We start from the raw sequence: 72,089 nt of genomic DNA, 5'->3' as shown, positions 1-72,089 counted from the left end.
TTTATTAAAAGCTTTGAAACATAACAGTTACAGAGATCACCATCATCAGAATAACAGCAATAAAGGGCTGGAGAATGACAGCAGGATAGTTTGCTGTGAATAATTTATAGTAGTTTAATTTATTCTAAAATAATTTACAGTAACATTTTAATCGTAATTTAAATCACCAAGTGAGCAAATTTGAATTAAGTAAGTGATGTTAATCCTATCTGGTAAGCATACGTTTTAAGGGTTTTCTTTCCTAAAGTAAGGATTCATTCTCATTGTTTGGTGACCATTGAGAAATATAAGATTAAGAGTAACCTTTACACCAAATACTTTTTTTTTGTTGTTGTTAACGAGACTACACTACATATTGCAAATGATTGTATAAGTTAACATGCATTTATTAATTTAATACACATGAGTTTTCAGTGTCATTATTCTGTAAAATGTTGAATCAAACTTTCTATTTATTCATTAATACATTTGTTTATTCCAGACTTGATGTCTGTGGAATTGGAATTTCTGTGCAGATTACTCTGCCTTTTTAAAAATAATTTGTAGTGTCAAGTGTACCAGGCTATGGTGATTTGCCATGGTTCTCGGTATGTGATTCATCACAGGGATTTGGCCATCAGCTGTGGCTGTCTAGGTCTCACAGTCGGAAGGATACTGGTCTTCAAACCAGTTTCCCTTTTTTCATTTGCATTAGTGCTGTTGATGGCAGGTTTCCTTCTGCCCACTGCTGTGCACTTGTATGTATCGGAAGGCAAATTTTGGATCTGTTGCTACAAAATGCACACTAGCTGAGAAACCTCTATCCACCTTGTGATATTAGCCTGTTAAATCTGTTAAACAAACTCATGTGTTGAACACAGAATTTGTACCTCACACAGAGGAATAGGAACACTTGATCCTTACCATAAGGTGGAATGAAAAATGTATAATTTTATGATCAGTATCATCCCATGCTGTTTGAAATATAAAGTGTCCCACACAGTGATAATGCCGCTACCTACAATCTTGATCGAGTCTGTCTTATGCCTGGGTTCAGCTTTCACATCCATAGTTTAGCTGACACTGTTATGGACAGATGTGGCTAGTAATACTATCTAAATGATGTTGTAGGTGTCTTAAGTAGCTGAGGATGACAGAGTTAATTTTTGATTTCGCAGACAATGAACCCTTTGAACTGGATACATTAGGGTTGTTTTTTGTTGTTTTGTTTTGTTTTCTTTTTCAGTCCTTGTTCTTGTTCCATTCCAGTCTGCTCCTGGAATATGGACCAGTGGAATATTTATTGTGTGGAAGGTAAAATACTTCACAATCTTAGATGAGTTATATTCACACCTTCCCTGGGAGGTAAGGAAATGTGTCTTTTTTATATGCCTGGCTGGGAAACAGTCTAAGGTCTAGCTGCATCGGTCAACAAGCGTCAGACATTTATATACCAGTGGCTCTGGCACTATCCAGCATATGCCAGGTATCACAGGGAAATGAACCTCACACCCCAGAGCCTGGAGGAAGGAACCACAAACACTTTGTAGATGTTAATATTCTTTTTAGTGTACCAATCTGTGCCTTTTCTATGTGTGAGATTTGTAGCATATATCAATAGAGCTGTAGTTCTGGAAAGCCAGTCCCAGAGAAGCAACACTGACATTTACCCATTAATGGGTAGTACTAAGTGCCTCAGCTGATTCCTTATCTAAACCGTGAGTGCTAATGTAGCTAATGGGTGCTAATGGGTGCTAATGGGTGGTGTTGCTTATACATCTGCGATCAGGTCTGTGGGTTAAAATGTATTTGAATGTGACTACTGTGTGTTGTCACTTGGATTTCAGAGTCATAGAATCATTAAGGTTGGAAAAGACCTTCAAGGTCATTTGGTCCAACCATCACCCTACTACCAATGTCACCCACTAAAGAATGTCCCTAAGCACCACATCCAACCTTTCCTTGAACACCCCCAGGGACGGTGACTTCACCACTTCCGTGGGCAACCCGTTCCAATGCCTGACTGCTCTTTCTGAGAAGAAATGTCTCCTAACTTCTAACCTAAACCTCCCCTGGCACAATGTGAGGCCATTCCCTCTAGTCCTTTTGCTAGTTACGTGTGAGAAGAGAATGACCCCCAGCTCCCCACACCTTCCTTTGAGGTCGTTGGAGAGCAATAGGGTCTCCCCTGAGCCTCCTCTTCTCCAGAGTAAACAACCCCAGTTCTCTCAGCCGCTCCTCAAAGGACTTGTGTTCCAGGCCCTTCACCAGCTTCATAGTCCTTCTCTGGACACACTCCAGGGCCTCGATGTCCTTCTTGTACTGAGGTGGAGGAGGAGGAAGTGGTGGTGGAAGAGGTGGAGGACGTGGTGGAGGAGGTCTTGGAGGAGGTGCTGGATGAGGTGGTGGAGTAGGTGGTTGTTCTGGAGGAGGCAATTGTGTAGGAGGAGTTGGTGATGGAGGATGTGGTGGAGGTGTTCCTGGTGAGGAGGAGGTGGTAGTGAAGGAGGTGGTGTTGGAGGAGGTGCTTTCCTACCCTGATTTAAGCACTGGCTTCTGAAATGTATAAACAGGTTCTTGCAATCTCCCAGACTATTTTTTTTTTTGTGACAAAGAGGACTTCTGAGTGCAATGTTATGTCTTTAGGTCTTTATAAAGCTCCCTGTACACACTGAAAGGAGGGTATCTGCTGGTCAACTGCAGATGTGAGAACACAACAGACACAGGTGTGCCATGCTGGTGACAGAAGGAGAATTGTGGCTTTAGACTTGAGTGCTGAAATTCCTCAGCTTCCCATGTTTGTCACCATTCTTTTTAAAACATGAGTTTTACATGCTCATCTTAAGTGAAAAGGAATTGGCAATTCATGCCCCAACAGCCTCGTTGGGGTCTCAGGTCCCTCACACAGGATGCTCCTACCTGCCCCTGCCTCAGGTACAAATGCTGGACTCCAAGACTGAAGCTGCACTGAGCCAATGCCCTGAGGGGCAGCAGAGAGATTTGAGGATTTGTGTGGCTTCACTTGTGGCAGAAGCTTTCTGGTCACCTTGCTCGGCCTGCCTCTGGCTAGGACATGGTGGTAGCAATGATCTTGAGCCCAGAGATGTAAGGAGCAGTTGCCAGGGACCAGGTGTGCAAAGGTGGCTTCTCTGGGAGGGTCTGGTCATGAGCTCTGCCCACCCCTCATAGTTCTATTGCCATTTGTCTCCCAGCAGGACCATGGCACCGTGGGCCTGTAAGGCAGCAGTTGGCTGGTCCTAGGGTCTTCATGGCCCTCTGTGATGCGTTGCCTGTCCACTGACTGGCTGGCTAGCGATTGTTAGCTCTTTTGCAACTGGCTTGTCATCAATAGTGGGTGTGTCTTCTCCTCCCTATATAAGGGCTGAAGGGGAACAGTGGGAGGCAGAGTGTTGGAGAGGGGAGATGGCAGATGGCACTTCAGCTGGTGGCGGTGGTGGTGGCAGCAGCAGAGGAGGCGGCGGCGGCGGTGGTGGAAGAGGAGGCAGTGGTAGAGGAGGAGGAGGAGGAGGCAGTGGTGGAGGAGGAGAAGGAGGAGGTGGTGGTGGTGGTTGTGGAGAAGGAAGAGGAGGTGGAGGAGGTGGTGGTGGTGGTGGAGGAATCATAGAATCATTAAGGTTGGAAAAGACCTTCCAGATCATTTGGTCCAACCATCACCCTACTATAAATGTCACCCACTAAACCATGTCCCTAAGCACCACATCCAACTTTTCCTTGAACACCCCCAGGGACGGTGACTTCACCACTTCCGTGGGCAACCCGTTCCAATGCCTGACTGCTCTTTCTGAGAAGAAATGTCTCCTAATTTCTAACCTAAACCTCCCCTGGCACAATGTGAGGCCATTCCCTCTAGTCCTTTTGCTAGTTATGTGTGAGAAGAGAATGATCCCCAGCTCCCCACACCTTCCTTTGAGGTCGTTGGAGAGCAATAGGGTCTCCCCTGAGCCTCCTCTTCTCCAGAGTAAACAACCCCAGTTCTCTCAGCCGCTCCTCAAAGGACTTGTGTTCCAGGCCCTTCACCAGCTTCATAGTCCTTCTCTGGACATGTTCCAGGGTCTTGATGTCTTTTTTGTACTGAGGGGCCCAAAACTGAATACAGTACTCAAGGTGGGGCCTCATCAGAGCAGAATACAAGGGGACGATCACCTCCCTGGTCCTTCTGGCTACGCCATTCCTGATAGAAGCCAGGATGCCATTGGCCTTCTTGGCCACCTGGGCACACTGCTGGCTCATGTTCAGGCAAGCACCAATCAGCATCCCCAGGTCCTTTTCCTCTGAACAGCTTTTGAGCCACTCTGCCCCAAGCCTGTAGCGCTGCATGGGGTTGTTGTGGCCAAAGTGCAGGACCCGGCACTTAGCCATGGTGAACCTTATCCCATTGGTCTCTGCCCATCGACCCATCCTGTCCAGGTCTAAAACAAAAGGATACAAACACAAACCAAAAAGGTTAAAGATAACAAAAAATGTTTGTGTCTTCTGGCTTCATTGGAGAACCTGTGAGATTCATTAGGAGCTGAATCCTACTCCCCCTTTTTATTGAATAAATAAAAAGAAGGAATAGGCGGTGAAAATTTGGGGAATTTTTGAGATCTTGACAAGTTAGAGAGCTAGGCAGTCACCAACAATATGAAGTTGAACAAGAGCAAGTGGCTGATTCTGCACCTTGGTAGGGGCAACCCCAGCTACACATACAGACTGGGGGATAAGAGGCTGGAGAGCAGCCCCACAGAAAGGGATCCGGGGTTCTGGTCAACAACAAATTGAATATGAATCAACGGTGTGCCCTGGCAGTCAAAAGGGCCAGCAGTATCCTGGAGTGCATCAAGCACAGCATTTCTAGCTGGTTGAGGGAAGTGATTGTCCTACTCTGCTCAGGGCTGATGGAGCCTCACCTTGAGTACTGAGGCACCACAGTATGAGAAGGACATAGAACTATTAGAATTTTATTAGAGAGTTTTTTTAGAGAGTTTTACCTTCACCAAAGTTGGTGAAGTGTCTAGAGGGCAGGAAGTATGAGGAGTGGCTGAGGTCCCTTGGTTTGTTCAGCCCATAGCACAGGAGGATGAGGGGAGGCCTCACGGAGGCCTGCAGCTCCTTCACAAGGGGAGCTGAGGGGTAGGTGCCGAGCTCTGCTCTCTGGGGAGAGCGACAGGACCCGAGGGAATGGCATGGAGCTGGTATAGGGGAAGGTCAGGCTGGGTGTTAGAGAAAGGTTCTGCACCCAGAGGGTGGTTGGGCACTGGGACAGGCTCCACACGGAAGTGGTCATGGCACTGAACCTGTTAGAGCTCAGGAAGCATTTGGGCAACACTTTCGGACACATGGTCTGATTTTGGGGTGGTCCTGTGCAGACCCAGGAGTTGGACTCAATGATCCTTGTGGGTCCCTTCCAACTCAGGATAATATATTATTTCAATTAATTAATATATTAATTCTTTGATTAAATTGTTAAATTAGTTAATTATTTAGTTTTAATTATTTAATGTGTTTTTCATTTAATTTTGTACTTTAATTCCTGAAAACCTATGAGCTAGTGTCATACAGAGGAGTAGGAAAAAAAAAAAAAGAAAAAAAAAAAGGAGAAATTTCTATGTATGTTAGAATGAAGAAACTAATAAAGTAATATTGTTTCCACTTTTGCTATACAAAAAAGAAAGTGACACTTTTTCTGTAGGGTCTTCTACTTCAAAATTACAGAATGCATTTAGCTAAGTGCCTTTTTGTATTTTTAGGACCAAAAGGCAAAACAAATCTTGGGTAGGTCTGAAGGTAAACTGACAATGAAACCTTGGGAATGGAAGGCTTCGTTGAAAAATATCATAAGACAATAGAGAACACTAGAGAATACTTATACTGACATAGTCAGAGCATAATAACAGGGCTTGTGACACTGTTTTGAAAAAAGATGAGGACACAGCCATTTGTGTTTATATGCCATATGCAGTACATCAGTAACCATAGGTCCTGTAATAAACAGCATTAGACCAGGACCAAAATGCCTTGTGAATAGAAAATGTCAATCATGTTATAAATGTAACCGTGAATGGAGTTAAATCTGGTTGGCAGCAGGTCACAAGTGGTTTTCACAAGGGCTTAGTACTGGGGCCATTTTTTTGAAAATATTTTTATCAACTATTTTGGTAAGGGGATCAAGTGCACACTGAGAAAGTTTGCAGATGACACCAAGTTGGGAACGTATGTTGATCTTCTTGAAGGTAGGAAGGCTCTGCAGAGGAATCTGGATAGTCTGTATCAATGGACCGCATCCAGTTGCATAGCCTTCAGCAAGGCTAAATGCTGAGTTCTACACTTGAGTCACAACAACCCGACACAGCGACACAGGTTCGGGAAAGAGTGGCTGGAAAGTAGCCTGGCAGAAAAGGACCTGAGGGTGCTGTTTGAAAGCAAGATGAATATGAGCCAGGAAGGCCAATGGCATCCTGGCTTGTATGAGATATAGTGTGACTAGCAGGACTAGGGAAGTGATTGTCCCTCTGTACTCGGCACTGGTAAGATCACACTGCAAGTACTGTGTTCAGTTTTAGGCCCCTCATTACAAGAAGGATACTGAGTTGTTCAAATGTGTTCAGAGAAGAGCAATGAATCTGGTAAAGGGACTAGAAAACAAGACACATGAGGAGTGGCTGAGGAAACTGGGGTTGTTTAGCCTAGAGGAAAGGAGGCTGAGGGGACACCTCATCAACTACCTGAAAGGAGATTGTAGCAAGGTCAGTGTCAGTCTCTTTTCTCAGGTGAGAAGAGCCAGGACACAAGGAAATGGCTTCATGTTGTGCCAGGAGAGGTTTAGATTGGATATCAGGAAGAATTTCTTCAAGGAAAGGGTTGTCAGGCATTGAACAGGCTGCCTAGGGATGTGGTGCAGTAGCTATCTCTGGAGGTATTTAAGAGATGTGTGAATGTGGTGCTTAGGGGCATGGCTTAGTGGTAGACTAGGTAATGTTAGGTTGATGGTTGGACTTGTTGATCTTAAGAGTCTTTTTCAACCTAAATGATTCAATAAGAAACCTGCTGGAAGTGGAGGAACACCATCTCTGAGAAGAGTAGTAGAGGCCCACATCTGTTGTAGGACTCCTGCAGAAGAGTAATGAATTTCGACCTTTTGCATGTAGTTAATTCTAAGTACATGATCAGATGACTGTGAGGTTATGTGTGACTCTTTTAGTGAATTGAGCGTGTGTTGTTGGTTTTTTTTGCTTGTTTGTTTCAATTCAGACCTAAATCTGATGGATACAATCATAATATAACACTATGCTTTTTATTTGCAGTAATGAATGAAGATTCCCTTGACCACATTATTGCTCACTTAGTTGTGGAAAACTAAAAATAATTCTACATAGAAAGCTACAGTTAAAAGGAATCCATAAAATACCAAGAGAGGTTTACAGAAGAATACGGAGCAAGTTATCCTTGAAGCCATTAATAGGCACACAGTGGAGTGGTGATTTTGAACAGCCAAAATACATTTATCAAGGGCAAATCAAGGCCTGGCCAAGCCAGTTTCCTTCTGCAATGGGATGTCTGGTCTGGTGGACAAGGGCTGAATAGCACTTGTTGTTTACTGTGACTTTAGCAAAACCTTTGACAGCCTCCCTTAGTATACTGGTAACCACACTGGTGAGACGTGGGCTGGAAAAGCAAAATATAAGTTGTATAGAAAACTGGAAGACCTGAAGTTGTGATCAGCAGTTCAAAACCCAGCTAGTGGCCAGCTGGTAGTGATGTTCCTTAGAGGTCAATACTGAAGGTGATACTGGTTAACGTATTCACTAAAGGTTTGGACAGTGGGCCTGGAAGTGTTCTCAGAAAGTTCATGTATGATACCAAACTGAGGAAAGGAGCAGTTCATATGCTGGAAAGCAGAATTGCTGAGGGGCTTTGAAAAGGATGGAGGAACAGGCTGATGCAAACTCATGAAGTATAACAAAGGCAAATGCAAAGTCCTGCATCTGGGATACAATAAATCTATGCAAGAGAATATACCAGGTGAGTCAGCTAGACAGAAAACAGCTTTGCAGAAAAGGACCTTTGGGTCCTGGTGGACAAACAGTGAGTTAAACATGAGGCACCATTGCACCTTTGAGCCTACAAGACTAACCACATATTGGCTATGGTTATAAAAGATCAGAAGGTCTAGAAAAGTGATTCTTTCCCTGTGTGCAACACTTGTTATGCTACATTTGGAGTATTGTGCTTGATTTGGAGCTCTCCAGAACAAGAAAGACATTGATAAACGGAATCAAGGTGAGTGGATGATGCACCTGATTGCTTTCACTAGCTACGTAATGGGTACTTAGAGAGAAGACAACACCAGACTCTTCCCTCACAAAAGAATGAGAGGCAAGACGCAAGTTGTAGCAAAGGAGATTCCAATTATTATACATATACATACAAATGCATATATACATGTTATTCACTGTGGGAGCGGTCAGACAGACACTGGACCAAGTGCCAAGGGATGCTGTGGAACCTCCAACCAAAACTTGACTTGACAAGACCTGAGCAACTTTACCAAACTTTGAAGTTATTCCTGCTTTTTGCACAGAGGCTTGGACCAGGTGAGCTCCAGAGGTTCTTTCCAACCTAAATTATGTTCCGATTCTAAGACTTTTCTCTAAGATTACTTTTTTTTTGGAAGGCATCCCAAACTTTCATGAGGCCAGCAGTTAAGACCCATCTATTTTAGGTTTCTCAGCTAGGCACAAGTCTGTCTCTTCAGTTTTCATTACAATTATTAGATTTCTAAGTATATTATGCGTGACGTTCCAGTTTTACTTTTTAAAATGACAATAAAGGCACAAAGTTAGATGGCAAAGTTATACAGAGAATTTGGATATCATAAAGGGAAAAAAAGAAGGATGAACCTGAGAATGGCAAAATAGGAGTGGAATACAGTGTCAGATAGAAAGTGTCACAGTTAGTGGCCAGTGACAGGAGTTTCTGCTCCAAGGTAGAAACTCCCTAGCTGGAAATTTTTTAGAATACCCTGAGTGCATCCATTAATCATAGATGACTAGGAGTGACCCTGAAAAATGTGCTTTTCTGAAAATGTTATATGTAATCTTAGAATATATCAGACAAGGCTAGAGATAAGGAATAGTTAATATTTCAAAATGTGGCACTGGTGAGATTACACCTGGAATATTGTTTACATTTTTAGCCATGGTCATTGATGAAATACGGATCCGGTTGGAAAGCACTGTAGCCAAGGACTCCAAGAATGTGCTTGCAGAAACAAGAAAGTCTATTTTTCAGGAAGTGATTGAACTTGATTAGCTTGTTTACCTAGTAAAACAGGTTGAAAAATTGATTTGTCTTCATTTATGATAAATGTTGAGTGCTAAGTATTGGATTGAGCAGAAGAGCTTTTAATCCTAATGGACCCAGCCAGTGCAAAACCAATATATAATTTGATCGTGAATACTCATAGAATGGGTATGGTAGTTTTACCCTGCAGGGCAGAAAAACTTCACCACAACTGCTTTCTCACATCCCCTCCTCAAAAGAAGAGGTGGGGGAGAAGGAAGTATGACGGAAAAAAAAAAAGAAAAAAAAAAAGGCTCACGGGTTGAGATAAGGATAATTTAATTAAAGGAAACAGAAAGGGGTGTGTGTGGTAGGGGGGACAACAAGCAAAGGCCATGTGGAAGCACAGAGGGAAGGAAAAAAAAAGTTTTCTACTTGATCGGCCATGTTCTCTACATGTTTGGCCATGTCTTGGGAAGCAAGGCCTCAATACATGTAGTGGTTGTCTGGGAGGACAGATATCTTCATAAGGAAAGCCTCCCTTCTCTTTCCTATTCCCCACCTTTTATTGCTGAGTGTGACACCATATGTCATGGGATATCCCTTTGATCGGTTTAAGTCAGCTGCCCTGGTGATGTCCCCTCCCTACCCCCAGCCTACTGGCTTTGGGGGGGGTTTGGAGAGAGTCTTGGTGTTGTGCCAGCACTGCTCAGTGATAGACAAAACTGGTGTGATACCAATGCTTTTCTAGCTACAAGTGCAGAGCACAGCACTGTATGGGCTGCTGCAGGGAAAGTTAACTCCATCCCAGCCAGACCCAGTACACTGAAAACCAAAAGAAGTTTCCTGTGCATCAGGGAAGCAACGTTTTGCAGTAGCCTTAGAAGGGGATGGATTGGGAGGAATACAATTCTTGTTGTTTTCAAGGCAGAGTGTGGCCTTTTCACCAAACATGGTTTGAGATTGCAGGCTGGATTTGTGACCTAGGATTCCAACTGCATTCTTATTTTATGATTTTATTAATGCCTGCATGTGAATTGCCATGCCATATAACCTTGGTGTGACTACCATTTTCTTGATAATTATGTAGCTTGTTCTAGGGAACTGCCTGGTTAAATGTCAGAAATAAAAGCCATGAGCAGTGCAAGATATCTCTGATAACAGTACTGAAGACCAAACTTAATTAAGATTATCCAAAGGTCAGGGTTATTAAGTAGTCTGTAATCGTTCATAGCAGGTTAAAGAATGGCCTGGGTGACTGTGGTGGCAGGGAAGGTGCACAAACTGCAAGGAATGGCACATTTTGGTGTAACATCTAGGCAGACAGCAGTCATTGTTCACATACTTTAAAACTGACATTTATTTTTTTTTTTAACTACGGGTAGTCTTAGGAATCAAGCATAATCCACAATAACAGCGCAATCAAATAAAATACTTCTCGGGAACCCAGCTCAGGTTTCCTTGAATTAGAGCTGTAAGCAGGTAAAGGGATGATCCAAAGTACACACAGCCCCAACACACTTTCAGGTTGGGTTTGCCTGTGTTGTTAATAACACTGAGGTATAAACCTAAACATTCTTCAAAGCATGAGTGATTTTTGAACACCCAGTTTGTTCAATACACCAAATGTGTGGTATTTTCTCTTCCTGCAAGTCCTTGGCTGGCTCTAGCATAGCTTAGATGAAACAGACATTAGCCATAGACTAGGAAAATAAAACTTCTTATCCAAATACATTTTAGCTATCAGTAGGATAGCTAAAGCAGGAACACTTCTGAAGTTGGGACATCCAATTTTTAAATGCCAGGAAGGTGTGAACTATTTGAATTTATAAACTAAATAAGCTGAGGAAATCAGATGTTTCACAAAATTAATTTTTGACCACTGTAGATAAACACGTATTTTGGGACCTTTAACAGAGGGCAGAACTGGGAGGAGACAAGATTAAAACTGCCTAAACCATAGTTTGTGTTAGAAGTTAATGATTCTTCTACCAAGTACCAACACAGCCTTGCTTAAGAAGAGAATCTTCTGGCTTTTGAGCATTTGTGTGGTAATATAACTGCTGTTGTTGTGGATACAGAACCTAGGTAGGAACCTCTTTAATATTCTTTTTGTTTGTCTTAACCGCGAAATGTTGCCATTTAGCGTTTGCGGCTAACAAACATTACCTGTGTAGTACTGGCTGCGTTTCCTGTGACCAATTACACCGCTAACATTCCTGTTGTAAACATCAACATTTTAATGATGGCATCATGGATTTTTATGTGTCTGTCTGAACTGTAAGCATCATATGTCATGAACAATGAAAGTGGCATTTAGGCCTGCGTGGTACTGTGATATTCATTTGTCATATTACATTAACTTGACAGGTCTTATTATGAATCGTTAATGTATTTAAAAAACCATAAGACAACTAGATTAGCATTTCAGTTACTGTAAATCGATACAGCTCCATGAACTACTGGAAGAAATCTGTCTCTTGATTTGTGATACTGTAATCTATTGGGTAGTGATACAGCTGCTGAGAATGCCACCGCAGTGAAAAACAGCTCAAGGACCTAGTGTCTTTGTTGGATTTTAAAAATTCCTCTGAATCATTGTATTTTTCTTTTATAACTTCTATAAAATCCATAGCAAACTATTGTCTTGACATTTGTAATCTAATTATCTGTTATTCGTGCTAAGTTGTTTAACTTGGTGTTCTTATTCACATTAATTTGCATACAATTAGGGAGTGGGAAACCAAGCTTTATTTTTATTTTTAATGTTCAATAAGGGGTAGATCTACCTTGCAGGAACAGAGCTAGGCCATGGACCCTATAAGATCATATACCATGAAACACTGAAGAAGCCTGAGGCTGTCATTTGCAAGGGTGGCTGCTATCCTCTGGAATGGGCTTGCGAGGTGCCACACACTTCCCACAATGCTGTGAAATCTCTCAGCTCTCTCCAGCACAAATGATCCACACTGATTACTGGTTAAGATGCTTTATCTTCCCTCTTCTGTTTCTCAGAAGAGTCTGTACTGAGCACAAGACCAAACAAGTGTGACCAGCTGTTTATCAAATGTTCCCTGAGTGTGATGGAAAATCGAACTAGAAGAGCATTAACTTTCATTCTCACAGTATGACTTGGGGCTTCTTTGTTTGTTTGCTTTCCTTATTCTTGCTTTTGGGAATCGTATTGTTTTCTTCCTTGAGGAAGGAAGTCAGTGTGGATTTTGTTTAGGCTGAGAGACTACCTAACTAACCTAAAATATTATTTGACTGATCTTGCCCTTCTGCAAATACAGATACCTCAAGGAATTACTACAGCAGAATGGCTTGTGCAGGTGAAGTGTAATAGTTATAGAGAAGTCATATGACTGATTGAACACATTTGATACTTTTCATTTCATACATTCATTTCATACATTCCTTACACATTTCATACTTTTCCTCAGCTTGTAACCAGCTCCTTAATTTATTAAAGATGGAAAAAAGTGAAATAAAGCCAAAATAGCAACTTCATCAATACTTGAAGTTGTCATACTCAACAGCTAGTTTATGTTGATATCAATAACAAATAAATGTTTTATCTTTTTTTTTTTCTTTTTTTCTCTTTTTTTTTTCTCTTATCTTCTTGTGGCATGGCATTTTCCCAGCCCTGATCTCTTCTGTCTTCAACAGATTTCCATGTAGGTCAAGGTCAACTGAGGACAGCAGGCAAAGTTGCCAGCAGCTCCAACAGTTGATCCTTGCACATAGCTCACTCTGACATTTCTCCAGCACAGGCTGCATCATCTTTTCACTTCCCCCTCTCCCACTCTTCTCCAGCAAAAGCAGCACCTTCTCCAGCAGTATCTTTGCAAAGCAGTGATAAGACATTATTCACCACTGACAAGAGCTGGTCACACTTGTTCTTGCCTGAGCGTCCCTAGATCTCTGGAGAAGCTAATTACCATCTTCTAGCTGGCTTCACATTTTTCTGTGCACATCAGGTAGTTTTTGCCCCCAGAAGATGAATTTTACTTTATTTTTCTTCTCTTTATCATCCTGGATCTTGCTTGATACCCTAACCTCTACCTCTGGCTGCCTTTTTCACTGTTTACCTTTAACTTCTTAACCTTTCCTTTGATACTTATTGCTCCTACTTTCAATATGACTGTCCTCCTTTTTTGTGCCTTCACAATCTATCTTAGAAATATTTACCAGGATGCCCTGCTGAACTTCTTCAGTTACAGTTCTGGATACCTAATTGCCTTTGTCTTTTCTCTACTTTACCTCTTATTTCTATCCACGTGTCTCTCCCTTCACACCTTCTCTCCTTATATTCAGATCCTACCTTCAAACACTCTAAAAACTGCAACTTCTGTAGGTCTGTTACCTGCAATGACATGTTTTCTCAGCATCTTACTGTAGTCCTTTGTGTATCCTTACAACAGGGAGAAGCTAATACCTTCACATTACATCGGGACAGTCAAATTTCAGAGGACGATGTGCTTATAAGTACTGACTCCCTGAGTGCTAAAAATCTCATTTCACAAGCATTTCTTTTGGTAGTTGTGCAGACATGAGGAAATATCCTTTCCTCTGCTTCTTGTTCGTATCTGTCTGAGGAAGGATTTTTATTTTTATTTTATTTTTTATTTTTTGTGGATCTGTGTTCTGACCCAGATTTACAGCACAGCCACAGAAGCAGTGATACTTTCATGAGTGAAGAGTGTGGGAAGCAATGGGAAAGGAAAGGTATTGTTTCTGCCAGCATTAGTATCTAAAGAATGTGCTCATTAACTTAATCACAAGAAAATTATTTAAATCTCTTTTTTTGTGTACTTTTTTTTAAACATCCTTATGTGTTAACCCTGTTCCATCTGAGTGAAGAAAAACATTTTTCACCATCATGCACTAGAGCAATGCCTACCCTTTAAATGCTCTGACAAGTGTTACTCTGCCATATGGCCTGTAGCAAAGCAATTTGCAAATGCAGATGGACTTATTCCAGCACTAGAAAAGTTCATCCAACTTTTTTCAACTCCGTTCAAGCATGGAAAGCCTCTCTTTGTATGAGTTTCCTCCCCCCTCTTTCTATCATTCTCACTCTTTTCTGAAATGAGGAGAGTGCTGTGGAAGGTGAAATAAATCAGTTCCTGTGAGCTATGATTTGGGGTCATTAGTGCCAATACTCCTATCTCCCCTGTGTGTCAAGATCTACAGGATCTGAAGAAGTCTTTGTTTCAACTGATCCATTTTTTTTCCGAGGGGCTCTGCAGTGTCATCTGGATCTTCCTTCAGAAATCTGTTCTGTTTGTAGTTGGAGTTGCACAAATGGGCAAGTGTTTTACTTCTTTGAATAAACTTTGCAAGTATATATGTAGACTTTCCTTACAGCATTTCACTGAAATATTTTTCTGTATAATTGCTTACCCATCTCTCAAATTTAAAGATTAAGAAACTGAAAAAAAAAAAAAAAAGGAAAGAAAAAGCTGAAGTATGTAACATTCATTGAACTAAAACCAAATCCAACTTAACCATGCAACTAGTCTTTCAACAAAAAATATATTATTTCAAAGGAGGAAGTGATCTGTCCTCTTTGGATACTAGGTGTTCTCTTCCTGGGGGAACTGGAGCAGTTCTGCTTAAATCCTGACTTGCAGAGGACTCCACGTGTCAGGGAATATAGATAGCACTCTGTGGACAGAAGGGGACTAAGGACACCCTGTATACTGCAGGAAGAAAAAACATATAAACTCCTTAAAAGAGGTCAGGTAGATAAAATAATTTATTATTTTGTCATCAAGAGTTGTTTCCAACAAGTCAGTGCAAAAGGACAAGTTGAATGGCACAGTGTTATTACACGTCTTTCCAAAATGCTGATTGAGTCCTAAACCACTTGACCCACAAAGTCGGAGCTTCCCTAGTACTCCCTGTGCTTCACTGCTGATACTAAAATGACGCCTCTAATTCACTTTTGGACAGAGACTTTTTCTTTTACTCTTTTGTGGAAATAGTCTTTTTAGCATTAAAATCACTATAGACAGAAAAAAAGTGGGGTGAGGGGTGGGGGCAGTGGAGAGAGTGAAGAAGCATTTCACTTTAAAAGAAAGATGTCAAAACAAGATACTTCCAAATTTAAACAGGTGTATGCTTTTAAAGATCTAAGTCATTGAGCCAAACCTTTCCAGTGGAAAGATTCAGTTTCATCATCTCAGTGTTTTCTCGTAACTACTGTTTCATTAGAAAAATTATCAAACAACTCTATTTTGACATATGTATTTTTATATCTATTATTGTTTTCTCTTGGGTTCACATCACCGAGCAGACAAATCAACCATGACAGTGGAAACTGAATCCAGCAATGTTGATGACTCAAATCAGGAAGCAGAGCCTGTCCAGCTTTTGGATGATGAAGCAAACAAATATCTACCAGTCAGAAAGAAGACTACGTGTTGCACAGGATTGAAGGTTTGGTTCTTATCATGTTAAAAAATCTCATTCAAGGTTTGACATTATAGTTTACTTACTTCTTGTTTCCTCTGTCTTTTCTGGAAACAAATACACACTGCAGATGCAGGGAAGGGCTGGATCTTATCTAACTTTCCCTAAAAATAAAAAATAATTTAAAAAATCCTAATCTAACATTTACTCTTAAATTACTTATAGTTAGGTTCCCATTTTGGTCGCTGAAGACAGGTAGTCTCCAATGGAAGACTTGAAACATCCTAAAACAGGTTGCTACAATACATTGACGTCTGGAGGTTGTTATCAACACCCATTTTTAGAGCTAAAATGAGGTGACATGAATCATATTCCAGGACTTCATCTAATCCATTGATTCATGCAAGCACTCACACTTTCAGGAGAACACAGGAACAACAGACTGAACAAAGCTAGTAAACTAGTGAGAATTTTGCTTTCATGTTAAAGACTTTAGTATTTATTGCTTGTGGCTCAGGTACAAATAAAAGATTATTTGAAAAATATAGGCATTTGTAAACTTCTCAAACACCCAGAGTGGTTTGGCTCGAGTATCAGGCAAAGTTTGTTATATTTCTTCTTTTATCTGACTCACATCTGCAAAAAAATACACCTGCAAAAATAGAATCTGAGCTCTCTGGGAGACTCACAGGACTAACTTTACCATCATATACATGGGCAATGCTTCAAGCGTGTGGATCTATATCTGCATGTTCCTGTGACTGACTTTATGGCAATTAGAGTTTAATAGAGATAATACCTTGGAGGTAACAAAAGACAAACTGTTCTTCTACCTCACCTTCCTGTCAAATATTTTAGGGTTTACATGGGGACCGCATTTTCAAACACAAAATATCTAAGTCATTTTTGTTTGTGTTTTCATGCTTATCGGCAGTTTGCAGTTTCAGCCAAAACCTCTGAGACCACTGCTGGTATAAGGCAGGAAAGGTGGTTCTCACACACTTTTTTGCCAGTTGAGCTCAGGAAATCCAAAACAGATCAGGACAAAAGCCTGCACTCATGTGATTTTGTCTTCATTCCTTAACCAAAAGAAAAGTACCTATTTTCAAGCATGTGCTTGACTTCATTTCTTACAGTAGATAGCATTGCGAAGTCTGAACCTATATTTACTTTTGTTTACTTACCCAAAGTTGTGGTGTATTGGAACTTTTACCCACTGAGCAATAAGTCTATTTGTTTTTAGATTATGTTGAAATAGTTAGATAATATTTAAACAAACTTAGTTTAACTTGTTTTCAAATACACCTTTATTTGCAAAAGCCACAATGTGTGTTAGTGGAAGTAACTATGAAATTACTAAGAATGTCAAGCTTCCCTTTATGAAATATATGATACAGAAGCAACACAGACATGATTCACATATTTCAAAATATATTTTAGAAAGAGAGGAACTCAAATAAGCCTGTACTGCCTTCCACATACTAGGATACCACGAAAACCTGCATAAAGCCTGTATTTTGGTGTCATGGCTAGCTATATGTTTGAGTTAGAACCAGTTATGAACTGAGATAAAGTAAGTGACATGTGGCCCAAGCAGAAGATAATTTAAGATTAATTTTAGGTTGGACTAGTTCCATTAAATCTATCTTGATGAGGTATTTCACCTGTGTCAAATTTTTACATTTCTGTGACATCTAGAAGTCTCGCCATTTTGATTGCCCAACATGGGCCTCAGCTTTTTGATAAATTTAACCACAGGATGCCAGTAAGGTAAACAGTCCCCAGTGAGTTGTCTGCCAAATTTAAGTTCTAGAGTCCACAGGATTCCTGCTTGGGAATACCTATGACCAGCAAGGCAGGGAAAATCAGGCTGTCTGATCATTAAGACAGCCATTGCAACCCTGAACGTGAATAAAGCAAATGGCTGCTTTCAGTGCAGCACCCACCACCAGTCCTTTCCTGTGGGGAGAACCTAAGCAGGGAGCAAACATCATTGAGTCCACCCTGGCGCCACTCTCTCATGACTAGGGTACAAGAAAATTCACACACAATGTTTTCACTGCAATTTGAGTAACAAATGAACACCATGATGCTTGTTCTGCACAGTTTTAAAAATATTTTGATCTCTATTTGACCAGTTTTCCTGTCCCTACTTCCCATTTTTTTTTTTGTCTTAATCTTCCCTCAGATGTTTCTCGCTGCTTTATCATTCAGCTACTTCAGTAAAGCATTGTCTGGTACAATTATGAAAAGTTCCGTCACACAGATTGAACGAAGGTTTGACCTTCCATCCTCTACTGTTGGTTTCATCGATGGGAGCTTTGAGATGGGTAATAATATTCTGTAACATAAAGCAAACTCTTTAGAGAACTATGAGATATAACATCTGGCATTAATTTTGGTTCATTACTTTCTAGGTAATTTGCTGGTGATTGCGTTTGTAAGCTACTTTGGAGCTAAACTTCACAGGCCCAAAGTCATTGCTGTTGGATGCTTTACTATGGCTTTGGGGAGTCTTTTAACAGCAATGCCTCATTTCTTCATGGGATAGTAAGTACTTATCAAGACTAATTTGAATAACATAGCACTGAAGTTAGATATTGCTTTCTGATTTTTGAATGAAAGCAGGTGCATTTTGAGACTTAGATTTCCAAAGCACCCACTTTAATGTGCAATGAATCGCACACACCTCTGTTCATTATATCTGGTTGAAAAAATATGGCTCTTCTGAAGTAAAAGTTCAACTTCTGGAAAAAACATGAAAATCAATATGCTTTCATTTTCAGTCAGACTCCTTCAGAGAAGAGACAGAGAAGAAAGTGATTCTACAAAATCAATAGACTTTTTTTTTTTTTTTACAAAATCATTTACAAAATCATGTTCTTTGAAAGTCTTCAACCATGCTACTACCCTGATACTATTTCTTTAACAAATTATATACTCTTTCTGAATGGATAACTGTAAGAACACCTTATTGAGAAAATCAGTGGTAATATAATAATATGGTATTGCTGGTTGCTAACAGAGATGTCAGGATAACGTAGTTGGGAAAGTCAAATTGTTATGAACCACAATTTCCTATACCTATCAGAATTCACCCAATATAGAAACCACCTATATGATTTCCAGAAAAAAAGAAAAAAAAAAAATTGAAACTTGTGCTGTTTTGAGCAGGACCTCCAGGCTGATAGACTTGTACTGGGTGACATCTCTACCTGAAATCTGACTTTATTTATAGTAACAAGTAACTCTCACGTAAAATCAGGGCTCCAGAGATTACTCATTGAAGAAATCAGCCTACAGAAGTTCTCACTGGAAGAAATCCATCTCCTTGAAAGAGGAAACCAGAACCTTGTTGTGTAAGATGATGTATTTGTGAAACAGATTCTGCCCTGTTCTGTAGCAACTGCTCACACAAAGCAGCTTTTCAGCTTCAGAGCCAGCAGATGCATCAGTGCTCATAGAACTGGTCCAAGGGCATTTTCTGTTCCAAATGCTAATGTCTGGTTAAATTGATTTACCATGGCTGGTTAAAATAATTTCTATGCATCTTCTCCTGATTCAGACAATTACTGTATTTTGCTTATATGCAATAATGTTTCTAGCCATAGCTTTGATACAGTGATAACATAATGAAACACATTTCTGTTGCTCTCTTAAGTGTATTAGAATAATTTAAGCTATACTAATGCAAAAAGAAACCTACAGAATACATATATATATATATATTTTGTGTCATGATAGTGGATCTTGCACTAGCATTAAGACTTGTATTTTCCACTGTTTAAGCCAAGCTGTGTATCTGTCTCATCTACACTAGGAAACTCATAAAGTCTCTCATGAATTTGGGCCTCAGTTTTCATGAGGAAATTATGCACTATCTCTTGTGATGAACACTTTTTGTTTCAACCTCAAAAATAAGCCTGCCTGATCTAATAGAGCCAGCCCAGTTCCTAGAAGCAGAGTGTGTTTTACCGCATTGTTCTTTCTAAGCTCAGTGTACTTTGCACCTCAACAGGGCTCATATCTGGGAAAAGCATGATGCTAAAGCAGTCAAAAAAATTCCAGCACCTGAGCTGCTCAGCTGTCTGCCCACAGCATTGCCCTGCTTCCCATATACACAGCTAAAGAGTGTCATTTAAAGACTATCTTTATCTACCTGCTACTGTAGAACAGCTCTTTCTAAATCCAATGCCAAATAATTGGAAATAGGTACCTCCCGAGGATGACTTCTCCCTTCCTTACATCTTCCCCATCCTCTCACAAATATGTATCTAAGATAAAAAGGGAGATTCACAATCCAGAGATTCTCCTTTTTCTCCTTCACAGTTTGGTCAACATAGGGATCTCACTTGGAACAGACCCTACCTGTTGACAGCAGAAATTCAGTCCTACCTGAATTACTTTCAAAAGCCCTTTTGATCTTTCCAGCTTAAAAAGTTATGTCTTCCAAATGCATGATTCTAACTTTTATTTGCTCTTTATTTTTGCTATTCCATATTTTTAAAATATGCTTCAGTAATTTTCCTTCTTGCTCCTTCAGTAGCAGTCTGGATTGATATTTAAACAAAAATAACTTTCTCTTTAGGGAAACAGCAATTGAGTTATTCCTGCCCTACTGCACTGGTATTTACCTACTGATCATTGCTGCTAAATGTACAATTATGTGTTTTCAGTTATAAGTATGAGACAACATCACATACAGCATCTTCAGCCAACTTAACTTCAAGAATAAATCCATGTTCCCTTCATCAAGATGTGAACAAAACCTTGTTGGAGGCTTCCAAATCAGGTAAGGAACCGTAAGCACAAATACAGGAGTTAGTTTTACCTTTGGTTGCAAGTTATTGCCCAATACAAGATGCCCAGTTAGGTTTCTAACTTCAGTCTCTACCTAGCTGAGAATATTACCAACACTTCAATGCATTTTGTTCATTTCTTCTGCTGAAGAAACATTCAGCAAACACAAATTACTAGGATCCAGATCCCAGCTTTCCTATGTTCACACTTCCAAATTACAATAAAATGACCCTAACACTGAAGGAGATGCTGAGACTGTATGCAAAGAGGTTTCTGAAGGGATTCAGTTACCCAGAACCAGGGGTTTGGGGGCTGGAAGAGTTATGGAGGGGGGTGAAGTTGCACAGAGTTAACTGGAAATAAATGGAGATCTCTATGATCTTACTTAAAATATGGAATACAGCTGTTGTACAGGTTGCTTTGCGTGGATCATGGATAGAGAAAGAGTCAAGCTGTGTCCCATCAATCTTCTCAAACTTCTAGTTTTATATGCCAGATAATATATTTATGATAATATCAATCTATATTTTTTTTCATATGGACATTTTTTCTGATGGGTGATATTTATCTGTATCTTTAGAAACCAAAAAAAAGGAGGTGGAGGAAAGTGATACTAAAAGATTATTAAAAGTTATAATGAGGTTGACAGCCTGCCATTAAACTTCCATAAGGCGAATGCTGTTAATACCTTAAATGCTAAGTTATAATCACGTGCTGAATTTCCTCTGATTTGTCACTATTCCCCATTCAGCTATTCTATTATGAAAATGTAACCTCTCATTATCTACAGATTGTGAAAAGGAACCATCATCATACATGTGGATATATATCTTACTGGGAAACATGTTACGTGGGATTGGTGAGACTCCAATAACACCACTGGGCATCTCTTATCTTGATGATTTTGCTAAGGAAGAGGATGTTCCTGTATACGTAGGTAATCTCAACATAAAGTAAACTGAGAGATTCTTAGTGTAAGAGGTTGATCATCCTCTGCAGAAGAAAACATTAAGCCATTAAAATTTACTAGTATTTGCTTCATTATATTTCCAGCATGTTTGCACACAATAGGCATGTTCGGCCCAATGTTTGGTTTCCTGCTGGGATCTTTATGTGCAAAACTATACGTGGATGTTGGATTTGTGGATTTAGGTAAGTGAAGCAGAGGTAAAGTGAAAGTAAGCTAATAGCTGTTGCCAACAGGTTCCTTTACACCAGATTTTTTATATTAATTATATTAATTAAACTATATTTAGATTACCTTAATTATATTAATTTATTATATACTTTGTTATAAATTTACTACATTTCTGAAAGCTTTTAGGATAAAGGCAGAATTAGAAAAGGAAAATATTTTAGAATCCTCCTTTAGGTTTAAAGGAATAAAATATACATTTAATTTTAAAAATTAGTACCAAGAACTCTTACAGACTAAAGTTTTTCTAAATTGGGATCTTAATAAGAGGGTTCTGTTAGCACATCAATTTTCTTGTTTTGTTGGATTACCAGCTCTTTCAGCTGGGCATTTTATGTTACTTACAATTCATTTAATGTTTGCAGTACCCTATATTCTTTTTGCCAGTTCTTGCTCATTTGAATGAAAACACACGTATGTAATCACATCCACAGAATGCTAGAGGGAGCAGGGTAATCCCCATAAGTGGTGGCCGTGGCCCTGCATCCTATTCCCTTCAGAGGCAGGGACCGCATCTGAGATGTTGTTTCCTGGCCACTCAGTTTCCTATGGGTTGGATAAGGACCTCTGGGTTACCCTGTGTGACACAAAATGGCACTCAGAATAAGATGCAGGCAGACAGATGAAACATAACACCATTAAGGGTATGATTCCTGATGCCTTCAATGGGTGAAAGGTCTCATTAGATGGTTATCATTACCACTGAAACTCAGCCATTGTAAAAATGTAGCTATTTTAGCAGACAAAAAGTGGCAAGTTTCTTCTTCTTCCTTTAGGTAACTTGGTTCTGTTTCTCTTATTTCTAGGAAGCATCACTATCACTCCACAAGATTCCCGCTGGGTGGGTGCATGGTGGCTTGGTTTTTTAATAGGTGGAGTGATGAGTTTCCTAGCTGCTATTCCATTTTGCTTCCTGCCAAAGAGTCTGAAAAGGCCAGCGGAAGCTAATCATGACAAAACTTCATCTAGTCTCCTGGAAAACATGGGAGCCATAAGGAAGACACTTACTCCCGCAGAACCTAAGCCAATGAAGTGGTCAACAATGATGAAAGGCAAGTGTTTTGTATGTTGTATAAATATGGGAAGTAATTGGTACAAAGTACTGCAGAAATGTGATAGTTCTTCAGAATATTTTGTGTCCCATACACTTCATTCTAAATGAGTTAGCTATTCCCAGGAAAGGAAGTGTCCAATAAGTATTATGAGAAGTCAAGGAGCTTCTTCAAGAACAGCATATGGCAGAGCAGAGATTGCCAATGAAAATGACAGATGATTAACATTCATTAAAACTTTCAATTAAAATCTTGAAAAATTCCATAAGATAATACTGCGTATAAATAATGTGTGATGTCTCTAAGCACTCTTTAACCTATTTTTAAGGAAAGGGAAGAGAGAGAGAAGAGGCAAAATGCATTGTAAAAGTACTTATTACAATGTTTTTTTTTGTTTTTTTTTGTTGTTGTTGTTTTGTTTTTTTTGGCGGTCAATGGTCTAGTGCTAAATAAAATGAATTTATTTGAGCTGTCAGTATGAGAAAACAAATGGCCTGGATGACAGTTAGTTCTTTGTGTTCCCAAAGATGAGGAAAAATTCCACCTTTTCTCCCAAGCTACAACCACAGGACAAGAGGAAATGGCCTCCAGTTGTGCCAGGGGAGGTTTAGGTTTGGATTTTGGGAAACAAGCCTTCACTGAAAAGGTTGTGAAACATTGGAACAGGCTGCCCAGGGAAGTGGCTGAGTCCCCATCCCTGGGGGTATTTAAAAGACGTGTGGATGTAGCACTTAGGGACATGGTTTAGTGGCAGACTTGGCAGTGCTAGCTTAATGTTGGACTTGATCTTAGAGATCTTATCCAACCTAAATGATTATGTGTTTCTGTGACGTTCTGTGTGTATCATGGCCTGAGTGGAACCTACCTCTGAAAGTTTGCACTACAAATTTGAATAGGGGAAACAAAATTTCTGTATCAGGAGCTAAAAAAAACACTAGAGGGCTCCTTTGCAATATAGAAAGCCAAATTATTTTTCTGATCATTGTAGAGCTCATGGAGACTCTGAAATGCATTGCTGCCAGAGGAATATATGGCAGGCTAGAATGCCAGTTCTGATTGTGCAGTTGTTAGAACAAGAAAGAGAGGGAAAAGGTGAAGGGAAGAGATGGCTTTCCATCATTAAAAATATTCTAGTCTTAGTTCAGATCACAGTGGAAGATATGCCACTGGGCATCTCCACAAGGGCACTTGACACTTAGCCTTGAAACTGTAATGATATTCATGTAAGCTAAAACAAGTCTCTGCTTCAGAAAGGAGCCCTTTTGTCTTCTCATTATAGGACCCAGGCCTTAATCTGCAGTTCTGTATTCTTTTAAGTTTCTCTCTCCTTATCTCAACCTCTGGAGTTTTCAAGAACATGGTTTGTTTTCAGATACTCACAAGCAAATGAAGATCAGTAGGACTTGCCCTTGGACATCTAAGAGAAGCATTTTGCCCTAAATGTCATAGATTACTCACCAGTAATTATTTCATGTATATTTCAAAGCCAACTCATATATCCCTTTCTTTCAGATTTCTATACCTCCCTGAAAAAAATATTGAGTAATCGAATGTACTTTACATTTTTGTGTTGCTCACTGTTACAGTTCAGTAGCTTTATTGGTTTCTTGACTTACAAGCCAAAGTACATGGAACAGCAGTATGGACAATCTACATCTAAATCTAACTTTCTAATAGGTGAGTTACACTGTGCAATGACTTTTTATCTTGTAAATGGTGCATGGGGAGAAGTTGTGTCGTTCTGTTTCTGGGACTGAATTCCTTGTAGAACAGACTGATGTAAATGGCAGTCTTTCCGAACTTGTATTAGATAAAGGCAACATATAAACTACAGTTTTTGTGTCTATGGAGCCATAATAAATAATTGTATTATATTCTTTATATTTGTATATATATACATATATATAATATTCCATTCAATTATTTATACCATATTCTATTATTATAGCAAAAGCACCAAAAATATTCAATGAATGGTGTGTGGGAGTTTAAAATGCTTCAACATCTGACTGCTGGGTACCTTGCAAAGTGGGAGCAAAACACTGTGTCAACTAGCTGGGCATACAGGGGGTTTTGAGAGTTAGACGCTTCAAAATAACATACACAACCCAAGGACTAGGCTCAGCAGAAAGCCTCTTAGACTCATTATAATACAACCTTCAGCTGCCAGGGACGTCAGCCTGAGGACAGAGGTTGGCTCATAAGCTCAGTGTTAACTCTTTTTTGGTAGCACACTGGAACAGGCTCCCCAATGAAGTAGTCACTGCACCAAGCCTGTCTGAATTTAAGAAGCGATTGGACTGTGCATTTGGTCACATGGTCTAAACTTTTGGGTAGACCTGTGCAGTGCCAGGAGTTGGACTTGATGATCCTTATGGGTCCCTTCCAACTCGGGATATTCTATGATTCTGTGATTCTATGATTCTTTTCTTTTGACATTTCCTTTCACTAATCTCTTTCAGGACTGACATCCTTACCCCCTGTTGGTATTGGGATTTTCCTAGGAGGGCTCATAATGAAAAAGTATAAAATGGGCATCATTGGAGCAACCAAGTTTGCATTTAGTATGTCATTTTTGGCTTATGTCCTCACTCTCTTGCACTTTTTTGTTGGCTGTGAGAACCATGTGGTAGCAGGAATAACAGTGTCCTATGATGGGTGAGTATAAAATGAAGACTATGTTTTTCTTCATGGCAGCAATAGTTCAAATAATATACTAAGATATCAAGGCTAAAATGGGAACATGCTTTTGCAATGCTTAGAGGAAGAAAACACTAACAAGTGTCATTGTCATAATTGTGTTGGTCAGCTGAGTGACAGCCTGCCAAAGCGCAACACTTGTTGAAATTTACTTAGAAACACATTAGCAAAATTGCATCACTACCAATGAAGGTTTTGGCCTCTGTGGGAGTGGTATTGCTGTTTCACTTAGTGCCATCTCTACACCGGAAGTAATCTTCTTGCAGAGTGCATTCAGACCCAGTAAAAAGGTGAAGTATATGTACCGGAGCGTTGGTAGCACATCCTGCACAGAGATAGAAAGACTGCAGCATCCTAGACTCTCAGACTGCTGTAAACTAAAACGAAGCTTTTATGCCTACTGAAGTTGTTCTCTCCTCTCGAGATAGAACCAGGGTTTAAAAGTTACAAGCTATTATTTTTTCATGGAGTGAATAAAGATACCAGAACAGTGGGTTTGTGCAAGAACATCATTCCAAAGGGCCCAGCAAATCACTAGCATATGGGTTGGCACTATCTCATGTCCGTCTTACTAAGAGTACTTCATGGCTGGTGTGGCCCTTTCTGCATCTCCCTGGAGACTTACCCACAGTTCATCAATTTGAGAATACAGTTCAGTAATTGAGGCATTCTGGTTCAAAGCTGAAAATGTGGAACATGACAGGCAAGATGCCAAGGATTTTAACATTTTATGGAAGCTGAGAACTAATTGTCTGTCTCTTGCCCTGTGCCCTGCAACATGTAACATGTTCATTAAAAACCCAAATAGTGGCCTAGGAAATGTGTTTAGTAAGCTCTGAGATGAAAGAAATGCCAAGCACATAAGCTTAGTTAAACAGGAAAGAAGATGTGGGAAGACATCCCCCTGTTACAGAACTCAGTTCAGGATGTCTGAAAGTAAAGGGGAATACAGCATTCTTCATACCTTCTGGGCTCTAAGCAAAGACTATTTTTAATGATGGAGACCAAGAAGTCTAGTTTCTATCACTGTTGCACTTTTACCAACAGCTAAAGAAGTGCTTGATAAGGCTGTGTTAACTGTTCATAGCTCTGGGTACAGCTGACCTCTCAAAGACTTTCAGTATTTTCTTTTTCTTTTCTGTTTATAATTGGGAACTAGAATCAGTAGCAGCTACTTTATTTGCTATAGCATTCTATGTAAATTAGTGATCACTTTAATATGAGTGTGAGTGGGATGGAATCTGAAGCAAAGAGATCAATATTGCAGAGACTCAAAATACATATCCTGGGCTTGTGAGATGGGTTTCAGAACAGTGACACTGTTGTGTGTAAAGGGCTATGCTGGCATCATTGCTGAATTAAAAGTTATTCTTACTCTGTCAAGTTGTTCTTACTCTGTCTCAACTTAACTTCTAAGCAAACCAATTCCATACCATGAAAATGCTATGTTCTCTGACTGCAATTCTGACTGCAAATGTGCCACCAATGTGTGGGATCCTGTATGTGGGGACAACGGACTGACATACATTTCGGCATGTCTAGCTGGGTGTACAACTTCAGTGGGACATGGAAAGAGCATGGTAAGAGCCTACTCCAGCTTCTGTTTTTTCACTAGCTTATTTTCCATTTAACATCAGGAATTCAGCAGTATAATGCTTTTAAGGGAAACCAGATTTAGTGGGGAACAGTCAGTAAAGTATTTATGATTTCTGGCTACAAACAGCATAGAAGACATAGAAATTTCTCTGAATTATTCCAGATTAAGAAAAAAGCCCTAGCTGTTTGTTGTAGTTACTAACTTTCATCTTTTGTGGACTGAATGTGGGAAACTAGTGATGTAGAGTGTTTACATGTTGTCTGAAGGTTGCCTGTGGTTTGCTTCTCATAAATCTCATTTTGGCTGCCCTGAAGTTTTTTAACCAGTAGTTAAATTACATTAACATACCATAATATCTTCCATGATATACATCATTAATGTAACAGCAGTTTGAAAGGCAAGTCTAAATGTCTGTGAGAGTGAGACTTCTGCCTACAAGTCCGCCCTCTGTAGAGGTTAAGGTTCATGGACCACAGTTCCCCTTACACAAGCAGATCCCCATGCCCCACAAGCCCTAATTAAAAGTTATTGCTCTTAAGCTATCTGTACACCTACTGCTGATCTTGGGCAGGGATCTACATGAGTTGTGTCTTGACAGGTAGCTGCTACTTACAGCTGTGAGGTACCTCTGGTGGATCAGCCTCAGCAGAGAGGGACCAGTGACCCAGGCACATTACACAAAGTCAATTAACAGGTGGAGACAACTAGCACATTCCCTTGAACCTTGCTGTTCCCCTTCAACTGGTCTTCAGGTACACAAAGGCTGAGGACAGGTTCAGAGGTCTTGAAGGTACTCCAAACATCTTCCAAAAAATGATACTGTGTCCACTGATAAAAAGATGCTGGAACATCCCTTCCTAATCTGAGCATTTGTAGGAAAGAAAAGAAGCTGCTTCCCATTGCCTCAAGAAAGGCAAGCAAGAAAAAAACAGGATGCTTAGAAGGGCTTCAGACTCTGCCTGTGTCTGAAGGCAGGATTCCCCATTGTGTGAGCAATGTCCTACCAAATCCATTTTGTGTCTTCCAGGTCTTCCATAACTGCAGCTGTCTTGAAGCCAGCAGTTCATGGTCAGGAAACAACTCTGTCACCTTGGGGCAATGTCCCAAAAGTGATGATTGTTCAATGAAGTTTATTTATTATACAGTAATACAAGTCATAAGTGGCTTTTGTTATGCGTTGGGAGGCACGCCAGCATACATGATTATCTTTAGGTAAGTAAAACTGTGCTGATAGTTGAGCTTTTCCAATGAGGGGATCAAAATGATTCAGAACCACATATGCAAATTTACATATATGTTTCAGTAATCCAAAGAGAAATTTAAATTAGTAGAAAAATGTATTAGTGATAAATTTAATGGGAGTCCTGAGGGCATTATCTCATCTTAAATGAGCATGGAAAAGAGAATGCAAGCTCATCTCCCTTTCTAATTGCTTTGAGACATTTTTCTGAGTGTTGACCATGTTAATATTTGTAAGGAGATGTCAGAGACTGGATGTATAATGGATTCAAGATCAGTGCACATATTGGATGCTTGAAGTGTGGTTCCTCATGAAACAGATTGTCATATTGCCAGATGGCTTTGTGTAGTTCCAGATGTAGTGTTGTACTGAAGAATGTCAGGTATAAAAAAGATGCTGCAAAAATGCTGCTACTCACAACATTTTTGTTCTAGGACAATGTGGTATTTTCTGTCAGGTGAGGAAAATACATGCTATGGAGTCAAGGCAGTTGAGGAGCCCATTTCATTAGCACTAGTATAGAGTGTGATTATGACTTTAAAATTTCAATTCTCTAATTATACTTAGTGAATGGACTTCCCAGGAGATAGATATGTGATAGAAAACAATAGATTCATTCACCTTTTTCATACCGCTTAGCATATTTTCAGCAATCGTAGGAAGCATTCTCCTTGCAAAGCTTGACTTTCTGTCATTAAGAGTGTTCAATCTGAGGAAATTAACAGCAATTTAATAGGCATGTCTAAACACTTGATAGGCATATCCTTCTTATTTATCCATCTTTCTTTCAGATGTGTTCAGCCAGAGTTGAAATCTCTTGCAGTTGGTCTATACACACTCATTATGAGAATGCTAGGTAAGTGAAATCATTCTAAGAAGCTTTTTTGCATGGCTTTAAATAACACCAATGCAATCACCATTTGTAAAACATGTATACTTGAAATAGCTGAACATTCTGAGTTGTTCCTGAAGGTCCAACATACGCTGCAAAGTTCACTGGGAAGTCAGCTGACAACTTTGAAAAGATTTGACCTGCTGACTAAATGGTGTTGTGCTCTGGGAGCCTGGCATTCCAAAATGGGCAAAGTTTCTGAACAAATTTATATTTTATCTTGAATTTCTAAATAATTCTGTAAGGTTTCAAATTTGCCATTAAATCAGTGGCTAAGTGAGACGCAGTGCTGCAAATGAAACCCAAAAGAAGTGCTCTGGCAGGACTTCATTCAACACCAATACAACTCTGTCCATAGCAAAGTGCTTTCTCTACACTAAAACTTCCTTTTCCTGGTACACAACAGGTTACATTTCATTTCCCTTTAGGTATGCAGCAATGCTCTTTTTTTTTTTTTTTATTTGAGAATAGTTAATGAGATGGTTGATTAACATGCCTAGGCCGGCAAGAAAACACTTCTCTGTTTTCTTTTGTTCTCTTTGTTAATGGAATAAGAATACCAACTTTTCAGAAACGTAGAGAAATATGTGTTAAGAATCAAGCTGGATTTGCTACAAAGCCTAAAAAAATAACAGTGGCTTCCAAATTTGGGCTGTAGTCTCTACTCAGGATTGTGGTGAGACATTTGGAGACAAGAAGGAGCACTTATTTGTCCTCTTGTACATTCTTATTCAAACAATGGAGGGGCAGAATTTCTCCCCCATCACTCGGGACAAACAATGCGAAGTTTGGAACTTTTCTGGCAATGGGAAAAATAAAAATAAAAACAAAAACATTACAAAAAAAATAGAATTTCCCCTTTCTTATAAGCTTCTGCTGCAGCACCTCCAGAGAGTATGCTCCTTCAGTTGTAAGAAGGTGTAGAGCCACAGTTACTGATTTATGAAAGCTGGCATTGATACACACTGACTTGGAGATCAAATCTGTTCCCCCTCTTCCTTCTGTAAGGAATATTCCAAATATCCCAAAACAGCATTTCTCCCATCATCCTGGCTACAACCCTAATGATCATAACTTGCAGGCCTTTATAGATAGCTTATTGAGTTCACACTTTCACAAGAACCCTAAAATACAACAGGCTGAGAATATACCTATTACAACAAAATAAATTATTTCCTATTTAAGAATACAGGATGCCCATGTAGGAGCAAAGGCAACATGAAACATGGTCCTGTGCGTGTTGAAGCACATATTTCTCTGAAGTCAGTTCCCACATTTGCTTCAGCAAGGGTAGGATTTTGTCCCATGTCTGCCATCTTTTGCAATAAAGCATAAGCTTGTATCTGGCCAAATCACACTGATTTCAGTTGCTCTACACTCATAGACATTTTTGAAAAGCATATTCAGTACCTCTAGTCCCGTATACTTGGTGGTGTCCCTTCAGACAGAAGGGACTATCAGACACTGTCAGACAGATGAAGGGAAGAGCCAGCATGGTTAATTCAGGCTGTGTAGAAGTGGGAACTGTATCAGTTCAGTGCTGCAAACACACAACTGGTCCACCTCTCCCCCACATCAGCTTGGCGTGCACTGGATGCCACACTCAAGAAACCAGCACGATGGAAGAATCAGTGTGCTCAACTACAAGCCTGGTCAAATCTCCACCATCAGAGCACATTCCCTGGGAACTGATGCTCCCTAGGGCGCTGAGAGGGTGTCCCAGCTTAAAGTTATTCTGATAAAAGAAAAGCTCCCCACAGTCCAATCCACCTATTGCCACTCTTGCAGCAGATGACTTGCTACTAAGAAGACATAATGCTGCCTTTGAAAAAGACATCTTTTCCTGTGATATCTTGAGACATTTTTGCTTTTTCCATTGCAGCTGGGATTCCTGCTCCAGTTTATTTTGGTGCGCTGATTGACAAAACATGCTTGAAATGGGGAAGCAGAAGCTGTGGGCAGCGGGGGGCTTGCAGGTTATACGACTCCAATGCATACAGGTAAGGCAAAGTAGAGCATCAAAAACCTCATGCATTTCCTTTATACAGGTAGAAACTCCTCAGTCTGTCATACTGTAATGTATGAGGCCACTGATCAAACATCATGGTCAGATACTAGCTCTGGACTCAGATTTGGTCATCGCAGAATTCCTGAAATTGAGGAATTTTTGGATTAAATCTTAAACTCTTGGCTTTTTAGCCAGTTTTTATATTGTGCAAAAATCCTTTGGCATCAATGACAGGGACTGTTGGAATGAAATATCTATTCTGATATCCATTGAATCAATTTAAAAGGCCTAGGGCTTTATGATTTACCAGTAAGAGGAAAGACACACATATTTCCTCTGCAACTATTTTCATAAGCAAATAGAATTTTATATATTCTTAACAGATGTTTTTACTAGCCAAAATGTCCAGTTTGTTGTGCCATTTGAGTTTTCAAATTGTCTTCCCCTGAGCTACTATGTGGATTTGGTGTACATGTGATCCTTAAAAGCCTTTAAAAGTGATTTTCTTCAGTTTCTTTAGAAACAAATAACATCCGGCACTACCTTTTATGCTCTATCCCACAGGTATGTCTACCTTGGTTTATCAGCATTGTTGAGAGGTCCTTCCTACTTGCTTGCGATCCTTTTCTTTATATTTTTGAAGAAACACTTTCAAAATAAGAACTCCAGACCTACAGAGAATGGAGGAAAAGAAGATGTTCCCATGAATAAAGATGATAATTGCAAGAGCAAAGAAAATTTGGCGGGTTCTCTTGATGCAGAGAACGAATCATGTATTTAGAAAGCCATCTAGACCAGTGTCGCATGAATCAGGACAGCTTCCTTTAAAAACAGTTTTCACAATGTCATGAATAATTAAATAATAGTTTAGAAAATTCAGAAAGGCAAACCTGTACTAAATCTGTGATCAACAATAAGAAAAACTTACATATAAGTATGAAATTGACTTACGTATACCTGGCTATAAATAACAGAACAAATTATAGGAACTGAACTGAGTGCTGAAAAGATACAGAAAAGTCTCCCTTAGCATTCTCGACAGAGCTAGTCTACAATTTTTAATGGGTTCAAAGATGAGTGATGGCAGAACAGCCACAAAAGCCCCACAAAATGTGACGCGGATCCCATACGCAGATCCGTGCAGCAGAGTGACGTCAGAATGACAAACTTAAGTCTTACAGTTGCATCATGATTTCATCAATCAGAATTCAAAACAAAAACAAAGCCTTTCAGCAAAATGCTTACACCTTATCTAGGTGAGTCATTGCAACAAACTGCCACTGAAAATTAACAAAAGCAGTATTTTTCCAGGAAATATTTTTGTCTTAATTCAGATGAACGTTTTATGCCTCAGAGTAAATAATTATGTTTACAAATCTCAAAGTTGTAGCATTTTATTAAAAAGTAATTTTTTTTTAGTTAAGTCTGTATGAAATGTAAGAACTATTCTGAATTTTGTAGTGATGTTTTCTAAGTAAAATTCATCCGATGTATGCTAGTACTTTTATTGCTATGCCACGTACTGTCCAGCAGAGGACACTCAAACAGTAACTTTCCACCTATGACTATTGCAAATAGTATATTTGTGATGTTCCATCTTTATTGTTTTGGGAGAAATTCATCAACAGGCAGGCAAAACACTCATCTGTGTTTTCATGCACTTTTTCAGCCCAAGCCTTTAGCTCATATTTTCAAAGTTGTTATTGTATATTTCTTGATTTGAGTTCATTCTATTTGCGTCACTCGGCTTGACAACTGTTGTTACTTTAAATAAAAAGATGTGTACTTGTGTACCATTTAACAACAGTGAGTGAATTATCTGGTTGAGACTTTAAAATAGGTGCTCAGTGTTTAGTGGGATATGGTTAACAGACATGTTAACCATAAAAAAAAAAAAAAAAAAAAGGTACATTGAGCAAAACGCTGAGTCGTTCTAAGTGTTTGTCATGGCAGTCACTTAGCAGTGATTGTAGCTGCTAAATGAAAACAATGGGACTTTTTTCTAAATGAAGTGATACTTACCTGAGGCAGTCATTCGCCATCTAGCAAAACTGCCATGACTCTGCTTGGTCAAACTGTATTTGCATCTGTTTAATATATCCAGATAAAGCCATAGGAATGACTTGTGGGACCTAAATGAACAAACCACCTTATCTACCTGTTGAAATTGGGAGTGATTTTTGGCAGGGAAAGTAAATGCAACTGTCTGGTTCTCCTTGTCTTTCAGCTGCTTAGTTCAGATGATATTTTATTAATGCATCTTGGTGCATATGTATTTTCCAGTGGTGACTCTGGACAGAGTTTTGGGTGAGACATTTTTAATCCCAAATCTGTAACCTTTGAAAACGTATTTTATATGAACTAGTATACCAGTTTGAACCTAAAAGAAGAGCTAATTCTAGGTGACAGATTATGAGAATTATGCATAAGGAATCATCAATGCCAGAAGAGTTATGGCCTGCAGCAGATTTAGGAAGGTATTACTCAAGGCTGGTGAGATCAAGGACATGCCAATAAACTGGCCTCTTGTGTCAGAAACAAAGGCTGGCACAAGAAGTTCATAACCTGCTTATTGAGGGTTTTTTCCCATTTCTTGGGGAAAAAAATGCTTCCAGCTAGAGAGAGGTTGCAAAGCCAAGCTGCCCCAGTGTGCCACAGTAGCTTAGCACCAGCAAATGAAAGAGAGACACAGAGACAGAACTTTGTTTAGTTGTCAGACTTGAAAAAATGTTGTTCTTCCCTTCACCATCAAAAATAATACAACAGCAGACCATGGATCTATGGTGGAAGCAGAGCAAGTCAGACACTTTATTTTATCTCATAGTACAACTCTGAGATTTTTGTGCTACTGTTGTGTCCTGAGAGCCCTTGGTGCATGAGAAGCAATGCACGTGTACGTGGGTGTTCACATAGGTGTACACACATACATGCACACAACACAAAATGGCAGTCAGCTGCAAAGTGATTCTATTTGAGGTAAGGTAAGATATATATTGCCAAGCAGGAAATCAGCAAGACTTCATGGTGCCTGCTACTAAGCACATTCAGGAGAGATTTGAAGAAAACTAGAGGCAAAATTCTGAGCAACCTTGCAGTTCTAGAAGGAAAGCCTAGACACTTTTTTGCACTGGTGTTTTTGACAGGAGAACAATTACTCAGTGGAAAGACGTGCATGAATGTGTCTCAACAATAATTTGTCACTGCAGCCACAGTTTTTATACACTGACTATGCAAAACAAAATGTCCACATCTATTCTTTTATCCACCACTGTAAACATACCCATAGCTGTCTTTGCTTAGCTCTTCAGAAAGGCAGCCCAATTTCCTTCAGGTGTCTTCCTTTAAGTAATGAGGTTTCTGAACACCAGGATCAATACCTCTAAACCCAGAGAGGCAACGTTTACAACTGACAAAGGTGGAAGTTGTTACAGCAGTTGTGGGCTGGGGGGGAGGATGGGGGAGAGGTTGGAGTGGTTTTGTTTTTGATGTCATTTTGTTGTTGTTGTTGTTGTTTTTGTTGTTGTTTGGTTTTGATGGGTGGGATTTTCTTGTCGTATGGTGTAAGAAAAAATGTTTAATTTATGTTTCACCCTTTAACATGCCTAAAGCTGGCCCCTCTTTGCATTGCTGATTTGGCCCAAGCCAGGCCAGGTGAGACCCCTGCAGAGATGGACTCGTCAGCAGTACAGGTAGCTGTTGAACAGGTACCTCTCTGAATTTCCTGAATCAAGAGCTTATGAGCAACATGTTTCTTGCAAACTTGCATTAAGCTCTGAGCTTCATGTAAGAGCATGAAAAAGGAGAAAAGCTGAAAGCATTTGGATTATGAGGTCTGTGAGAGAGCAACAACAACAAAAATATGAAAACTTTAAGAAATGATCCCCCATCTATAAAAAATGCAACAAAGCTGCCATGCTATGGACTGCAAAATGTTTACTGTGTGTTCAGTGCTATGTACCAAGGGTGAAAGACAAAAAAATACAAAAAGAAGAAAAGCCTTTTCCTATCTTCTACCTTCTATGCCTAAAGCAGGCTGGAGAATTATTTGTGTCTTTCCTATTAGTGCAGAGGAACATAAATACATTGAATCTTTCTCACTTAATAAAAAATGTCTGATGTACAAAACCAATATAGAAATGCTCTTGGTGCTAATCATGCTTTGCTTAACATCCTTTTGGGTAAGTGTCTACATTTCAAGACACAGCTGAAACACATAAAAGGAGTGGGGTTTTGAAAACTGTGTGGTGCCACGAGTTTTATGTCTGAATCAGCACAAAACATGAGAAAGGCTCATCCAACATGTAGTTGATAGTACCTTATGGATGTTAATCTAGTTTTGTCTTGAGTAAGGATCTACATGAAATAAAATACACCACATAGACATATGACACAACACAAAGACAAAGATTAAGGTATCATTTTTTTCTTGGTGACAGATTAGGTATTGAGGCAACTCCATCCATGGTGAATAACCTCACTTACTTGACCAAGCTGACAAGAAGGCTCAAGTTTTCAGTTGAAACAGTGTTAAAGACTAGCTCTTTTATTTTATCTAAGAATTTATAAAATGGCTTTCTTCATAAAATGTTTGTCATACATTTTATCCATAGCAGCATAACACCAGAAGGTGACTTTAGATTTAAGCATATGAGTTGTCATTATTATTAAAATTCTTGGACTTCAAAAAATTCTATTAATTTAATGTACCGATGTGAAATATTCTGGAGTGACACTCTATGGGGCTAGGTATGCCAGCAGTCAGTGCCCTGTTGGACTAGAGTCACAGACCTGACCAAGGATGGACCACTGATATATTCTACTCACTTCAAGGACAAATGTCTCATATGAAGTCAGATTTCTTGAGTCTTTCAAAAAGTGAATGTCAAATTCTTTGCTACAATCATCTGATATCTTAACAGTTGCTAACTGTTTTTCAAAGATACTTGTCAGTGGTCAGTAATAGCACAAGCTAGTTTTCTTAGTGCACCTTCTTCTGCATGCTTTCTGGAATTCCTTACTTTTACCCACTAAATACCTGCAAATATTTACTTGCAAAAGCTCCTTAGTTTCCAATTATTCATACTATTTTTTTTCTTCTTCTTGAAAACAGGTTTTGAAAGAGAGTTCAATAGCTGACTCATTTATGAATCATCATTAATTTCAGCCCACTAGTCTTTTTTTAATCCTCATTTGAATACATGGGATTTAAAGTTGTTTGTTGTTTTCATTGACTTCAGGAATGCATTGAATTGGCTGATATGAAGCATTGGAAAGTAAGAAATGCTTTTGCCTTTCAGGTCTCATAACTGACCTTATTCCAACCTTTGTCTCCTGTGTAAATTCAGCACCTGGCTTAGGACAGGTGATATGATGATGTCGCTATCACATTTCAGCTAGTTCTTAACGCAATCCAAACATTAGCAGGATTAGAAGATCTGCCATTGGATGAGCTGTCATTATACTGATGACTCTACTTAATGAGGTATCAACTTTGCTAGCTTACAATCAATTTTGACTTGCAATAAATGCCAACTTACATTTCATTGGAAAGCAACAGCAGCCAACACATTGAGCAGGTAAAGTCCAGTTGTTCCTTAAAAGCTTCATTAAGACTGAATGTTTCATCAACTGTAAGACTGAAAAACAATACTGCCTTAGTGGCAGGTACTTATGGATAGGTGGATAGGCAAACATTAAAGATCAGAACGTGAATATATCAAATCGATATACTACCTAAATTACTTTATCTCCTAAAACAATTTTTGTTGAAAACAGTTATGATAATACAGTGCAGAGAGTAGATGCAGGAAATCTTTGCAAGGCAGCAGCTGGTAAGCATTATTTTGTAATTTGAATTAAGGAGTAAAAAAGAAAATAGATTGGAATACAAGAAACAAGATTGATTACAGTAACCAGAGTAAACTGTCTGGTCCAATTTCTGACAATAACAAAGAAAATCTACAAACCATCTGGCCCAGTTGATCCAAAAGGTGACCTCTAGGCAGGCACTGCATGCAGGGCTAGGAGGATTTGTTTTGGTGCATGAGTGCAATACTGCATTGTGCAATTTCTAGTTGAAGGAGACAATCGTGTTAAAGGAGTTACTCTCCCATTTGCAGAAATTATTCTCTTTCCAAGTTGCTCTAAAATATCTTCTGCACTGAGAGTTCAATGACTAGTTACTTTTGTTCCTTTCCTGATCTTCAGTTTTTCTCTCAGATGGTGACTTCTACAGAAATAGATAAAATCCATATATTTTCACTACTATTTCCATTAATATCTTCAGATCTTGGATCAGCTTTCATCAGTGCTATGTAGTGCAAGGAGAACGGAGGAAAACTGAGGTGTAAACAGCTATTATATTACACACCAACATTTGAATGATCTGATATGAGAAGGAATGTTCTTTATCTTCACAAACTTCAACAGAGGATCTGTTATCCTTGTACATGAAACCAAGGTAGACAGTTTTTGATGCATTGAAGCTGAACAGCCTGCCCCCTGATCTGGGACATCTGCATTCAGTTACCTGCTCTCTTATAGACTTATTTCTTGGGTTAAGAAATACAAGCTTAAGAATGACAGATAAAAGAGCATTTTCCAAAGCACTTCTAAGTGCTTATGAATCAAATTTATAAGCAAAACTTCTAAATCCATATTTTTCTCGTTTTATAACATCCAGTGGATTCAAGCTCCAAAAAGCCTAACTCAATTTCAGAAATTAAACTGAGGACCATGTAGGCAAGTGTTTTAAAAATTCCATTTGAATGACCATCAGTATATGTACAAGAAAGGAAGTGCTTCAGAAAATAATTTCTATTCTAAAAGGATGTAGCTCCAAAAAAAACAGAATGTTTTGTTCTTCATTAATAAATTGGTAACATTCATTATCTCCAAAGGGGTTGAACCTGTCTGGGGACTCTTCAAACATTTTTGAGATTTCCTGATTTGATTTTATTTTTTAAGTAACATGCTGTTCAGGGTGCCCAGTACTTGATTTATTAGAGCACTAACAGCTTTAAACTCAAAATTGGTAACATTGCCTAAAATAAGGAACCCAAAAATGGAACTCTTTCATTAAATTCATTATCAACTTTTGAATATGCAGATCAATGCTTTTAGGCATTGATCAAATATGTCTTCACAGTCTCTTAAAGCCATATTTAATCAATTCTTCAGTTCACTTGCAACTTTATTCATGTGCTGACGTGTTCCTCTTTCCAAGCCAGGTGTCCCAATAAGCCATTCTCCAACTGATATAATATTATAATTGGCTATGGTAATCTTGTATGATTCATACCTTCTGCTGGCTATGAAGATTAAAATCTATATAGAAGTCTACCTGTTACATTTATGGTGATTTTCTCACCCATGCACCTGCAGCTTTAAAAGAAAAGTTGAAGCAATCAATATATAAAACCCAGGACATACCTCTCAGGCCTATCAGGTCACTTCACCATTATCGTTACTATAACTTGTTATTAGTACTGCAGTAATATTTCAGGTTCCCTTGGTCTTATCAGGTCAGTTCAGGACTTGAGCACAAACTTTATGAAAATACATATTGCTAATATATGTTGCCCCTGTTCTAGTCTGAGGAGAGACCTGGGTTTTCTGTCTCTCTTGGGAAGGGAATTCCTTCAGAGCTGGACCTGGCTCACCCTGAGCGTATGTGGCCGAATGGCCACACAGATAAAACCGGCTCAAATCATGACCCATAGTGGTGGAAAGGAGGCTGCTGCTCTGCCAGGTGCAGCCCACAGGAAGTGGGGAAGAGAAGCAGCATCCTCAGCAGCACGGCTGGCAGAGCTGTGCTCACCCACTGCTCAGTATGAGTCAGCAGCCCAGGTAGGGCCACCTCACGCTGGGACATCAGGCAGCAATGTCTCTGTGCAAGGGAGCCAAACTAGCAATGCACTTCTGTTAGCAGGGACATGATCTGACGGTCTCAGAAAGTCAGACCACCAGTGGCTGCAAGGAACTAGACGTGGCTCTCTCCCAAAGGGCTGCATGTGGACCCTCCATAAGGGAGCTCAATAACCATGTCTGAGGGTGCACTGAGGCACCTAGAAGCAGGGTGTTCTTGGAGGACGCTTTCTGGTGTCATCTGAGTCGGCATTAATAACTTTCCTCTGGAAATGCCTTCTGAGCTACAGGAGCAGCAGAATTCACTAGACATATAAGAAATCCAATCTGAGACCTAGTATAATACTAATTTTGGAGATATGAACTAATACACAGTATCAGCATCCCACTGATGAGATGATAACACAATAAATATGCACTCAAATAAGATGACGCACGTAACAGGAAAAGCACTCATTCATTTCTGCAGCGATATGTCCTATTGAGAAACATGAAACCCTTTTGATGATTTCTTACCTGGTGATTTTAGAGGAGAAGATAATGTTGCATTTTTATATAAATGCCCTTATAGTGCAACACAGCTGAAGAGATGAATTATTTAGATATGACAGACACTGACTCAGAATATCTCTGGTTTAAGATGCAAAAACTGTTACAATAGTTTCAGAAATACTTCTCAGATTCCCTGCATTACATAAGTTTTATTCTGACGAAATCTAGGTTTCCTCTAGAATACTTTGGGTCCACTGTATTTTTTTATAATAACTTTTGTAAGGCCTCTCTTAATTTTTTTCCACAGATCTACTGAAATCTTTTGCTTTGCATGGATGACTGCAAGGCTGTGCAGGCATTCCACCTGGGAGGCAGCAGCTGATGACTGGGGAGCAGCTGGGACTGACCTCCTGGGCTCCCTGCCATAGCTGGGACAAGCGTTGGTAGAGCGATCACTTCTTTTCTCTTCTGCTCAGTGATGACTCAAGATACTGTGCTCAACAGGTGGCTCAGGCAGGAACTCTCGTAGCACTGGGCATGGGTGGGTGGCTGTGTAAGAAGCTCCTAACTCTCAGCTTCAACCTTACAGGCTTTCCAGTCTTTCCAGTCTTCCTTTGTTCCACCTATGCCAGTGGAAGTCCACCCCTGCTACAAGCAACTCATCCCACGGAGGAGGGACAAGTCCCAGGAACTGAATCAGGACTGTAAGTGCAGTGAGACCACGGTGGTCTCAGAGTAGACCAGGTTCACTGTATGTGTGACACACAGCCTGTACAAACCCACAAAATAACTCCACTATGCTGCACCTGGTCATGCCATGGATGCCATGCCCAGATTTTTCTTAATCCTTAAGAATCCTGACTGCACAATAGAGGAACTGTGTCCTGGTTTTCTTAACCAGAGACGGTGACAGAGACGGTCTTTAGACCTAAGCTAAGGGTCCCCACCTCCTGCAGGGTGCTGCTGGTGCATTAGGCAGGACTCAGGTTCAAGGGTCCAGACAGGCCATAATGTATATCTGGTCAAAGAGGTGGACAAACACCTTCTTAGGACACACCCAGCATACTTGTATATTTTCTGTCTCCCATTCTTCCCATGGCCACCCTCTCACCACCATGGCCATACACAAAAAAAATCACTTACCTTCTCTAAAAAGCAACCTCTCTGGCCTTACAAACTGCTTTAATATTGGGGCAACTCTTCTGAGTTTGCTCAGTCTCAAAATACAGATGTATTTGTAGCAAGATTTTTTTTTTTTATTTTATTTTTCTTCTTGGTTGAGTTGAACTGTGGTTGAATTACACTTCATTAGCGCAGAATAGAAGTATGAATTAATTAGGAAGTAATGTATGTATGTAATACTGGAGAAAATAACTTGTGTCATTCAGATCTGTATTAACAGTTTCAGCTAGAAAGAACTTTGCCCGTATTCCAAACTAGAAGTAGGCAAAATAACAATATATTCCACAGTGAAAAAGATGGTAGACTAAATCTAATGTTACTTTTCTGCTATTTTTGTTAAAATATTTCAAATGCTTTAAATTTATTTTGACAGCTTGAAGTATTTTCTGTTTATTCTGTGACAGCTAGTACTCTAGTCCCAATTTATTTTTGTACCAGGATAGACAGGCCTGGTTGAAAATGGGGACACAAAACCCGTAGGAGTGTTTGGTCTTTGTAGGGTACATGATCCTAATGCATACAGAAAAGTGTGGATTTATGGCTGCTAGTTTGTTGTGTTTTATTTTTTTTCTTTCTCCTTGGTAAATAACTAAAAAAATATGATAAAAACAAGTAGTCATAGGTTATTATGTCTGCTTGATTATATAACTAAAAGTAAGGAAATGCCAAATATAAACTGCACTGTCTTCTGGGATAAGGCACTACCTTCCATAGCTATTCTGACAGAAGGACTTTGATAATGCCAGTAAAGGGCTTTACAGTCAACTCAAACAAGAGTTGGGTACGCTCAAAGCTCATGCCCTTAAACCTTCCAGTCTGATAAAAAATTACTGGTTCTGTTATTTCTTCACTGATTTCAGCAAAACTACCATGATTAGTCACCCACCCAGCTGCCTATAATGGACACTAAACTACCTGATTTGTGGTATTTACTCAAAAGCATGCCTGATTGGGTGTAGCTGTAAATTTAAATGCCTCCAGCATAGCTTTCTTGTTTAACAATTTATCTTACCACCTTAAAGAACAATGGTTCTTCTTTCTTCCTGGAGAACACCAGGGAGAGTTTGTCAGGAAGAAAGGTAACTTGTGCAGCCATCGATCAGTCTTTAACAAAGTAATTTATTGAGAAGAGACTTACATAGCATGAAATCACATCTGACCAAGCTTGAGGGCACTCAGCAATGAAGAGATGAGTGTACCAGGCCACACAGAGGCACATCCACCCAGCTCAGTGACAGCTTTGAGTGTGCATCCACAGTCATATCTGCAACCTTTCCTTCAGATATTGTGGGTATGTTCAAAGTGGGTTAAGCACCTGGCAGACAATAAAGGCTTGACCTCAGAAGACAAGCTTCAGCCTTGCCTCTTTCTTGGCTTTTCCTACTGAATAGTCAGTGAGGTTCCTCACTTTGGAGTTTTCCAAACTATACCAATAAGTACACTTCAGGTGTTGAATTCTTAATATGTCTGCCAGGAAACATTCAACTCAAGACCATGACATACAGCAGGGGAAAGGTATCCATGAGCTGAGTGTTACAACAAGGAGAGGAACTGGTCTTCATGGCTATAGTTTCCATGTACAGGACTGGAGTAATTTCTGCTCAATTTAATGGGACTATTCCTATACTTTTTGTTATGTGTTTTTACTGTGTCACAGGCAAAAAACGGTCCACATTCACCCTCTCTTGAGCTTGCCCAGTGTGTTAGTTTTTTGAAGATGCCATTTGATGTTTAAGCCAGTGATTCGAAACCCTGAGCCCCAGGCTTCAGCTGACTGTGAAATAAAAAATGTAAGAGATGGGAAAACACAATGAGAATTGTAACTGCTGACCCAATGATAGCTAGAGGGTCAGGGATTTAAGAGAAGAAACGCTGGTGTAAGTAGGTATGAAAAACTAAGAAAAATGGTGAAAATCAAAAGATAGAAATTCAGCAAAAATGAAGGACCAGACCATTGCTTGGCATGACAGAGGCCAATTGCATGTTGAAGAACAAACCTTTCCCTGAAGAAACTTCTACCTGTTCTTCACAGTAAAGTGACACAGTAACACGTAAAAAACAATGCATGTTGGAAACGTTGGCAAGTGCTATAGACTGAGAGTTGGGTGCATACTGAGCCAGAGGCTCAATTAATACTACAAATGGCAGTGTTTATACTATTATTGATTTGTTATGAGAAACAATGTTAAGTCTTATCTGAAAAAAATCGCTGCATCAAGCTGCAGCTGGGGTAACTATCTCGACATGAATCATTGGATCTGACCAGAATCTCATTTCTAGTCTGACATCAATTATCAACGCACTCTTGCTAAAACATTTCCTCCTGGGAAAATCAAGCAATAGGTGCAAAAGATGCTTTCATAAAAAAAAATAAATAAATAAAAAAAAGCTTTAATATAAAAACAGTGTACAGAAATAAATATCCAGACAACAGAAGTAAAACGGAGATGATGTTAGCATGAGTCACCTGACTGAATCTATATGCCTAGCACAGATCAAGAGTATTTCTAGAACTGCCAATATATGTGTTCAATGTTAAAACATTTTTTGCAGAAGGTGATACACCATTATTTTCTCTTTGTAAAAATTCCTGGGGTTTCTGGAACTTAGATTTTTATTTATTTATTTCCAGACCTAGACACAGTGTTGGTATCATCTATACTAGAGAGGTTTTCATTCCTGTTCTCTTATAACAGATTCTCCTTCCACATTTCTGCTGGCAGTTTGTAATCAGAGCTCTGATAATAAAATACGCAATGTCTAAATATGCTGGCCATTGTCTTTAAGCAATAAAATGCATACAACTTCAACCCCAAAGCTAGGATCTGAAGAACTCGCTTTCAGTGAGCACCACATCAACCCTTCCCCCATTCCCATGCATGCACTTAAATGGGGCTGGTGGTAGAAATTAGAAGTTGAGAAGAACATTTCATCTGTAGAGTCCCTTTCTTCAGTCCTCTGCTCTGCTGTTTACTCAAATAAGGCATGGGTAGAGTTTCTTTATATTTGTGCAGTGCTCCCTTCCATGTCCCAAGAAAACTGGAGATTAGGAAAGGAAGCTTGTTTCCTAGTTTTAAGCTTGTACACATGACTTCAGGAAGCAGAGATACACCCTTTAGAAAAGAAACCAAAATGGCTGTGATGATGGAGACACAACATACAGTGTTCTTATCAAGGCATATTTGCTCCCATTGTGAAGCTACGCCATGAGGACTTCTAATGAAATATCACATGCTAAGTATTTTTTAGACACTGTTTTTTACAGTAATCACTGTTGGAAGCATCCTTTATTACTGATTCTCTCTAGACTAGTTTGTCCATGGAAAGCTGTGAATTTGCAAGCTTTCAGCACTTTATTTCAAGGCTAGCTGGCAGTTCCATGGAACACGGAAGGAAATCTATATAAATGTGGTATAAATGCAGTGGCCATAAAAAAAGATACCCTTACATGCAAACACACACACACAAACAAACAAGTCAAAGAAACTTAACTTTAACACCTATCCATTTATTGCATTAGTTCAGAGTAAGTTTAACTCAACACTGAAATGTACTGCAAAATTAATGTACTACTTTCTTTTGCTTGCAATCCATTTTGATTGTTTAATGTGGTCAAGCCAAACCCCAGAGTCATTGTGCAGTTCTTGTTCAGATGCTCACTGGCAGCCCTGGGGCTCTCACCTGAGCATGGGCAATTGGACCAAGTCTGTAACAAGGAGCACTAACCATGAACTGCACAGCAAAGGCCATCAGAACAACTGGTCAGGTGTAACTTGATTAGCTATGTAGAGCCATAGGACTAAATGCAGAGCAAGAGGACTTGAAATACAGATGGTTTTTAAAAAAAAAAAAAAAAAGGAATATAAGATTATTGAGGATTTCTTCTTTTTAATTTTTCAATTATAATCAAACTTATTATACTGGAAAAATTTTGGTCAGTCCTATGGGCAATCTAGAAGAGTACTGAGAGTGCAAGGTTGGAGCGTTCCCCCAGATTTTGAAAACATTTTCACTCTATTGTTTCAGATAAGGACAATATGAGAATAAAGTAAATCAGCTTAAAGGCCAATGTTTCGAGGATATTTTTTCAACCTCCAAATGTAAACCGGCTGTTGAAGTCAGTAATTAGACTCCGTTGTGCTTAGAAAAACTGAAGCATAGGCAGAGCTGGGGAGAGGCCTTGTTTCCTTTTCACATATAAGTTTCTTCACTCTCCTCTGAAGTTTGTGCACCAGGAAGAATTTCTTTTTTGTTCACTGTAGCTGGTTCTTTGCTGGTTGGTCTTTTTGCATTTTTAATATCTGTCATCTCCTTGTCATCTGGTTTGAAGCGTCTCATTATTAAAACAAAGAGCACTATGTATAAGAGAGAGCATCCTGCCCGTAGTCCAGCAATGAGGCCAAGATAGACATTTCTTTAAAAAAAAAATGACAAAATACATTTATGTTAATAATACTTGCCACTTCTGAGTGATACCAAACACATTTAGGCAAAACCATTTATTCTCAGCCATGTCTCTTTCCACATTTTGGGAAATAACAAAAAAAAAGAAAAAGCAAACAATCTCATGATTTTCAGCCCCAGGCAGTCCCTAATCTGGTCTATACTCCTAGCAGAAATGTAGCAGAGATGTTTGCTCTCTGAAGAGTTCTCCCATTCAGCAGATGGTTACATTTTACTGTAGGAACTTGAGGAACAGTGCAGGCTGGGGCTTTGTCTGCTGTCCCAGCCTTCCTCCAGCCTGCGGTTCTCCTGCATTTAGTGCACCAGCAGCTGTTTGGGTTGCCTCTTCAAGGGGATTTTGTGAGGTGTTTTATACATTAGGAAACAGAGAAATGAGGGATGAGGAAGAGCATTCTCAGTATTACACTTACTCTACAGTCGTTTGGTCTCCCACAAAGCCAAAGTGTTGCAGAATTATACAGTGAACTAATGGTCCATTAAGGGAACTAATATTGGTGATGTAAGGGATTGCACAGCAATGCCACGTGTTAGATTTGATCAAAAGTATGTGGCTTATTTGATTTATTAAGGATTAGTCAAAATACAGAGTCATGGTGCTTTAGGATCCTAATCTGTTTATTGACAATTCTTAAGTGCAAAATATAGTTTGGTCTTTGCTGGTCTAAGCTGCCTCAAAAGCCAAATTCCCAATCCCTTACTGAAGATATTACCTTACCTGAATGCTTTTGTGTCATACACTCGGCAAGACCCAGATCCCCCGCAACTTTTTGTCCCCCATTTCAAGCAGGTCTCATCTATCAAGGCACCAAAGTAAATAGGAGCTGGAAGTCCTCCTGCAAAGAAAATCTTATTGCATGATCTCACACATGCAGATCATAGAGTTTAATGTCATAGTAAAGAAATGAGGAAATTAATCTCAGGATTTCTGAATTATGGCTGCATAAAATGGGACTAAAAATCCTGCACTGACTTTGAGATCACAAGACCTGTGGAATTTTTTAAGCAAATACCTAAAGGGTAGGTTGAACAGATGGAAGATTATATGGGTGGGGGAAATGTTAGTAGTTCCATTTTAATGATATTTTATTACAATTATAACTGCTGTTGTTTAAAGAAATAATACAATCAAATTTTCAGTCCTTGGTATGGAATTACATGTCATGATACATGAATATCTACGTACACTAATGTATCTATTCAGGTATTATACAGCAGTCTGCAAGTAAAAAATGACTAGCTTAGTGCAAAGGGCTCAAATTAAGCCCATGATCAAAACCAAGTACGTTATTACGTTATTAAGTGTGTTACTTATGTAGTACTGAAAGAATCACTTCAGACAGTTATAATGCTTTAATATAATCAGCAAGCTTTCATGTATAACATGTGAATTTGTTATGAAAACTTTTTCGTAAAATCATAAGATTGATCCTCTGCAGCATTCAGCATAAATGTGATATTAGGAGAGAGATACAAGTGACTACTTGGGTTTGCCTGCATGGGGAAGGTTTCAAAAGTCATCAAGAAAGTGAAGATAAGGCAAGGTTTGCTAGAGACATGGAAGACTACATCACTGAAAGCTGCGAGGATTATTTATTGTAGCTAAACACAACAAAGAGAATAATAGAATACATGATAGCTGTAAGTGAAAAATGGTCAGCCAAAGGGAGCATGGGTGTTAAGGATCTCTGGACTAATCATGCTCAGGTAGATGTGTCCAAAAAAGAAAGAAGGAAGGAAGGAAGGAAGGAAGGAAGGAAGGAAGGAAGGAAAGAAAAGAAGAATGTATAATGCACTTTCCTTTCCCTGACTGATTCCTTCACTGCATAGAAAAAAAATCTGGAGAGATAATCATACTATGTAATTACATACCAGGAAACACGTAGCAAGCTCCTCCAAACATTTCGAAATGCATTTTCTGCTTACAAATAACATGCTTCAAAATTTTCTTTTGTTCTCATTTGGAACAGCTAACTTGGGTCTATCTTATTGCCTACTTGAATGACACGAGGAAATGAAGTTTTACCTAGTACTCTACCACCTAAAGTTTCAATCCCAACAGCAAAGGATTTCAGGTCTGGTGACACAGATCTAAAAAGGAGAAAAAAATAATACATTGTTCTGATGTTTTGGGGAACAGTAGAATAATATAGCTACAATGATGGCCATGCTGTCACATGCTCCACTGCAAGAGTAATGTGGCTAACCTAGCGTATCTAATTCAACAGTAGTTAAAAACATTCACCAAAATTACAGATCATGTGTTGAGCCTCATGTTGATTTCAGTGGATGAACTCCCATTGAAATAGATAGGAGTATTTACACAAACTTCTCTTGAACCAAAGGAGAGCAAATTGCAAAGGTTTTGGGGAGAGTATGTAGAGGAAAATTGAAGCGAACCAATTATAAGTAGATAGTTTATGTCCAGAAGTTAAGCTCCAGGAGGCAGTCTTTGCTTTAGAAGGGGCTGTACTACTCAGTGGTGAAGGTGCAGTCCTTGCTAGCTACATGTAGATAAAATCCATCTCTGTTTCTAGCATTTTACAGGACAACAAACTTGAGTCACCTGGCTGTAAAAGCACCTCATTCCTACCAGTGGAGACAGAGCCTGTGTCCATTAGAGGAACTAGAACAATTTACAAAAAGCAGCAGGGAGTATCGAGCTGGCACAGGAGCAGGCATGGGGCTTGCTATGGCTAGCCTGTTTCCCCAGCTGGGGCTTACACTGCATCAGTACATCATCTTTTCAGCATTAACATTAATGGCTTCTCACTATACACAGTATTCTGGAAACTTCCCCAGCAAAGTTACCCTTGTCCATAATCCAGGTAAGGAGTAAGAATGTCTACATCGAGAAATACTGCAGAATAATCAGCAGCTTAGGACAAAGAGTTAATTAGTCATGTGCACTGAATACTGATGATTGCAATTCACCTATGAGTATAACTCGAAAGAAACTTTCATATGAAAGGCAGAGAACATTGTCTTTTTTTCTGAGAGTAAAATAGCAGTGCTGCTTTACAACTGAAGGAATAAAAATAAAAAATGATTGCTGCTGAAATAGTTCTGTTTGTACCTGCTTGAAATAAAATGGGAGGCTTCTTGCGACACACAAAACATTCTGAGGCAACAAAGCTTAACAAAGGTGAAGGTTTTTCTCTTGAGTAATGTGAACAGTATAGTCACCTTGGACATGGCTTAGCATCACACTTATTTCAAGTTCATTGCTCTGTTAAACACATCCCTGCCATTGGAAGTGAAATGTACTGTTTGCAGTCAATGTAAGGCTTACCCACTCCATCACCAAAGTATCTATTCAACCTTAAATTGGAATTAATTGATAGGTTTCAGAGGACAGCTAAAGACACACAGCCCCAGTTTGGTCAGCATACCATTCCTCACAATAGGAATCAAATGGTAGATACCATATTCTGTTTCTCTTTCCCCAAGCTTTATGGTCAAGGTAAGGTAAAGTATTTCACCTAAACATAATCATGTATGTAGGAGTGCCTCCTAAGGCTAAAATAAATGCACATGCAGTCTGTAATGCTAAAAAATAGGGAAATGCTTTGGTACAGCTCTCTCTTTGGCATTGTCCCAAAACTGCAGAAGAATTGCCAAGCACATGTCCTTGTCCTTCCACACAGCTGCAGTTGTGAAACACCTGAAAGGAGAAGATGGGAAAAAATCATTTAATCAGAATTTAGTGACTCAAAACTATTTTAGTATCAATATTTTTTACTCTCCCTAACAGGCAGACTGTTGTTTATGCTGAAAGGACCTCCCTAATCATCTCTGCAGACTGATGGCTGAGTTCATTGGAATGCTCCAGCCACGCCACGCTGCTCCAAAGATACAAAGCAACTGTGATTCTAATTTCATCCATGCCATTGCTAGGACTGAAGGCATGCTATGTAAGCTAAAGATGGGTGAAAGCTATAAAATTCAGATGTGCATTGCTATCCAGCCATTCTGCTCAGGGATCCAATGAAGCACATAAGTAAGATTAAAATTATATAGATACAGACCCAATAATGCAGCCACGGATATCTGTTCTCCCCCTTTACTCCACTCTCATGAGTCCCCACCTGGAGTACAGCTTTCAGCTCTGGGGCCCCCAGCACAAGAAGGACATGGAGATGTTAGAGTGAGTCCAGAGAAGGACCATAAGGCCGATCAGAGGGCTGGAACACCTCTCCTATGAAGATATGCTGAGAGTTTTGGGTTTGTTCAGCCTGGAGAAGAGAAGATTCAGGGGAGACCTTATAGAGGCCTTCCAGTGCCTAAAGGGGGCCTACAGGAAAGCAGGAGAGGAACTCTCAGGGAGTGTAGTGACAGGACAAGGGGCAATGGCTTTAAACTAAAGGAGGGTAGATTTAGATTAGATACAAGAAAGAAATTCTTCACTCAGAGTGTGATGAGGCACTGGCACAGGCTACCCAGAGAAGCTGTGGATGCCCCATCCCTGGAAGTGTTCAAGGCCAGGCTGGATGGGGCTTTGGGCAACCTGATCTAGTGGGAGGTGTCCCTGCCCATGGCAGGGGGGTTGGAGGTCTTTAACCTCCCTTCCAACGCAAGCCATTCTATGATTCTATGATCTATATCATTATGCATCCAAAACAGCATTTGATGCTGGATTGAGTGTGGGCTGTTTCATGGTTTTTGAAGTTAGCAGGAGGCATGGGTTAGAAAGCCAGTTCCCCTGAAGTGAATGAAGCAAAAGGATCTGGCTATGGATACGAGCCTGAAAATGTTGCCTATTTCATTGTTGTTAAGTTAAGACAGTTCTGCTTCTGGCAGAAGACATGGCCATTTGCACACAATTAATATGACAATTTTCTTCTTTTTTTCATTGCTTTAAGCCCTCGCTTAAGGGCTGCTTTTTAGCAGATACAGCATGCTTAATTTACTGCAGTTTGGCACTTAGGCTCAGACTAGGATTCTGTTATAAATGAAATATTTGTTTATATATTGTTTCTGTCCATAAATTTCATACCTGATGACCTGAGGTTGGTTTCTATGTATTTTTCTTCCAATGTAAAACTTCTTCAAGTTTTCTGGTGTAGCATAAGGAGACTTTTGTTCAGCTACCTGGATATAGTAAGCATTCGTCTTCAGCATGAGCCAAGGCTAACCTAGTCAGCTGTTCACTGGAGCAGGCCAGGACCTTTCATATGATCTGATAACACTGCTCAGCTTTTAGAGTCATAAACTGCAGCCAAAAAGTAGTAACAAGCAATTATAAGGGCAGCAAAACTCTAAATGAAGCAGATCATCTGTCCATACAGTGGCAATTTAATTGGTATTTACATTAATATACATACATGCCACGTCTTTCCATTGTAATCTGCTTAAGGGCAAACCATTTTCTAAGGCTTTGGCCCAACCATATCCAAACCCAGCTGGGGTAGTAGTAGTAATCAAGTCCCAGCTGCTCTTTTTGCCTCCAACAAGCAGTCCCAATGGGGCCTCTCTACTTTACATCAGGCACAACAAACTGCTCTGTACTCTTGATCTGAGACAAACCAGCCAGTTTGGCCTAGGGTAAACTAAATATTGCTCATACAAAATGTTACTCTAATAGATCCCTGGGTCTGCTGTGCTCTTGAAGATTATCATATGGCTGTGGCCTATTGGCTGAAATTAAAATGATGGTACCTTACTTAAAAGCAATTTAACAACAGGTGAGCACAGACATTTAAGAGTTGGAAAAGGGTAATCCCATCACTTGCAACAGCCTGGATTTCAAATGTCTGGCTGAGCACCTTGAGACTTCTGCAAACCTACTGTTTCTGTTGGTCTTGCCAAAGCAGGATTTTTAGGAGTGCTGGAAATCTCTTCAATGGTGATGCACTGAACAAAATAGCCAAATGTACAAATAATGGGTCTCTTGACTGTACAATTTAGAGTTATGACCTTCTTTCCTGAGCTACAATATCTCAGGAAAGCAGGAAATTTCAGCACGGTTTATACTGGTTTGTGAAACCAGCAAGCACAATTTTATGCAGGTCTGCCTCAAATGAGTTGACACTAGAGGACTTTGCTGGTGTAGTGATCAGACCAGTAAAAGTCTGGTCTAAAGCAATGCCCTCTTAGCTGTGTTGTATCTACACAGTAAGAGATCTACTGAGAAACTTAAAGCCAAAATTATGGTCATCTTGCTGAGAATATATATATATATATTTTAATTAAATAAAAATTAAAACATTCAAGAAATGTAAGTCAAGAGTCTGATGTTTCATGTCTTTTCTGAGTAGCTCACTTATCTCACCACAACAATTCTTTTAAAAACCCAACCTGCAACCTTGCACTCACTCAGTTTCTACTACAAGGTTAAACAGTACAGAATGGACAACTGTTTCTGCAGGATTTCTTAATCACAAAATCAAAAAATAATGGATTGAGAAATCTAGTTATCTGTATAATCATTTGTCTATACGTTTACCATATTCTTTCCTGTCCCGGTTGATGATTTACATCCTGCAAAACAAGCCGTCATGTAAGTGATCCCATTGTCCCCGCATACAGGATCCCACTGATCCACCTCACAGCTGCAATCAGCATTGCAACTGTCCATGAAGCTGTTTTTGGGGGAGGAAAGTTGTTTCAATCTGGAGGAAAACAGAAAGAAATAAAATAATTATTTAGTAGAACTAAATATTCTAAGAAAACATCAGGGAGTAAGCAGGAAAAATGAGTAGAAAGTGAAGCAATCAACAAGGACAGGTATCTGCTACCATCTAGAAAACTGTGAAGTTGTATGGAGGCAAAGTTAATTTAAGCTAAACCAAAGTTCTCTTGATATTTTTCATCATCCAATAACATTTTTCTGGATTGTTGCTGAAAAGTTATGGAACTTGAAAACTAGGTATTTTTGACTGGAAGTGAATATTTGATATTACTTTTTCATTTGAAAGTTCTTCCCAAGGATAAGAAAATCATATCTAAAATCTCTTATCACTTGTATCATAGAATCATTAAGGTTGGAAAAGATCATCTGGTCCAACCGTCACCCTACTATCAATGTCACCCACTAAACCATGTAGACTGGCCTTGCTTTCCCCTAGCAGTAGAGATCATACCATACTAGAAGTGACAAAACAAAACTACATAAAAATACAGCAGCAAGATATCCTTGATAGTTGTTCACTGAGTCAGAGCTGGCTAGTGGCAATGAAAGTTGCATGAGTCTGAGTGGGAAGTGCTGCTTCCACATCAGCTCTGTCTGTATTCAGCAACAGCCCTGCACCTGGATCAGGCTTGAACACAGTTTCTTATCAGATCTAATTTCTTGTGGTAGCGTATCATGGACTTCTGTATCTTCCACCTTTATTTACATTTCTGCGAGAAATATCAAGCTCAGGCCCCAAGGAGCTAAACTAAGTGGATGACAACTAGAACTGAGAATGTAAAAAGTGGCGAGAAGTTCTGACGGCATGGTAGCAGAGCTCAATTTTCAGAAAGTGTTAGGAGCCCACTGTCCACAAATCACCCCTGCTTTGAAATGATTCCCTATTTAAAATGTTGAAAATTTGCCTTTTCTTCCTCCCTGTCAACCCAAAACATATCTCAAGTGGTCCACATTTCTCTTAAGTCCTTTAGAGAGGAAAATAATTGCGTGTTTTTTTAAATTGGTAAAGAGGTATGTAACTCACTTAACCAGAACAATCATGTCACATGATAAATCCCCCACTATCAGTTTGCTTGGGGAATCTGTAATTGCTCTTTCAGTATTCACTGCCTTGATGTTTCTGCTTATTCTTTAACTCACTCTGCAGTACCAGATGATGTGCTCAACCACAGCTATCTCCACTGGATAAACCTCTGACATCTTTTATGTAACTATCCTTAGAGCTGACCTGGGTTTCAGGTTTGTCAAGACACCTAGGTATTCCCCTGAACATAGGCTTAGTTTCAAAAAACACAGGCCTGAGTTTCTGTCTGAATTGAAAATCTAGCAAGCCCTGCTGGATTTGGTTTAATCCTTTAAAATCCCTTAAAATTTGTTGGACCTGCCTGAGCTAAATTTAAACAGTAGTCAATTGTGGCAAGCTGCTGGGGTCAGCAAAATGTTCTCCAGGATGCATGGCTACTATCCTGATAAGGGAGGGGAAACGTTTCTGTGGGCAGCACACCATCCTGCCATAACAATTGTCTACTTCTCAGCTGAGAAGATGGACACAGGCAGGTTGGCAGCTCCAGGTACCAAGAGAGGTTGGAAGCTGAATACCTGTGCAGGTCAGTAACTACTGATCTAGAGGATGATCCCTTCTAGAGGCAAAGCTATTGGAGAGGCCTTTGGTGAAGCCACTTTCCACACTCTTTTTAGCTCCTGCTCCTTATGTTGTAGCAGGAGACCAACTTTAAATTAAAGTTTTGAAATAGACTATAAAAAATTCAGTTGCATCTTAATTAGAAATCTGCCAGCATTCAAGGGTATATTGACAATATCTTGCAATAAACACTTTAGAAAAAGAAACATCCAGTTTAAATGAAATTTGAAAAAGAAAATCAGGATATTCTTCATATCCCCAGCACTAGGTATCATTTCATCCTAACATTTCTATTTCAGCACAAAGGATTTTCTTGTGTCACCTGCAAAGGAGCAATAAAGTGATATAATCACAGTAGCTCCACTGTGGTTGAAATCACACTGACTGACAAAAGCATGTGACCTAATACACTTCAATTTCAATGAAAATTAATTCTTTCGAACAGACTACATATATATACATGTATTTTATGCAAGAGTGAGTAGCAATATGCTACAGTAAATCAACAGTAAGCCTGTGTATAATCCAAATTCAAATTCAAATGTTTCCTAGGTTAGAAGGTTTGTAGTCCAGATTGGTTTGGACTGCAAAACCAAATTAGATATGAGAGTAGAGGAAGACTACTAAGTGTGTGTACCATGAGGCAGGTAACAATCACGGAACAAAACACAACCAACACAAACCCAAGGGAATACAAACCCAGAGTAGGGCACTGTCAGACCAGCCAGCTGGAGCACCTCACAACTGCATGTAAAGTACAACAGGTTTAACAGATATGCTACTATAAAGGAGATGCATGCAAACTTTGTTATTCCAGTTATGTCAAGTTTGAATTTCTTGATCAGATAGCCTCCTAGAAACATCCCCAGGATTGTGATGGGCAACAGTATCACACCTGTAAATAAAAGGTAACAGGAAGATGTTAACTGCTATCACTTGGATAGACCCTTTTTAGAATAAGTATCAGGTACTAGTGGTTTCCAAAAAAATCAGATACTGGCCTTTTTTGGACAGATCCTTTGAGGTTCTAAGAATTTTTATTACAATTTAGCTTTTTTCTTCATTTTCTTTTGAATTTTAAAAGCCCAGTGTGGCTTTTTTTTTCTTTTAAGTCCATTATGGCTTTTAAAAAATTATTCCATTGGAATTTCCTACCTTTTTATTACACTGGTGTTTGTATACATACTGATGTAAGACAATCTAAACAGGTGCCTGGTAGAAACTGGAGTAAATAATATGAATATCTTAGCTCATGGGTATTTCTTCATCTAAAGTAAAGCATTACACATCCTGACAGTTACCAAGAAAATCTCCAAAACAGAACATGAAAGAAATCTCTGTCTGGTTTTGCATCAGGTTCCATTTTGCTCTGAGAGTGAATCATGGAAAGATTTGCATTTACAGTTAATCAGTTCAGCACTTCACAAACTCCGGTTCCAATACTTAGATGCCAAACAGAGAGTTTTTGCAAGGTTTTATTGTGAGGGGTTTATTTTTCACTCAGTGTTTTTTGGTTAGTTTGTTGGTTGGTCTGTCACGCATTTTTTCGTAAAATGTAATTCAAAACAAGACAGGAAAAATAAAGCTCTTCCCTCTTTTGTATCTGACCCACAGCAAAGAAAATTGCCTTCAGATTCAAGTAATGTAATACAAGTTCTGCGATGTCCTCAAATACCCTGGTATCTTGCCAGGTTATGAGATCACATTAATCCATCACTTTAAGATTAATATCATTTCTGCATTTTTTTTAATTATTTTTTTTATTTTTTTTAGAACACTACAAAGAACTTATTTTTGAGGGAATCAGCAAGAAGAGTTTTGAGCTGAATGAAATGACCTGGAATTTTACAGTTTGGTTCCTCGTTGCATATAAAATTTATATTTGTAATGAAAATTCAAGAGTATTTATACAAAGGTTTTATCCTGAAAAAGAAAATCAGAAGTGTCATTAGAAATTTTCTAAATTACACATTTTTTTTTCTTTTACTTGATATTTAGTTTCAGTTTGTGTAGGTTTTTTGTTCCCAAGAGCACACACATTCATAAACCCAACCTCACTCTTTTAAAAAAGCTTCAGCCTCCCAAAAAATCTATCCAGTTCTAATAATTCTCTAGTTGACTAAACTAGGTAGATGAGGAATATTAGCACTAAAATTAACATCCAGTTTCAAAATGTAGTAGAATATTAATAAATTTCTATGTACTTTTTGCTCACCATAAAAGTTCAAAGAAGGTCCTCCTAAAAGGGATACAAAATAACTAAGAAAACTTCCTTTTTAATATTGGAATTTAAAGTAAGGACAGTTACCTACCAACTAGAAAGATTGCTCTTGCCACTGATACATTAAATTGCTGCTCCATAAACTTTGTCTCGTAGGTTATCAACCCAACAAGAGAATTGTACTGCAGAATGGTGAGGAACACATACACCAGGAAAACTGGATTTCCAAACAGCTTCTTCAAAGTTGGTAGGAAATCTGTAATTGAGAGGTATATGCTGTACACCCTGCTAAACACAGAGAAGAGGTATTTTTGGCATCCTATAGATAATAAAACTAACTTTAATTAATGTCTGTCTTGAAGTTTATAATTCTATGCCTGTCAAAACATATGCTTGCTCAAGTGAGAGTTTTCCCCATTGGCAGCACATGACTTACAGAATTATTACTGCATGATGCAGCAAGGCATGGTGGACGTAGGACTGGGAATCAGAAATTCTAGATTATCTTGTGTGTGACAGGACTATTCACCAGTGGCTTGCACGGCTGAAAACCAATGCCCGTACAGGATACCTTCCCTAGAGGAACATTAAGACTCCCTATTATATACCAGGTGAAAAGGTTGTTGCCTAAAAGCAGGAGCCTCCACAAACTGTATGGGAGCCCCCTACGCAGGTATACAGTTTTCTGTATTCAGAAAAAGGGAGTACCTGGCTCAGCCAAAGGCAAGAACCTTTCCATCTGGCTGCTCGCACACTTGCCTAAAAGATCACACATCAGAGCATTTCTCTGGGAAGTGCACTACCACCAAATGAATGCACACGCATGCATACATACAAGTAAACCCTCTGGGGACTGAGTACAGCAATGTGTAGTTGGGTCTGGTTTTGCCTGTACTAGGTTAACTCAGCATCACTGAGATCATACATTGGAGCCATGGATTCAGTGAGAACTCTTCAGCTGATAGTACTTAGCCCCTTGTTTCCCTCACATATTTTGGTCATGGGAAAACAGCAACCTGCCAGCTGTGGATTGCTCATTAATGAAGGATGGGATGTTTTTTCCCTTTTTCCTTCTAATGATTATAGCTGTTTGACTGTTATTGGGTTGAAATGAGAGAATGCTCAATGCAACAGCATGACCTTTTTCCAGATGTCTGACATAAAAACAGCTTTAAACTGTGACTGAAACACACCTTCAGCAATTAATATTAATAACATTAATAATTAATATTGCTAATAATATAACAAATGAGAGAGAGCTTTTGTGTCCATTATTTGCATTGCAGAAACTTGCATTTTGCGGAGGATTGTGCAAACCCATACTCAGTTCAAAATGGACCCCTGAGAGAGAATTCTCATGCTAACATTTGGGCAATAATCTTTCACCTTTTACTGCCTCAGAGAACTTCAACTGTGGCTGAACAAAGGGGTCTATTTTACAGGGATCTTGAGCAGGCAGATGACTGATCTTCAGATTTTGCTCCTCTCCTTCTTTCAGTAAGGAGTAAGGCAGAAACCAGAAAGGCAATGAAGCAATGAAGTTGACTGCTCCACAAATAAGCAATCCAAGCCACCAGGCACCAACCCAGCGGGTATCCTTGGGATTTATGCTAATGGCATCTATAAAACAGACAGGAAAAGAGATTAGATATCATGCAGAGCAACTAAGTTGTCTATATGTATCCTTATATGTATTATTTAAACACCTGAACAGAGGTATTTATGTTTCACATGAAGAATTGAAATGCAGCCTGTGTCAAACGAGTCCCAGGATGTCAAACATAAGACATGTCATTGTCTCCATCTGGACCCTTGGTGGCATTTCTGTGCTGCAATCTTCCAGCACTTTCTGTGGCGACAAGTGACAGCAAGAGACCCCTTCACCACTGGAAGAGAACCTCCCTTTCTCAATCTCCTCCTTTTTCCTCTTTCTTCCATTCCCCAACTTAACAGTTTTTCCTTGATGTTACTCAGATTTTCCCTGGGATTAGAGACACAAGAGTGAAGGAAGGAACTGAAAAGAAGGAAATGAAGTGAAGAAGTGAAGAAGGAAATGAGGTTTCATCAGAATCTTTGATGCATGCTTTTTAGGAGAATGTATTTTTGGCCATCAAAAATGCCATGAGCAAAGGCCTTCCACTGTTCTCCTAATGTGGGGACAACCTTTCATTTGCTCACTTGTTCTCAGTTGTGCAGCAAGGGTGCAGAAAGGGCACGTGCCAGCATATAAAGAGGCCCAAAATGTTTCTGTGGTGAGGGCGGGGGCTTAAAGCAAGATCTATCGCAGTCACACTACAGCACTGCAGATACTAAAATACAAATAACACCAGATTTTGAGTAGGAAAACCCTCTGGAGGGCCCCCCTTTTTGGAGAAGTAAACTGGGAGTGTGCTTCCTAGCATGTAGGTTCCTACATACATTTGATGCACTGACTCTTACCGATATCCGCAATGCCAATATCGACCCAGAGGCTGGCACAGAAAGATCCAAGCAGGAAGCCCAGGGTTGGCCCAAACATCCCTGAGGACCTCACCAGGCCTGCAACAGAAGGGAGCAACACAGGAGAGTGAAGAGCATGCTGGGCAAATGTGGACACCTGCTCCTCTGAGAAGAGAAAAGGAGAGGGAGAGGGAGAGGGAGAGGGAGAGGGAGAGGGAGAGGGAGAGGGAGAGGGAGAGGGAGAGGGAGAGGGAGAGGGAGAGGGAGAGGGAGAGGGAGAGGGAGAGGGAGAGGGAGAGGGAGAGGGAGAGGGAGAGGGAGAGGGAAACGGAAGGGGAGGAGAGGGGGCTGGTGCAGGCTGTGAGGGTTGTCTTGACATAAGTTGCTGAGCAGCAGGAAAATAAGCGATGAGCTGTCAACCTCAGAAGCTTCAGTGCAGAAGCAGGCAAGATGGGGATCATAGAAGAAACGGGAAAAAAAGATTACAACTGCAGTGATTCTTATCCCTCCTCCTCTCTGCTTCTCAGGTCTTTGTAGTAGCATCATCCATCTTACAACGATTAACTACTGAACATAAAACTCTAGGCCCGATGAAGACATAATAAGCATATTTGCAACTATATTTGCAAATTGTATGATGTTCTGTCATTGTAGAATTCAGGAGTTTTCCCTGTACTGTTCAGGTCCTTGGTTTAATTTTAAGTAGCAGTAGTTGCTCTGATAATGTGCATATAAGAAGGCATGTCTTTGCAGTTGGGAGTCATGTTCAGATGCCAGGGACAATAAAAGCTCATGGACATGGAAATAGGCACATGATCCTAAGAAAATTTCCATCAGGCAATGAGGAAATATGAGTACAGCTGTTTGAACAAAGTTCGTTAAGCAACTTCTTTGTTGATTCTTGCAGCACCAGAATGAGTAAATCAGCTAACAGTTGTTCTAATAGGTGCTTAAGCAGCTCTAAAAGAATCAAGAAATCTAGTGATCAGGTCATGACCTCTTTAAAATCAACTGTCAGTGTTGCTACTGGCTTCACTGGGGCTCCTGTTTCCCCCTCTGTCTCTACTTACAGAGGAGATACCACAGCATCAGGAGAAGATGAGTGCAGCTAGAAGCAAATGAGTAAGCTGTGAAGGTTAGCACACATCTGTGAAAATGGGACTGCATTTTGCAGATGGTATACAAATACAGGCCAATTTGGTTTTGGTGATCACTGCTGACAACCAGGAGAAAATAAAAATATCCCCCAAATAATTCAAGCATAGGTCCTCGTCACTTGCGTTGATCTGCTGAAGTTTAGTTATGATGGGGTAATGGTTTCAAAAAAGTCAGTGATTCAGATTTCTGAATTCTAGCATGGATCTAGCACTTGGGATCAGTTTGAAGTTGCAAAAGGCTTAATTTTATTCAGAAAAATGGGAATTCTGGACGGGCCTGTCAGCTTGTGCCCACATTTGGCACCATGCCTTGTAAATCCCAATGTGTTTTCTACTGCAGAAATTTTTCTCCTGTTAGTTTTACAAATTCTCTTCTGAATACAGTGATTGCTCAGCTTAAAATCAAGGACATCTATAATAATTTCTTACAGTATAATTTTATCATATGTTTTTTCCTGTTTGCTTCATTGTTCCAATTGCGTGTTGCTTTCATTTAGATCTCTCATTTAACTTCATTGGAGGTTCTGGCCTTTTATATTACATTCTGGTGCTACCGAAGTTAGTGACTTCTATAGAGACAGCAGAAGCCAGAAATTAGCTCTTCATGTTTATCAGTTAGTCTAAAGCAGATCTTACATACTCAGAACTATTCAAGCTCATCTCCAAAATTCAAATAGTGAGTAACAAATTTCTAAAATAAACAGATTAAAAAACCAGCACACATGTAGCAATGGCATGGCTAGGTGTTGTGCAGCTTTTTTCTTTAAGATACTATAAATTGTCAGATAAACTAAGAAGCTTTATGTGCAATAATTTTGCATATATATAAAGCTTTTAGATTAACTTCACTCCTGCATAACCTTTAAATTCAAGAGTAACTTAAGTAAGGTAATTTGTTTTTATTGTGATAAGAAAAAGCCAAATAAGTTCACTGTGATATTTTCCTACCATATTTTTGTCTATACCCTTTGTAATTAATAAACAAACTAAACAAACTGTAAATCATGTAAACATATCAGTTATTCAGCTGATGCATATTGATATAGCTTAGCCAAGCCCTTGTATTGATGAGTAATTATAGCATAGAACCTTGAACTGGTTTTAAAATTTACAACATATATTGGCCTTAGATATGTTTTTATTGAAGTTGTGGGTTTAGTAGATACATGATTATATGCTACTGCTCAACTCAGTGATGAAATTTCATTAATTCAAACCTTGCATTGATGAGAAAACTATGAAAGTGGAGTACATCTCATTAAATAACTTTGAGTATTTTTCCTCTTGTATGATAAATATGGTGGTTACTGTCCCTTAATTAACTATTTTATCATTCAGGTTTGAGTAAATCAGAAATTAATTTTTAAAAAATGGTTATTGAAAGCTTATATGTATAGACCAGATCCTCATATATATCATATATGATGATATATGTATATGTATATGTATGTATGATATGTATGTGTGTGTGTATATATATATATATACACACACACACACATTGGCAATTCTACGAGCACCTAAAGAGAAGTGAAACATCTGAAGACTGTAAAATATCTGAATAAATTAGGTGTTTGGTTCGGGAAAGTATTTATGAAGTAACCACTCATTCAGAGCAGCTGGCCTCCACCAAAACGATCCCAGTATTCCCATCTTCTGATGAATGCCAGTGGCACATGGAGACAGATCATTATACCTCTTAGTCATACTAAGCAGTGCCCTATGCAGAAGAGCTTCCCAGGACTGTATGCAGAGTACATTGTGCCAGCTCAAGACCATGTTGGTGGTACCTCCTCCTGGTAGAACTACATAAATTAAATGATTGTGTGAAAATCAACCTGAAAACTATAGAATTTCCTAAGGAAAAAAGAATCAATTTCCTGTCTCATAGACTTCTATACCCAAGATATTATCTCCATTAAATTCTGTAAGATAGCTTTAAAAAGCATAATCTTTACTTTTCTGTTCCTTTCTATGGTAAATCTAGTTTTATGATTGTCAATTACCGATTTCATCTTTTCAATCAATTAATCGATTTAATCAGAATCTCAGAGGTGATTACAAGTATTTTGGATAATTCCTGAGTGGAACTTCTGAATCTGTCAGTTCTCTTCACAATACTTCCATTTCTACAACCTGCAGATAACCTCTTCTCAAAAGCCATTTTCAATGGCCTAACACTGTAGCATAACTTACTGAGCTCTTCCTGAGACTGTCTTGCCATTTCTATGACTGGTTCAACTTCACCAAGCTCATTTCAGGGATCAGTTTCATGCACCCCCAGTCAGATATCAAGGTATTAAATCAATTTGGCAATAAATTAATTAGCATGGGCGTAAGTCTTTCTGTCTTGGGCAATAAGTATCTTCCATCAAAACAACAAAATCCCCATTAGAAGAAATTTGTTACAACACCCTGGCAAGGTGTTTGGTGTTTTTCTTTTTTTTCCTTAGGTAACTAATGACTATAAAAAGCTTTCATTAGCAAGTGTGCTGCTTGTAAAATTCAAAGTCAGGTAAAAGCTTCTGAAGTGCATGTTTACACTACTGCGATGAAGGATAATTCTCTCATCTGTGGAAAGATGGTTAGTAATAATTTATTCTCTGAAGCTGTGGTACTGAAAGCGATATGCCAGCTAAGGAGGGTATGATTTCTCACTTCAGAGAAATGAGTATATAACTAAGTTTCTCGTCATCACAGAGAAAGCTGGCACTTGTAGCAGAAGCAACTGGAGGAAAACAAAAGGAGCATCCAAGAAATATCCTTCAAAGATAAAGATGAGATCTCTTTTGCATTGCTTTTTTGTCTCTATACACCACAGAATTATCCAGAATAGAGCAGATGGATAGATTTTTTTTGGTGAGTATTTTCTTGGCTGCAGAAATGTTAGAGAAAAGAATGATAAGCATAAAAATCACTCATATGTATATTACCTATGTAGAATGCAGAGTTTTCTTCTTTAGAAAAATCATCAATATATGAAACCCCCAGTGGCATAACTGGTGCTTCCCCAATTCCACGTAAAAGATTCCCCATCAACACAAAGAGCCACAGGTAGGAATTTGATGTTTTCTCACATCCTGCGGGTCATAAATATTTACATTTCTGTGAACATAATTCTGACAATATGTTATTGCAACAGAAAAATAACATAAAATATGTTTTTCATGGCCATGATAGTGTGAGTTTGTATATATCACGGTTTACAGCTCTTATGTTTTACTCTTATGTTTGCAATAAAGAAAGGGTGTATGAAGTGGGGACAAGCACAGGAAGGGAAAAGAGGATGTATAAAATGGGGTATCCAGCATCAGAGCTTTTTCTTACCTGAATTTTTCATTGTGCTAGGTGTTTCTGTAGTATCTGAGACTGGATGGCCCACAGAGGATGCTGGGGAGCAAGCTGATACACTCGTAGAAGAGTTGTCCACAGTAACAGCTATCCTTTCATAATTATAACTGGAAAACAACTGTATAAATACAACTGACATATGAAAGAATCTGTTCTGCAGGAAGTGTGTATGAGCCTTCTGTTCATGGGCATCCTGCTATGTGAAGGCAGAGTAGAGGGACAACCCATTTTGAGCACTTTCATTAAAAAAAAATAAAAATGAATCTTATCTTTTTCAAAGTGCTGTGACCTTTCTAACCCCAATATTTTCTTAAGTTAAGGAGCCAAAAAGCTGATTCCAGGGTTTAAGAGATCATTCGTTATACTGAAGAAGGAATACTGAGGAAGAATCCATCAACATCAGTCTACATACAACAGTGCTGATGTTTTTCTATACTTGCACCCAGTTTCTTACCTATGTGACAGATGTGTAACATAAGAGATATCTGTGTTAGTTTAAAAATAACAAGCCCAGGATCTAATAGCAATCTGTCTATAAAGAGATTAATGCAGGCCATAAAACCCGTGTGGCAGTTTGTCTGTATTTAAACAGCCAATTTCTACATCATATCTGAGTAAATTGAAGCTAGCTTGAGTATATTAATGCTACATTGAGATAAATGGGGAGTAGATATTCCCTCTGACTGTACAATCAGCTGGTAACTTTAAACATTTTGATGGGTGACATTGAGGTACCCGTGGCCACTGGGTTTTACTGAGTGTTGTGGAGAGTAGGTAATCTTCAGAACTCAGCTGTGAGTTTGGGTTAAATCAGAGATTTCCTTAGCTCAGCTTCTGGCCCATGCTATCCCCTGCAGTGCAGGTTCCCTCCTATTTCACAAGCAGAGCACTGGCTGTGGCCATTTTCTGTATGGTGTTCCACAGATACAATTCTTTCTATTATCTGCTTATAACAGATTGGTCTTGGAGCTAAAGAGCAGATAAACTACAAGCAGAGGTAAATTATTTTTTGGGGGACAGCGGAGCTTTATTTTCAACCACTATTCAGTAAGGATGTTGAAGGATTAGAGAGGTATGAACTGCTTTTGACAGCTATGTAAGCACTATAGCTTAGAACTGAAGGTGTATTTAGATAATTAACTCTCCTGAGATTAATGGAGATAGATAAATACCTTTGTAATTTTAAAGAGCTCAGCCTGAAAAGCTACCGTGGAAAATGAAGCCTCTTCCATCAAGATCTCACTAGAACTCATTGAAGTATGAAAATAGGAGAACAGATTAATAATAATAATACTAATAATCTACCTCTGGAGAAAAATTCAACCTAGTTTATCCCTAATTACAGATAAGGCTCCATAGCCAGAACCTTAGGTTCTTCTTTCATTTACCGATTGAAGGAAGTCTGATTTTGGAAAGAAAATCCAAAAGTCAATGCTAAAAAATTCACCTACTAAAACCGTCTTGTTATCTGCAAGAAACCATGATTGTCAAGGTTTTAATTCATATGTATGATTAAAAACAATCTTCATATGATCAAGTTCAATTAATACACAATGTCAAGACTCTCCATATTTACCGTCCCATTAGGAACTGAGGCATCACTGACAAAAATGCTCCTAAAGACATAATGAGACATCCAACAGCAATTACTTTTGGTCGATGAACTCTTGGTCCAAGGTAGCTCACCAATACCATTACCATTAAGTTACCTGCGTCATCAGGAGAGATAATCAGTAAGATTAGAAAATGAGAATATATTTAGAAGTGTTTTTTTTCCATTTTCAGAAAGAGTATGCATACCTAACTCAAAGCTGCCATCAATAATGCCAACAATTGATGATGAGATTTCAAATCTCCTTTCAATTTGACTGGACATGCTCTTCATGTAGCTTCCAGAAAGTCCTTTGGCAAAAAAGGAAAAAGCTAGAGCTCCAAGAAATATCTGAAGAGAGAAAATAATTGAGTTTGCAAAGAAATAAATTCTTCTTCATGGCTGAATGCCTCGGCAACAGAAAAATCAAATGCTTTGTTTTCTAATTCTTTGTGAAGTGGTTATTTCCATTGCTTTTATTAAAACAGAAGATTTTACTTTTACTTTCAGGACTGCCTCCAAAGCCTCTTCCAGTACAATGAAAACAAATGTTGACATGGACTGTGTGTACCTTTTACCTTTTTACCACATACTACTTTAGCTGTTTTCTTCCTTTGGGAAAACTTGCAGCATAAAGTTGTTTGTTATTGGTACTATGACTATGGAATGTGTTCATTACTCTTACTTCTCTTATTCTGAAAGACATGGATGAAAAAATATACATGCTTAAGGAACTATCACTATGCTTATAACAAACATTTAACCAATTCACTAGTAAAACACAGCCTCATCTTTTAATTGCTGAACACATTTATTGACTTCTGTGTGCTTGGAATCACACCTTAGAGCATTGTTTCCAACACATGTAGTGTAAAACAGTACCATACTGAATTAACTGAATTTTGATAGATCTTCAAAAGATCATTTTCAGAATTCTAAAGAAAATATGTGGTGAGGGCTTCTTGTCATACCTTTAGCTTTGAACAATTATGGCACCCACTCTTAGCAGGAACCATACTGCCACTGCTGTCCTGGAGGGGTGGCTTGTCTTTAAATTTGCCAGTGGTGATTGTCTTGTCCATGCTTTTCCTCCTTTAGATCTCGTATTTTGGTCTTCCTGTCTGGAAAAAAAAATAAAATATTACTATCATATCTTAGACACTGATATCTAATATATTCCTCTCTGTTTAATTCCTCTGGGAACTTATCAAATTTCCCCTCCTGCAGGCCCTGAAGGCCAGTTGAGCCCTGAGTGGAGGCCATTTAGGTGTCATGAGGGCTTTTAGACCCTGTGGGTTGCCAGGCCATGGCAGTGTTCCCAGGACTGACCCACAAGGGTTGCTCTCATCCACCGGTATGTGCAGTTCTCCCACATGAGACACCCAGGAATAACCTGGACTCCCTGACACAAGTCCACAGATGCCCAGAGAGGTCAAAACTCTCTTAGTCACCCCCCCCAAAAAGTTACTCCTACTGATCACAAATAGCTACTACTGCCTAATAAAGATATAAAGCCTCATAAGTACTCTCACTTCAGTTTTGTAGTTTTCACTTCCAAATCCTACTCCAGTAGGATCCAACAAAAGCAACTACAGAAAGCAAACATGGATATTTCAGAGTGATCCACGTTATATTAAAAGGGATCTAACCCTCTTTAAATCACCTTTAATAACTGACAAATCAAAAAGCAATGGGACAAAGAAAAAAAAAGAAAGAAATTTTAGATAATTAATGTATGGTGAATTCAGCAATTCAGCCTTAACTCAATCATTATAGGATGGTAGCTGAAATACCAAGTTCTGTACACCAATTGCATTCTTTATTGATTTGTGTTTTGCAGATAATTAACTTTATGAAATACTTGACTCTGTTAAATAAACAGAATTTGGACTAGTGACGTGGTTTTATTTTCACAATATTTAATGTCATGCTGCCAGCCTAAAATCTGGCTTAGGTTTACAGAAAATGTTAAACTGTATAAACACATCTTCTTTTATGCCTAATGACCATTTTCCATGATCACCCTACAAAAATCTGTAGGTAAAAAAACAGTAGACTGTTGACACTAGCAGTATTTAAAATTAAATGAAGCCAAAGAATGATACAAGATCTAATTCATGACTGTTTAAATAATAATAATAAAGGTAATAAAGAATTTTGCTAGAGAGATAAAACAACCCCAAGTCCACAATGGTTATCATTTAAAAATAATAACAACAAAAAAATCTAATGTGCAGAATTCTTTTTTTTTGCACTTTATGTAATCTCTTTCAATCCTAGTGACACCAAGATGTACACAAACCCTGGTCTGTCCTGCACTGCTACTTAACAAGTCAAGTAAGCAAACAAACACCAACTGGAAAGAAGCAGGAAGCGAGAGTGGGACAAGACACACAGCAAGGGAGGCAGAGACAGGGAGAGGCAGCAAGAGAACTTACTGTGTGCCACTTCGTATCAAGCTGTTTCTTCCCTGTGCCCCAGGGCTTTCAGGCTGGAAGCCAGCACAACGTCACAGCAAAAGCACTGCCTACTCACAGAAGTGGAGCACTCCACCACATTTTTTTAAAACCTTGGATTTCCTTCTTAAGGTGATTGCAAAAGCTTCCCACAGTCACTGATGTAAAAGCTTCACAAAAGAAGGCAGGTTTCTTGTGCTGTCATTCCTTTGGCAGCCTACCTGCCAGCATGCTAGTGGTACCAGCCTCTCCCAGGAGGAACAACTTGTTTTCTCCCTCCTCCACCCCCTCCCCCTTTTTTTTTTTTCTCTTTAAAGTCTAAACACTAATGCTGCTTAAGCACCTCTCCAAATGGTTCTCTCTACCATACACCATGGAGTGGCTCAGCTCACATAAAGGATCTCAGAGAGAGCAGGCTGTTTTCCCAAGCATCTTGCAGCCTCCCTGTCATTATTGGTGCCTTTGATGAGGGTCAGCAGAGATACTGAAGGATGGCTTAGCTCTTCAAGAGGACGTAAATTGTATATTCCCATCAGCCAGCTTTTGGTATGGGTCCTTGGCTGTCCCAACACCGATGCAGAGCTGCAAGAGGGCTACCCTGATGGAGACCCAAAGAGAAGTGGATGCCCTCGGGAAGTCACAGCTTGCAATTACAGACCTCCTGCCTATTAGAAACCAGGATTATTTACCGTAACTATGGGCAGTTCCTGCAGGTGTCAACAGGAGGTGTAGGATGACACAGCTATCCCTCCAAGCTGGCTGCAGGCTGGCAAAACAGAAAGAATGAGCCTGTGACACAGCTAGCCCAGCTCCCACCTGTTAACCAACCACATAGAAAATCAGCTCTTGCATCTAACAGGGCACATACAGAATGTAAAACCATCTCCTCATTGTCTTCTTTACAGAACTTTCCAGCTCAAAAGAAAAATTCTGACCTAGAAAGTCACTCCAGGCTTTAGCAACAGATTCTCAGGAAACAGAGTTTCTGGTCAGCGAGTTGCATGTAACAGCATGATGCTCTTTTGCCAGAAACTTGAATTACAAAACCAGATTATTGTCTAAATAAAGGACCATTATTCTCTAGTGATTTCTAAATACAGAAAGAAAAAAAAAAAAAAAAAAAAAACAGTTTTTTTCTGACTCCTGTAACCTCAAACTGGAAGGAAAATCATGTGCCACCATGACCTTTCTTTCCAGCAAAAAGTAAACACCTGAAATTCATAACAGTTTGACAAGGTTTGTATGATTAGCCTTTTCAGTATAAAAAATTGACAGCATGTGTCAAGCAATTTGCTAAAGATTAAACTGACACAATGAAATACATGCAAATGCATTGTTTACTCCCAAAATCCAAATGACACTGTAAATGTACAAAGTCCATAAATTTGCAAGGTTTCACTTTCCCCTGAAGCTTAGTAAATTAACCGCAGACAGTCATCTGATATATTCACATTTTCTATTGGATTATGCTTGATATGATTTTACAGATTCTACCGTGATTATTATGTATTTATTGATTTATTCTGCATCTTTATTTGCTTTTTTCATACAAAGTTTTGACTTTTCCTTTTTGACAGTGGGATTTCATACTATGGCATGTAATGAGATACATGGTGAGGAGATTGAAACCCAGCCTATTTCTAACAGTGAGTAACAAGGAAGGAAGGAAGGAAGGAAGGAAGGAAGGAAGGAAGGAAGGAAAGGAACAACTTTAAATTGCTTAGATTCATACACCAGAACAAATCAGAATTTGATTCATCTGATAAAGTTGAAGTTACACATATTACAACTTACTTTTGGACAACTTTTAACTATCATCATATCACGAAATCTGAGGAAAAACATATATGAGCATTAGTAATGGGTCCCCTATTTGTCATTGTTGTTGGCTTGCCACCAAGTGGAAGAAGTCTGTTGGAAATGTAATTGCAAACTCATTGTCTATGTGGAGAGAAGGCAGAGCACACTTCTCAAAGTGAGACACCCAGAAAATTCCCATCAGTGCTTCTATAAATGTATTTTAAAGTTGGATACAAAGAGTTATGAGGGCATGACATTTCTTGTGATTGTCACACACAGATGATAGGATCCACTTACATGGCAGCACTGCATGGATTTGGTGCAGACCCCTTGGGATGAGCCAGTCAATCTTTCTTTCTTTATAGTCAGAGGAGGAAAAAGAAGTATTTCCAAAGGTGTAAGTTGCCTGATCTATTTTAGATACTTACTTTAGAGTGAGATGAAATGAACTCCAGATGTGGCTGTGATACAAGGCTATGCAGCAAGATCAGCTTTTGGCAATGGAAAGTCAGGAGATGAATCCCACCATAGTAGATTTCAGCACTGCTGCACAAGTTGCATTCCACACCTTTTGCAAACTGAGCTCCACTGTCCGAGACATTGTTTGCTGTTGCGCCTGTCAGTGCAGCTCACTCATCATATGGCAGCTGTGGGCAGACATAAGAGGAAATGGGCCCTTGCTGTGGATGGACAGGCTTGGTGAGGCAAGCCCCAGCTCCGTGATCCTGGCCAGCCCACTCACACGTGCTGGCAGAGCTCACCATCAGCAGCATGCACCACTGCCTCTCCGCCAGCCACAGCGTGGGCTGGCGCGTCAGCCACCAGCCTGACAACTGGCTGAACCTTGGCCTTTCCCCCTGAGAACCTGTTCTGCAGGGCACGCGGTAGCATGGAAATTCAAGAACAAGCCAGCAGGTCAGCAGCAGGGTCAACAGCACCTGCCACTGCTCCCTGTGGGACCCATTGCTGGCAGGCTGAACGACAGCAACCGTCTGAGTGGTGGGCACCAGGAGGTGGGTGCAGGATCCCCCTGCACATGGCCCTGGGGGCTGCTCTAGGGGTGGGAGCTGTTTCCCAAGCCCAGAGGGGCACTGCACTGCCTAACGCTGCCAGCCACGCTCCCAAAGCAGGACGCTGTGTTCCTGATGTGATGTGCCTGGCTGAACGTAGCAGCACATCAACGCCCTCTGTGTGTCATGAACCGCATCAAACAGGAGCAAGATATTCTGGGGCTGAGCACAAGTAAACACATTCAGAACACATGGGAGTACATTCCCATGTTCAGCTGGCTGGTATCCCCAGGAGGCTGGGTTGTGCGGCAGTCACACACGGACAGGCAGAAGTTTAAAGCCTGGCCTCCAACTAGGCAGAGGTAGACCAGAGGGCAGCTCCATTCAGAGCTGCATCTCACCCATAGGCAGAGGAAGCATTGTGAAAGCGGCACCTTCTTGTCACTGCTTCCATCATGCTCGGTTGCACTAACTGAGCTTCACTGCCAGCAGAGCCTCTGCCTGGAGCAGCACAAGCCAAGCCTGAAGCCAAAAGATGATGTGGTGATGCCACCTCAGGCCTGATGTGGCTGTAAGACCAAGGCTGAGAGAGCTCAACCTGCAAGCCAGATCATGGGTTTCCTCAGGCAAAAGAAGCAGCAGAAGGAGAAGGAATGTGAATCCCTACTATTGATGAAACATGGAAGGGTCAGATGTGAAAGAAAACAAGTTATTCTGCTCAAAACAAAACTAAAAAAAAAAACATTAAAACAAAAAAACAACAACAAATTAAAGCAAGCATGATTTCTGTATAAGGTGTTCAGTCTTTTTCTTGATACCAATTTTTCATCTCTTGAAAGGTGCACAGGAGATTTGGGGACGCAATGCTAAACTATCGTGTGATCTTATTTTAGTAATTTCAGCTTCTTTAGGTCCAGAGAGAATTAATAAAAGACAAAGATGCAAGTGGTAAAATCATTTCAGAGTGCTCTTCTATGAGAATTTACTCCTGTAAAAGTTTATGTGGCTTGCTCACAGGCCTCCTGCAAAATTAGTGCAATCTAATACTGTAGTAAAAGAATTATCTCCTCAGTGATGGGCCCTCAGTGAGTACTCATATATAAAACCTCAAATAATAATAATAGAAGTGTTTCTGATCTGTTCAAATTGAAAGACAGATGTGTGTGTGCTCATATTTGAAATAATACTTTTAACCTTGGAGGAATGGAAACAAAAAATCATTTCAAGTCATATAATTTCTTGGTAGTATGGGTTTGCATATGTCTTTGAATTTAGACATAATTTGTACCTCCAGCTGTGCTTGAATTATTCGGCCTTCTGAAAAAGAAGAGGTTATCTCAGAAATATCAGGTTTTTGTCACAGACAGTAACTTGTCAGTGTTACTGCATGACTTCCAGCCCAAATCTCCAGCACCTGCTGGATCAATGCTTTCATCTGAATAAAGGGATCATTGCTTAAATGTACTCTACACTTTGAAACAAACACCATGTCATTCAGATAACCCAAACAAGCATACTGGGGTTGCTTTCAAAGCTGCAAAGTAGACTACCACTGACAACCTTCAGAAGAGGGGTGCCCACCTTCAGTGTATGCCATTGGAAATCACCTTTCATAACTATTTTGCTATATTAAACATGTGCCTAATAAGCTAAGTGGGGAAATTAGCCTCTGAAAATCACACCTCTTTTTTGCTGTGGGAAGTTTGCATTAAAAAGAAAGTAAACAAACAACTCTGTGGTAGAATACAACAAAAGAAGTCCTCTTCAAATATATCAGTATTGACGTGTTTCTCAGGCCAAGATCTTCACTGCCCTCTCCAAGCTACAGCTCTGAGTGGGACCTACTGACTACATGTGCCAGCTCTGTGGGGGAGCAAAATGTGCCCGAGGCAGAGGGCAAGGAGGAGTGAGGCTCCACCCACCAGGGAGCAGGACCGCAAAGTACTGTTGTGCCTTCACGAGCACAGGGCCAGCAGTTTCAGGGAGTTCAGGAGATTAACTCTCACTTGCAAGTAATTTCAAGCAGGAACTTCTGGGGCACTTTCTGTTACATGCCTGCATGAGGAGTGCATTTTCAATCTCATCTCCTCATGGATGCTAATCTAAAAGCACAGGAGAAATTCTCTGCCGGCAAAATCAGCGCAAATCCCTTGGATTCCCATAAATTTGGCCAAGCTCATAAGGAGAACTCTTGCAAGTATTACAATAGACCTCCACTGCTTTTGCCTATCAAAGTGGTTGGTGTTTAAGCACTAACTCTTGATTTCAGAATAACAGTAATAACTTAGGTTTCTATAAAAAGTTATGTTATTACTGCATTGCCAAGTAATTCTCAGTTTTCACCCTATCCTTTGTGGGAAACATAGGAGGAATAACTCAGTACTGATTTGTTTGTATATTAGACTGTTATAAACTTACCTTCACCTTTTTTAAATGTGAAGAAACTTTAAAGTAATTTTATATACAAGACTATAATTACTTATGCAACTTCTTTTTTTTCTTTCTTTTCTTTTTTTCCCTACTAAATGATGTTTTAACAGTCATTAGAGAAAACTTACAAACTTTCTGTTTTAACTTAAGGCTAGATGTGAGATGTTTGAAGGAAAACATTTCATTTCTCTCCAATCA

At 39.4% G+C, this 72,089-nt stretch overlaps 2 protein-coding genes across 5 annotated transcripts; one reads left to right on the top strand and one right to left on the bottom strand.

The window, feature by feature from the left end:
• Nucleotides 1-15,573: 15,573 nt before the first annotated feature.
• On the top strand, nucleotides 15,574-31,943 carry LOC118245057 (solute carrier organic anion transporter family member 1C1-like). The gene is made up of 14 exons (XM_035540609.1): nucleotides 15,574-15,705; nucleotides 17,867-18,008; nucleotides 18,096-18,228; nucleotides 20,355-20,470; nucleotides 21,269-21,415; nucleotides 21,532-21,630; nucleotides 22,480-22,725; nucleotides 24,238-24,402; nucleotides 25,188-25,383; nucleotides 26,843-27,005; nucleotides 28,050-28,234; nucleotides 29,054-29,118; nucleotides 31,037-31,154; nucleotides 31,727-31,943. The coding sequence occupies exons 1-14, from the start codon at nucleotides 15,574-15,576 to the stop codon at nucleotides 31,941-31,943; spliced, it is 2,124 nt and encodes a 707-aa protein (XP_035396502.1).
• Nucleotides 31,944-43,969: 12,026 nt separating this feature from the next.
• Nucleotides 43,970-69,549, bottom strand: LOC118244942 (solute carrier organic anion transporter family member 1C1-like). 4 transcript variants are annotated; one of them, XM_035540420.1, is made up of 17 exons: nucleotides 69,213-69,549; nucleotides 68,880-69,098; nucleotides 67,341-67,417; nucleotides 65,167-65,316; nucleotides 64,405-64,546; nucleotides 64,181-64,313; nucleotides 62,581-62,711; nucleotides 62,187-62,333; nucleotides 58,097-58,195; nucleotides 57,044-57,277; nucleotides 55,749-55,913; nucleotides 54,136-54,331; nucleotides 51,609-51,774; nucleotides 48,646-48,827; nucleotides 47,190-47,254; nucleotides 45,882-45,999; nucleotides 43,970-45,116 (listed from the first exon to the last, which is right to left on the bottom strand). In XM_035540420.1, exons 4-17 carry the CDS (start codon nucleotides 65,275-65,277, stop codon nucleotides 44,894-44,896), a joined length of 2,112 nt encoding a protein of 703 aa, XP_035396313.1. In that variant the 5' UTR covers nucleotides 65,278-65,316; nucleotides 67,341-67,417; nucleotides 68,880-69,098; nucleotides 69,213-69,549; the 3' UTR covers nucleotides 43,970-44,893. The 4 variants fall into 4 exon arrangements, with proteins under 4 accessions (XP_035396313.1, XP_035396314.1, XP_035396315.1 ...); XM_035540421.1 differs by lacking the exon at nucleotides 67,341-67,417 and having other exon boundaries at nucleotides 69,213-69,445; XM_035540422.1 differs by lacking the exons at nucleotides 67,341-67,417; nucleotides 69,213-69,549 and having other exon boundaries at nucleotides 68,880-69,197.
• Between the last annotated feature and the right edge of the window lie 2,540 nt (nucleotides 69,550-72,089).

This window comes from Cygnus atratus, chromosome 1 (genome assembly GCF_013377495.2).
Source record: "Cygnus atratus isolate AKBS03 ecotype Queensland, Australia chromosome 1, CAtr_DNAZoo_HiC_assembly, whole genome shotgun sequence".
Classification (NCBI taxonomy): domain Eukaryota; kingdom Metazoa; phylum Chordata; class Aves; order Anseriformes; family Anatidae; genus Cygnus; species Cygnus atratus.
This window is presented reverse-complemented; position numbering and strand designations above follow the sequence as displayed.

Excerpts from the sequence above, each read along its gene's own strand:
- LOC118245057 (XM_035540609.1), top strand. The coding sequence starts at position 15,574 with ATGACAGTGGAAACTGAATCCAGCAATGTTGATGACTCAAATCAGGAA. Across the intron at positions 15,706-17,866 it reads CGTGTTGCACAGGATTGAAG|ATGTTTCTCGCTGCTTTATC; the intron begins GTTTGGTTCTTA and ends ATCTTCCCTCAG. Across the intron at positions 18,009-18,095 it reads CGATGGGAGCTTTGAGATGG|GTAATTTGCTGGTGATTGCG; the intron begins GTAATAATATTC and ends ATTACTTTCTAG.
- LOC118244942 (XM_035540420.1), bottom strand. The coding sequence starts at position 65,277 with ATGGACAAGACAATCACCACTGGCAAATTTAAAGACAAGCCACCCCTC. Across the intron at positions 51,775-54,135 it reads CTGACAGTGCCCTACTCTGG|ATTGAAACAACTTTCCTCCC; the intron begins GTTTGTATTCCC and ends GTTTTCCTCCAG. Across the intron at positions 46,000-47,189 it reads TTTAGGTGGTAGAGTACTAG|GAGGACTTCCAGCTCCTATT; the intron begins GTAAAACTTCAT and ends TTTTCTTTGCAG.